Raw genomic sequence first — 72,089 nt, 5'->3', positions numbered from 1 at the left:
AGCAGGGCCCTACACACGAGCCTAAACCGGAAAACGCCCAGCAGGGCCCTACACAAGAGCCTAAACCGGAAAACGCCCAGCACGGCCCTACACACGAGCCTAAACCGGAAAACGCCCAGCACGGCCCTACACAAGAGCCTAAACCGGAAAACGCACAGCACGGCCCTACACATGAGCCTAAACCTGAAAACACACAGCACAGCCCTACACATGAGCCTAAACCTGAAAACACCCAGCACAGCCCTACACAAGAGCCTAAACCGGAAAACACAGCACAGCACAGCCCTACACACGAGCCTAAAACTGAAAACACACAGCACAGCCCTACACAAGAGCCTAAACCGGAAAACACACAGCACAGCCCTACACAAGAGCCTAAACCTGAAAACGAGCCTAAACCACACAGCACAGCCCTACACACGAGCCTAAACCTGAAAACACACAGCACAGCCCTACACACGAGCCTAAAACTGAAAAGACACAGCACAGCCCTACACAAGAGCCTAACCCGGAAAACACACAGCACAGCCCTACACACGAGCCTAAAACTGAAAACACACAGCACAGCCCTACACAAGAGCCACAACCTGAAAACAAACAGCACAGCCCTACACACGAGCCTAAAACTGAAAACACACAGCACAGCCCTACACAAGAGCCTAAACCTGAAAACAAACAGCACAGCCCTACACACGAGCCTAAACCTAAAGCACTGAAAAGACACAGCCCAGCAGGGCCCTACACAAGAGCCTAAACCGGAAAACGCCCAGCAGGGCCCTACACAAGAGCCTAAACCTGAAAACACACAGCCCAGCACGGCCCTACACACGAGCCTAAAACTGAAAACACACAGCACAGCCCTACACAAGAGCCTAAACCTGAAAACACACAGCACAGCCCTACACACGAGCCTAAACCGGAAAACACCCAGCACAGCCCTACACAAGAGCCTAAACCTGAAAACACACAGCACAGCCCTACACATGAGCCTAAACCTGAAAACACACAGCACAGCCCTACACAAGAGCCACAACCTGAAAACAAACAGCACAGCCCTACACACGAGCCTAAACCTGAAAACACACAGCACAGCCCTACACACGAGCCTAAACCTGAAAACACACAGCACAGCCCTACACACGAGCCTAAACCTGAAAACACACAGCACAGCCCTACACAAGAGCCACAACCTGAAAACAAACAGCACAGCCCTACACACGAGCCTAAAACTGAAAACACACAGCACAGCCCTACACCGACAAGTGAAAACACACAGCACAGCGACGGACAGCTTCGCTAAGCATTAAGTACAAACCCTGAAACACACAGCACTGCCGATCACAAGGGAACCTTAAAAGACCCAGTGCAAACCAAGCGATAAACCTGAAAAGATTCCAGCGGCCCTACACAACGGAAAAACGCCCTTCAGGGCCCTACAACACAGCCTAACCCTGAAAATACGGGCACATATGCCCTCAAGAGGCCTAGACTCCGAAAACGACACAGCAGCGTTTTACACAACGGAGCCTTGACCGTAAAACGAGCCCAGCGGGGCCCTACTACGAGCCAAACCGTAAAACAGTGCAGACACAGCCCACGATCCTACACTGAAACGACCGATCCTAAAACCTGAAAAGACACGCACACACAGCGCCTAAACCTGAAGACACAGCACTAGCCACAAAGTGTACACCGGAAAAGACCAGCACAGTGGCGTTCTAGGCCTACCGCTCAGGATCCTGGAACCTGAAAAAACGCCGGGAACATGTGCCTCTTTGGAACACAGCACAGCCCTTCTGGGATACAACAGCCGGCCCTACACACGCCTAGGTGCCTAAAAGACACAGTTGGACTTTGCGGTGTCCCTAACCGGATGAAGCCTCGCAGGTGCCCTACACCACGAGCCTAGAACCTGAAACGTCCCAGCACACGCTCCTACAACGAAAGGCCTACCGCACCAGCAACAGCGCCATCACGGCCCGCCCTACACCAGAGCCTAAACCTGAAAACAAACAGCACAGCCCTACACACGAGCCTAAACCTGAAAACACACAGCACAGCCCTACACAAGAGCCTAAACCTGAAAACACACAGCACAGCCCTACACACGAGCCTAAACCTGAAAAGACACAGCACAGCCCTACACAAGAGCCTAAACCTGAAAACACACAGCACAGCCCTACACACGAGCCTAAACCTGAAAAGACACAGCACAGCCCTACACACGAGCCTAAACCTGAAAACACACAGCACAGCACAGCTCTAGACACGAGCCTAAACCTGAAAACACACAGCACAGCCCTACACACGAGCCTAAACCTGAAAAGACACAGCACAGCCCTACACAAGAGCCTAAACCTGAAAACAAACAGCACAGCCCTACACACGAGCCTAAAACTGAAAACACACAGCACAGCCCTACACAAGAGCCACAACCTGAAAACAAACAGCACAGCCCTACACACGAGCCTAAAACTGAAAACACACAGCACAGCCCTACACAACGTTAACCATGAACGTTATAACAGCACAGGCCCTACAAAAACACGAGCCTGAACCTGCAAAGACACAGCAGGTCCCTAACACACGATCCTCAACCGGACAACGCCCAGCAGGCCCTAAACAACGAGCCTAAAACCGAAAAAACTCCCAGCAGGGCACTACACAACGAGCCTAAAACCCGGAAAAACCCGCCCAAGCACGGCGAGCCTAAACGCGGAAACGCCCAGGCGGCCCTACAACACGAGCCTAAACGCGGAAAAACGCCCGTCACGGCCCTACAACCCTAGCCTAAAACCTGAAAACGAATGAGGCCTGCCCTTTCGTAAACCTTAAAAGACACAGGCCCTACACACGACGCGCCAAACCTGAAAAAGACACAGCACAGCCCTACACGAACGAGCCTAAAACCTACACAGCACGGCCCTACACACGAGCCTAAACCTGAAAACACACAGCACAGCCCTACACATGAGCCTAAACCTGAAAACACACAGCACAGCCCTACACAAGAGCCTAAACCTGAAAACACACAGCACAGCCCTACACAAGAGCCTAAACCTGAAAACACACAGCACAGCCCTACACACGAGCCTAAACCTGAAAACACCCAGCACAGCCCTACACAAGAGCCACAACCTGAAAACAAACAGCACAGCCCTACACACGAGCCTAAACCTGAAAACGCACAGCACAGCCCTACACACGAGCCTAAACCTGAAAACGCACAGCACAGCCCTACACACGAGCCTAAACCTGAAAACACACAGCACAGCCCTACACACGAGCCTAAACCTGAAAACACACAGCACAGCCCTACACAGATCCTAAACCTAAAAAAGACCGCCACAGCACAGGCCCTACACACACTAGCCTAAAACCTGAAAACACAACAGCACAGCCCTACCACTAGCCTAAACCTGAAAACACCACAAACACCCTACACAGTGACCTACAATCGGAAACACACAGCAACGGGGCCTAACACACTGCATAAACATGAACAGACCGCACTGGCCCTACACACGAGCCTAAAAACCTGAAAATAACACAGTACAATGTCACCATACACAACGAGCCTAAACCGGAAAAAACGCCGACCGGAGCCCACTGAGCCCTACACACGAGCCTAAACCTGAAAACTGACCAGCAGGGCCCTAACACACTGAGCCTAAAACCTGAAACGCCCAGCAGGACCCACCAACACACGAGCCTAACGACCTAAACCGAAAACTGCCCACAGGCCCTACACAGACACCCGGAAACAGCCCTCACGTAACCGGAAAACGCCCATCACCGCCCTATCACACTAATCCTAAACCTGAAAACACACAGGCAGCCTACGCACCAGCGTAATCTTTAATACACCTTGAAAACAAACAGCACAGCCCTACACACGAGCCTAAACCTGAAAACACACAGCACAGCCCTACACACGAGCCTAAACCTGAAAACACACAGCACGGCCCTACACACGAGCCTAAACCTGAAAACACACAGCACGGCCCTACACACGAGCCTAAACCTGAAAAGACACAGCACGGCCCTACACACGAGCCTAAACCGGAAAACGCCCAGCAGGGCCCTACACACGAGCCTAAACCGGAAAACACCCAGCACGGCCCTACACACGAGCCTAAACCGGAAAACGCCCAGCACGGCCCTACACACGAGCCTAAACCGGAAAACGCCCAGCACGGCCCTACACACGAGCCTAAACCGGAAAACGCCCAGCACGGCCCTACACAAGAGCCTAAACCTGAAAACACACAGCACAGCCCTACACACGAGCCTAAACCTGAAAACACACAGCACAGCACGGCCCTACACACGAGCCTAAACCTGAAAAGACACAGCACAGCCCTACACACGAGCCTAAAACTGAAAAGACACAGCACAGCCCTACACAAGAGCCACAACCTGAAAACAAACAGCACAGCCCTACACACGAGCCTAAAACTGAAAACACACAGCACAGCCCTACACAAGAGCCACAACCTGAAAACAAACAGCACAGCCCTACACATGAGCCTAAAACTGAAAACACACAGCACAGCCCTACACATGAGCCTAAACCTGAAAACACACAGCACAGCCCTACACATGAGCCTAAAACTGAAACACAGCACAGCACAGCCCTACACACGAGCCTAAAACTGAAAACACACAGCACAGCCCTACACACGAGCCTAAACCTGAAAACACACAGCACAGCCCTACACACGAGCCTAAAACTGAAAAGACACAGCACAGCCCTACACACGAGCCTAAACCTGAAAACGCACAGCACAGCCCTACACACGAGCCTAAACCTGAAAAAACACACAGCACAGCCCTACACACGAGCCTAAACCTGAAAACACACAGCACAGCCCTACACACGAGCCTAAAACCTGAAAACACACAGCACAGCCCTACACACGAGCCTAAACCTGAAAACACACAGCACAGCCCTACACAAGAGCCTAACCCGGAAAACACACAGCACAGCCCTACACACGAGCCTAAACCTGAAAACGCACAGCACAGCCCTACACACGAGCCTAAACCTGAAAACGCACAGCACAGCCCTACACACGAGCCTAAACCGGAAAACACCATGTGCCCGACACACGAGCCTAAACCGTAAAACGTGCCCAGCATGGTGCCCTACACACGACCTAAACCGGAAACGCCCAGCACTGCCCTACACACGCCTAAACCTGAAAAACTCCCAGCACGTCCCTACCGGAAACACACGAGCCTAAAACTGAAAACGCCACAGCACAGCCCTACACAAGAGCCTAAACCTGAAAACAAACAGCACAGCCCTACACACGAGCCTAAAACGGAAAACGCACAGCACGGCCCTACACAAGAGCCACAACCTGCACAGCAGGGCCCTACACACGAGCCTAAACCTGAAAACGCCCAGCACGGCCCTACACACGAGCCTAAACCGGAAAACACCCACAGGGGCCGTAACACCGAGCCTAAACCGGAAAACCCCTCCAGCCTGGCCGTACACACTGCCTAAACCTGAGAAACACCCAGCACGGCCTACGGGATGTGGGCTCGAACCTTTTGACTTTTGCACGGCCGTACCGGGATGCCTAACCGGATTTGGCCTCCTTTTGATACACAGCACAGCACAGCCCTACACATGAGCCTAAACCGGAAAACACACAGCACAGCCCTACACATGAGCCTAAACCTGAAAAGACACAGCAGGGCCCTACACACGAGCCTAAACCGGAAAACGCACAGCACGGCCCTACACACGAGCCTAAACCTGAAAAGACCCAGCACAGCCCTACACAAGAGCCTAAACCGGAAAACGCACAGCACAGCCCTACACACGAGCCTAAACCTGAAAACGCCCAGCACGGCCCTACACACGAGCCTAAACCGGAAAACGCCCAGCACGGCCCTACACACGAGCCTAAAACTGAAAACACACAGCACAGCCCTACACAAGAGCCTAAACCGGAAAACGCCCAGCACGGCCCTACACACGAGCCTAAACCGGAAAACGCCCAGCACGGCCCTACACACGAGCCTAAACCGGAAAACGCCCAGCACGGCCCTACACACGAGCCTAAACCTGAAAACAGCACAGCACAGCCCTACACAAGAGCCACAACCTGAAAACAAACAGCACAGCCCTACACACGAGCCTAAAACTGAAAACACACAGCACAGCCCTACACAAGAGCCTAAACCTGAAAACACACAGCACAGCCCTACACAAGAGCCTAAAACTAAAACGTCCCCTTTTGCGGGTCGTCCGGGATGTGTGCTCGGATTTGGCCCTACGGGGGTCTTTTGCGGGTCGTCCCGTTTATGTGTGCTCGGATTTGCCCTATTTGCGGGGTCCTACCGGGATGTGTGCTCGGTTTGGCCCCCCTTTTGCGGGTCGTTCCTGATGTTGTGCTCGGATTTGCGTTTTCGGTCGTGCCGGGATGTTGCTCGGTAACCCGCCCCTTTTTCGGGTCGTGCCGGGATGTGTGCTCGATTTTGGCCTTTTACGTGCCGGAAACACCTGCTCGGTATTTGGCCTTTACGGGCGTGGAACATATTTCACACACGAGCTGTGCTAACCTGAAAACGCACTGTAACCTAAACCGGATTTGGCCCCTACAAAGAGCCTAACCTGCCGGACCCCCAGCACGATCCTTACGACGCGGAAATCGTGCCGGATGTTTCATCGGATTTGCCCTTGACGGAACGTCCGGGATTGTGCTCGAATACCTTTTTTTTTTTTCCTTTTATTCTCCTATAAAGAAAGCCGTAATTTGGCCTTTTGCGGGTCGTGCAAAGCATTTGTCTCATTTGGCCCTACGGTAACACGAGCTAAACCTGTAAACTTTGGCCTTTTTGCACACCGTGCCACGGATGGGACCGGAATTTGGCCTTTGCCGGCTTTATTTCTTTCTCGACCACCGAGCCTAAACCGGGTAAATAAACCGTACATGGGCCCTCGTATTTGGCCTTGAAACATGTATTCCGGAGAGCACGGATTCCTTGTAATCTTAATGAGCCGGGAGGTAGACTGGTAATACACCCGCACATGTCGTACACGAGCTTAAAGAAACCTGAAAACAGGACAGTACGGGTTCAGAACACAGCTCAGCAAAAACCACAAGCCTAAACCTGAAAACACACAGCACAGCAAATTATAGTTCCCTCCTTGTTGTCGAGGGGTGCTTTTGTGCAGATTTACTCTGCTGTTTTTTCGTTCTGATTTCCCAATCAAAAATGATACCAGGAGCTGAGAACAGTCACAAACCCCAATTTCCGACATAGGAGGAATTTATCACAAGATGAAAACTGTCACAAAACCCCAATTCCGACAGTATGAGGAATGTTATGCAAATGAAATGGGTACCTAATTAGCATACCTCTCATGCAAAAATCAAAAGGGTTGATGTGGGTGGATTGAGTATTTTCGGTCTAAGTGGTTCGGCTTGTTTTCAAAAGTCCTAATGGAGACTGGATCCTATTTCAAACAGGCTCCATCAAAAAAAAAAGGGTCTGATGTGGGTGCAGTGACTCTGACTGCTTTGACGATGGAGCCCAGTGTGCTGCTAGATTGCTGCGATTTTAGAGGATGAAAGGGCTAATGTAACTGCTATGCCAAAATGAAAAATAAATAAGCAAATACTTAAATGAATAAATAAACACGTACAGAAATAAATAAATAGCTATATATTTATGCATTTATTTTGACATGTATTTATTTCTATATTTATTTTTCACTTTGGCATAAAATATCTCCCATAACTGAAATTATAATTTAATACAGTATACATTATATAGGAGGCTGTGTGGTCCAGTGGTTAAATAAATGGGCTTGTAACTAGGAGGTCCCGGGTTCAAATCCCAGCTCAGCCACTGACTCATTGAGACCCTGAGCAAGTCACTTAACCTCCTTGTGCTCCGTCTTTCCCTAGCCTTGTATCTTGTAAAGTGCTTTGTGATGGTGCTCCACTATGAAAGACACTATATAAAGATGATTATTAATAAAAAATAAATTAGGCTATTATAACAGTGCAAGGAGCCCAGAACAAATATTTTATTATTTATTTGAGAATGGGGTCTCCCCCTCTGCCCCTATGTTATTTTGAAAAAAGATCAGTGAAGGCTATTGCCTAGCCTGATCGTATTATTTTGTGTTCATGTTTTTGTTTAAATCTTTTATTTTACTCTGTGAGCAGTGTTTTTGTTAAACATTTTATTTTATGTTTTTATTTAAATAAACGGCATGCAGCGTCTTTTTGCCCTGCAGTACCCTTGCGTGTTTTGCTTCCTGCATTCTGGCCTGACGTCTCCACTCAGTCCATCCCTGTCACAGCTATGTTAAAACAGAAGCTCTCTAGCTTCACTTTTTTTCCCCCCTTTGTCCTGATGTACTTGTTTCATTATTATGGTCTATTAAATGTATCTTCTCTTCTTTCTCTGTATCTCCTGAAACACACGCTTGTTTTGTTTTGCTCCGCCTTTACTACCTTTCTGTCACATTTGTCCATTGACTGAAATCTTGAAAGGAGTCAAATCTCATTTGCGTCATTGACATGTAGGTTTCTCATTTAAATAGCTATTCCTCCACTTTTATGTAAATTGCACCCATTCCACCTGTCGAAAAACAGCAGAAAAATGTTTCCTTTTATGATAGAAACAACGTTCTAGACAAAAGGCAGGTTAAAACAGAGACAACAAGTTTCAAGAATTATGTTTGAAAAACGTATTTTATTAGTTTGTGATGAAAACGTCAACCTTCTATAAAACATCTATTTTGTGTCTGGTTGATAAAATCAGACACCCGCCCCAACCTTTCATCTAGTACTTATTAATTGTAAATGCAATTACGTTGGTTTACCCCACCTTGCAGCTTGTTCGAATACCCAAACCGCTTAATTCTGACTAAAGGCCCAGGGAGTTGACCCTTATACCCCTGTTGAATACCGCTGCTAGAATTCTGACTAAAACCAGGGAGTGACCTTATTACCCCTGTTTTAGCCTCTTTACACTGGCTCCATGTGTAGTATAGAATCCATTTTAAGATTTTGCTGTTAACAAGGCCCTGAAGATTAGCACCTATTTATTTGCAGGAGTTACTGATCGTACCGTATCTACCAAACCGCACACTGAGATCACAGTACACAGGGCTGCTGGTTATTCCTAGGGTCAACAAAAGCAGAACGGGAGGCTGGGCTTTTTCTGGAATGTTCTGCCTTCGTTTATCCGGGAAGCTGGGACTAGGATTGCCACCTGGTCCCATAATTCCGGAACACTGTGAGACACAACAGGATTTTGAAGTTGTCTTTAAACTGAAGGAAATCAACATGTGAACTGAGCCCTAAACTTTTGCTAAATTGATTCTGGTGATTAATTATCATGAGGCAGCATGACAACACAGTAATAGCTTTTAACAAATGAAATAAATAAATACATCATCAATATTTATATACATTAATTACAATACTTATATATATATTATATATATATATATATATTATACTGAATATATATATATATATATAATATAATAGTTTTCTTTATGGGTCTAATAATATATCCCTTGGTCCCTCTCAAATCACTATACTTAGCACTGCTCACTATTCCCTGAGTACCAGACACTTTGAACACCCTGATCAAATAATTATGGTTACGTGTGTGATACTGTTATAAATAAAATACCATATTAATACTTTGAGACTGAAATACTAATTTTACCAAAAATAAAAAATTTCTCTTGAATATTTAAGTGCTTTTTTAATTTTGTAAGATTTTGTACTTATCTTACACATTTCCAAATAATTATATACGCAGGTATAAATCTAATTAAGTGTTTAGTGCTCAACTCACCATTTTATTTTCTTTCAGTTTAAGGGAAGCTTAAAACAAAATCCCCCCTAATGTGATAATTAATTAAGACGCTGTATAAATTAAGCAAGTGTTTAGTGCTCAACTCACATGTTTATTTCTTTCAGTTTAAGGGAAGCTTAAAAATCCCGTCCCCTCCCAAAGTGTTGAAATTATGGGGCCAGGTGGCAACCCTAGCTGGGCCCATTACAGTTTTCAAGTCAAGACTAAAAATGCACTTTTATAAAATGCCTTTCTTATCTTAGTGGGTTTAAATGTAACTTTACAATTGCTGCTTTTGTAGTATTATGTGTATACTGTTTAAATAGTCTGACTGGCAATTGTGTGTTGCTATGCAAATGTGTTGTGGTTTGTTCTTTTCTTCTGCTATGTGCTCTACAGTGCTTCGCGATGCTTTTGTATAAAAAGCGCTATATAAATGCAATAAATACATAAATAAATAAATGTCATATATAGATGGGGGGGGGGGGAGATTGCCCCCCCCATATTAAATGACGTCTTTTGTGCTATACTATTTTAGAAACATACTGCATTTTACTGTGTCCTCACATATAACTGAATTGGTCTATTAACATGAGCTTAACTTCATACAGCCGTGTAGGGAAAGTTCGTGTTATGTATGGCTGAAACACACTTCTATGCAAACGAAGCCTCGCCCTGCAACAATAATATTCTACTGAGAATATATTATAAACATAAATACACATTATTACCTTCCGAGGTGTAAAATGCCTACCTTCTGCCAGAATCGTGCTGTGTGTTTGTGCGGCTCACAGGGCGTTCAGAATTCCAGATCATGAAGTGAAAAGCGTTTGCAGCAACTTAGATGAGTTCAGTCCAGCGTACCTGTAACGATCTTCATTTTTAATAAGGATGAGAACAGATATATATTTCAAACCGAGAAGGTTCTCGTCTCTCCACATGGCACGAATGTTTACCAGCAATGCTTTCTGGGAGTCTGTGATTATGACAACCAGGGTAAACAACGTGCCGCTGAACAGTGGGCATCCGTTTCTGTAAATTACAAGGAGACCCATGGCGTTCTCCCAGAAAGAATGTTTTGGAAAAATCGGAAACATGCAACAGAAGATACACGATGAAAGGTAACATTAAAATATTATATTTTTATAATATTTTTTTTTTTTTTTGGCTAAATGGTCAGCAGGCCAACTGTACTGTATCCCACGGGCTAGATTTACTAAAGCTGAACTTCCAATGGTCACAACTCTTACTTGTTCCTTGTGCCGTGGCGTGGTAGGTGAAGCAAATGCACAACGAAACTGAAACGCAGAGTCAATGTACTCTGATATTTTGTGTAGCATTACAAAACCGATCAGCTTTATTTGTTTGCAATGTAAGTTGTCGTCGTTGATTTTATTCATCGACCCTTATGTAAATGTAAAGTTCAAGGCAGTCATATAGACGCGACTGTACTCATTTTACAAGCATGCAGTGAAGCGCACATTTGTTCCACCAGTTCTCTTGATGTGCTTAGGTAATGCCCAAACGTTACTGAGAGGTTTTGGCATGGCATTGCCTTGAACGTGGCATTCTTGCGGGTGCCTGTTTTTATATTCTTTAAGGTTAGACCAAATAACAGAATATTTAATACAAAACATATGAGATGCAAATAACTCCCAAATTAGTTTCAGGGTTAATGCATAAACTGGTGGGCTACATGTTTGTGTAGCCCAGGACTTATGGATGTGTGTGTGTGTTCCAATAAGTTTGTTGAAGAGAGGACTACTTTTCGAAAATCTTTTTTTTATGTTACTGTTTTGCTTTTTAATAATATTATTTACATAGAATACATGCATCACCAACATCTGAAATTAAACCACATAGGAAATACAGCAAAATTAATATTATTGTTTTGGGATTTTGCCTAAACTTAAAAAATAAAATAAAAAAATAACCTAATACAGAGACACTCCTATAAAACGCTTAAGTGAGGGTAAAGCAGTTCTAGGAAGGGCTACAGAAGTTACAAGCAATGCTCAGAATGTTACACATTGTAAAGTATGGACATTGCATAGTGTAAATTTGGACTTTGCTAGTAGCGTATGTAAATTGAATTATAGTGTAGTATAGGCACACAGATATATCCAAGCAATTGTGGAATTGTCAGAAGACCCACTTTGTATTTTGTTTTATTTTTGCAAGAGAAGCATCAATATTTATGAAATGATTCTACAGGGGGTGCAGTTTTAGAAAAAAAACTTGATGTCCAAAGGACAAAATGCTACAAAAATCTGCATGTATGTCTTAAAAATCTGCTTGCCCCCATTCTGTTGCACATAACACATACACAAAAAGTAGAATGTAACATGTAGGATTGTGGGTTAATTTAACAGTGAACACAATCAATCAATTAGTGCTTAACAGGGGCAGGTCTAGCCTTGTAGCTCCACTGGTTCACTAAATTTTTCAAGATACACAAAAGGTTCCCTGTGACCTCAACAAAGATTTTTAAAGGACTTGTGCATAACCTGTCAAGTTTCTTTAAAACTTACAAGTTACTGTTTTTCTACCAAAATGCATGTAGCATTTACAAGGCTCCATCAAATTCTGCAAAGACAAAATATGTTTTTTTTTCTTTTGTTTATTATATACTTAGTTTTTTTTTTAAACAATGCCCCACATTTTAAAGCTCCTTTTCCTCATCTGTCTTGTCCCATGATGGCTAACTGGAACACAGATCCTGGTTTCATAGCTTGGTGGTGTTATTTATTTATTTATTTATGGAGGGCAACATTCTTTCTCTGTACTACTCTGGCTGAAAAAATAAATACATAAATTAAGGAATGCATAAACACATTGCGATGAGATTTACATTCTGTATTTTTTTTTTTAAATAATAAAATAATGTACAGATAATCTCATATATAGGCATTTCATTTCTATCATTGTAATTTTCATGTTTGAATAGTTTCATAAATCGATGGATTCTGCATGTCCAATAAATAACTAATATCGCTTCCTGTTTAAATATGTAGTACAACATTTTTTGTTGCGTTAAATGTAGCATTTAAATACAAAAAAATGTAAATATCATAAGCAAACTAGGTTAGCAACACTAAAATCAAAAGAAAATAAATCATTAGAGCTTTTGCTAGGGATAGTTTGTTGAAATGCTTATAACCAGTAAACATTTCATTGTTTTACATCTTCCCAACAAGTACATACTTGACCACGAAGTGTTATTACACAACATGTTTTTTTTTTCTAATCCGCTAAATACCATAGCAACTATTTGTATTTTTGTTTTATTTATTTTTGTAACTTTACTAGATTGCTGCATTTAAAAGGCAGATTAATGTCTTCAGAAAGCAGTAACACTTACTTGCTCATTTACAAAAAACATAAGGTGAAAAAAAATTTGAAATATAGCAGAACATCATTAAGAGTTTGTTTTTGCTTTTACAAAAATTCTTTTGGTTTATATATATATATATATAAAAAAAAAAAAAAAAAAATTATTTTGGTCCTGTGTGTTATTAAATAACTAACCTATATACTCTTTCAGGTATATATTGTATATTAGTCGGCATGCAATGCACACGCAAATTAATTTAACATCAATATTAATCTTTTTTAACAGTGAAAAAAAGAGGTTGAAGCTAGAAAATATAGCACATCTGATGAGCGAATGTAAGTATATCACACTTTTAAATGTACTGTCCCAATACAGTTTACAATGGCATCAACCCATTACAGGGGATGAAGAGCCCACTCTTCACAGGCTCTGTATAGCACAGTGATTCTTAAACTTCTAACTTCAGGCATTACTGCCAGCCCCCTTCCCCGTAATAAACTCCATTCAGCATGGGCATTCAGGAATTATACTGACTGGCTAATGCAAGGTCACAGAGAATTGTGAGGGTCTGGAATCAACTCCCCAGTAATGTTGTTGAAGCTGATACCCTGGGATACTTCAAGAAGCTGCTTGATGAGATTCAGGGATCAATAAGCTACTAACAACCAAACGAGCAAGATGGGCCGAATGGCCTCCTCTCGTTAACTTTCTTAACGTAGCTTGAGCTGATTGCTGGGGGATCATATGAACTGTTTGGAAGCATTTTAAAAGTACTTTTGTACACCAACATTTGCAAAGCAGTCTAGTATCAAGCCGGCTTTTGCAGTATGCTGTGTGTTGGCGGTCACCATTGCATAAACAATTTTTTGGGGGATAACTATATTTAGGGATTTTTTTTTTTTGTAGGAAAGCAGACAGGATGGGGTCAAACAGACAACAAATGTATTCCCCTGTAACACATAATTTACGTATTTATTTATTTATTTATTTAATTTAACTAAGTTGTTGCAATAGGGATAGAGGATGTGAAGTAAGATACAAGTTTAAGAACTAGGCCTGCAGTGCTACTGGCTGTTGAATTCTATGCTTGAGTGAACAGTTGTCTACTCCCAGCAGCTAGCTGGTAAAATAACATTGGACACGCATACAGCACCGCATTCATGATTAAAATTTTAGAACCAATTAACTGAGTATAATACAGTTCCAGTAAACATAGAGTATGCTAGTTTAAAGTCAGTGTTATTAAGAACCCCCTCTGTTTAGACCATTCAAATAAACCCCACTGTATTAAACATTGCCAGGAATAGTCTTGTCTATGTTTGTCTATGTATCCTTGCACACTTCAAATGTCTCCCATTAACCAGATAAAAAATGCTGACCTCCACTGTTACCTGAAGGAGATATGTGAGAGAGGGACACAGGCTTGGATTAGAAACTGTGAGTTCCTGAAGGATTTTGATCACATTGAATCACACGTAAGGATTCTGGCTACTCATAATAACACTCCATCAAACAAGGGTCATTTATTGGTAGGATTTGAATTGGGGTTGATGTCTTTATTAATTTAATTGTTGCAATGGACTCTCAAGTTTATACCCAAATGATCTGAAATTAGGTCTTGTGTTTAAACTTTTTACATTGTGCCTATTAGTCCTGGAGTGTATTGGCCTTCCATTGGACTGGAACTGGGTCCCCTTTTGGTTGGAGTATTTTTTTTGCAGCATTCTGGATTACAGTTTATTGCGGCTAGCCACACCTTTCTTCATGTGCAGATCAGCTTACATGCCTTGCAATCTCATCACAAATTGTTTGTAAAAAAAAAAAAATAATATATAGGTTCTTAGCAAGAGAACTGAAGTAGGTTTAGTATTGACCCACACTGGTTTCTGTTTTCACCACTACAGGTATATTATAGGTCATTATTGAAGCCAATTATGTATTTTCAATGCGAAAAAGCAATTACGCTAATACAAGCTGTCAGTGTACAGGGTGGTACATACATGTAACCTTTTACTGGACAATAAGGTGCATTAATGACAGTACTATCACATTGTACAGGAAATACTTATAATGTAGCTACAGTGAACTAAAGCATTGGTAGCAAATAATGTGTACTGTGCATTATAATGTGTCGATCTCAGACAAAATCCCAGAAAAAAAAAAATCAGATCTCGGTTCAATGGTTTAGTTCAAATTAAGTTGTTTAGGGTGATCCACATATGCCTACATACAAATGAAACTATCCTTCAATTTAGACCTACTATTGAAACAAATTAAGTGTAAAAGGGACCCTTAAAAAAAGTAGATATTTTAGGGAATTGTATTATATCTGGGCTCATAAGGATTTTTCAAAAGCTTCTACAGTTCCAGAGATTTGTGCTGCTTCAAGCACTATGGAGGTGACTGAAAGCAAGCCAGTGGTTTCAGGCAGCATTGTCTGCAGTTAACAATGCATTCCTGTGGGTATTAAGAGAGCTTTATGTATTGGCTTAACACAGCCAGTGCTGTACTCTGTGGACCATCTGCATCAGAAGGCCATGAGTTCAAGTCCCATCTGAAAAACAAAATCCTTTTAAAATCCCTGTGCTAGATGACTTAACTGTGCTTCCCAGCCAAACCAAGAAGTTTGTGTCTGATAATACTTTTGAAGTTAATTTCTTTTTTGTAATTTACATAAGATAATTAAACTGATCTACTGTGTTTCTATTTATGTTACAAATTCCAGTCCAGAAATTTCATAAGAGCATTTATTTTAGCAGTTCTGATCATCTGAATATTTGGAGAAGATTGTCGCAGTGAACATTACTATGCTAACTCAGTTAAAGAATTTAACAGCAGTCATCGTTGCCCTAAGACAAATGTGTAAGATAAAATACAATAGATTTGCCTCATCTTGTGTTAGAATCCACTGTGGACGGACCTGCAGATAAAGCATTCAGGGGTATAGTCAAAGGCTAGAGAAATATCAAGTTGCCTAGTTTTCTGCATGAAATAGTTATTTATGTCTTACAAAAACAGAAAGCATTTGTACTGTATTTTGTAATGTATTTTTATTGGATGGGATACATGTGCTAACAGGGAAAACAACTAGTTGCAATAGATCGATCTTCACAAACCTAACAAAATGGAAGCGAGGATAAGAAAACGTGAATATGTTTTTCAGTCACCTTCCCAAAGGCAAGGCCAGGATCACTTTCTTAGGAAGCTGTATGTGACTGTGGCTCATCAGTGCAGCGTAGTTGGGTGCCGATGTAGGTAATAATGGTGAGCTTTCTTTGTTCAAAATTTGAAGTTGTTTTTTAAGTGTATTTTATATTTATTAATGTCTGCCTCTTGCCCCAGGAAGTGATACAGCATTTTACTTGTTAATGTTTCACCTTATCGTAGAAGGTGAATTTCAGATTTAAAACAAAAAACAAGAAGCTGATGAGCAGTTCATATTGTAGTTTATGCATAAGAGCCTAATAACACTATGCATTTAGAGAATTATTGATATACTTATCATATTGAGTAAATTGGTGAGATTATCACTTAAAACTGAACAGCAGTGCTTCAAATCTTAATATCAAATTACAAAACCAGTTAATTATGTCCTTTCAAATGAACAGTGTAATGGTGAACAAAATGCAGTGAAGTGGTGCAGTGCTGAAGTTCTGTCTTCCCAGAGGGTTTCTCTTTCAGTATATATTATCAGTTTACAGTACATGCCAGCAGTTGTGTTCAGCTATGGAAACATTTCTGTGTCACGTAGAAATGTTAGTTTGAGACAGAATAAAAAAAAACTATATGAAACAAACTATAATTTTAGATATTTTATTTAACATCATGTAATCAAATATACTACAAAATGACATTGCAAAAGAAAAGTCATAAAAGCCATACTAGTAGTACAGAAATTCAAGTTAATTTCGAAATGGCAGTTGTTTTTTGTTTTTGTCAGTGTTTCGTTCAGTATATTTAAAACTACAAAGCGGTGTGTAATTCAATATGTTAATGTAACATTATCCAGCAGGTTTCCTCAGTTTATTAATTCTGTAGCGTGATGCAAAGCTTTAGGTCAGAGCTGTAGATCTGTTTTTTTTCCATGTGTGTGCATGTGTTTTTTTCATGTGTGTACATATGTTTTTTTCATGTGTGTTTTTTTCATGTGTGTGCATGTGTTTTTTTTCATGTGTGTGTGTGTGTTTTTTTCATGTGTGTGCACGTGTTTTTCAGTGTTTTGAAATAAATTTTAAAAAACGTCCTCCAAGTATCTGTACAACCATTACAACAGTACAAGTCAAGGACCTTCTATCTAACATCTTGTTTAAAAAATAATTGTGGAAGGGTGGTGGGTAATTCACTGACACAGGAGACAGACAGGTGAATTTGGCAACACCGCACAGGTGCCGAGTTTTATTTCAGGGTGCTGTTTTTTCTTTAGTCCCGCAGGTGGCGCCGTGGGTCCGTGGTCTGATTTAGCAATGATGGTAAACAGAACCACGGGCATACCAAGCGATGGTACACAATACCGGCACCCTTGCAGGTGCTTCAAAACAATAATTAAAAACAGAAGGCACAAAGAAACAGGGAAAATAAAACAGTAACAAAAACTACAAAGAAAAGGTGCTGCACTTTGCAGCGATATCCCGGTCGCCGCTGCCCGTGCGACCCGGATCACCGTCCTACACTGCCGGCTCACTAGTCTGCTCTGATATACTAATCAGGGGTCTGCCCAAGGGTTCCCCGCCCTCAATGTCTCGCTCTGAACCTCCGTTTCTTTCTCTCCCACTGGTTCTCGGTCGTTGACCAGCGCTTCCGCATTCTCGGCGCGTTTAACAGGGCAGACCTGAGGAGACAACAGAGCGTTAATTTATAGGGCTAACAATCTCCCAAGACGCGCCTCTCAGCCATTCAGAGAGGGGGAAAGTCCACACACCCACTTTCCCACCTCCCCGTGTCACTGCCATGACTCACAGGCGGTTGTTGGACGACTGCCGCCCTGTTCCTGCATCCCGTGAACACGACAGCAGAGTCAGCACAGATCTCTCCCTGTTACATATCCTTCCCCTCAGAATGACACCACCGGTTCATTTGAAAATCTTACACCCCCATGCCTTCCCGAGAGAAAAAGTCTGCGTTTTGATGCAGCTTTCCTGCTCGGTGGACTACCCTGAAGGCATAGGGCTGCAAGGCCAAGTACCACCGTGTGATTCTGGCGTTGCTATCTTTCATCCGGTGAAGCCATGCTAAGGGGGCATGATCTGTAACCAGGGTGAAGTATCGCCCCAGGAGGTAGTTCCGGAGTGACTCGACTGCCCATTTTACCGCGAGACACTCCTTCTCGATGGTGCTATAATTTTTCTCGCGGGGAAGGAGCTTCCTGCTGATATACAGGACTGGGTGCTCGCTTCCCCGAACCTCCTGCGACAACACTGCCCCGAGACCTGTCTCTGACGCATCCGTCTGCAGGGTGAACCTCTTACCAAAATCCGGGCTGCATAGTACTGGCTTACTAGACAGCCTCCGCTTCAAGGCGAGAAAGGCCCTCTGGCACGACTCCGTCCACTGAACCGTATTTGGGGCAGCCTTCCGGGTGAGGTCTGTCAAGGGAGCAGCGAGCGTAGCGAAACTCGGGATGAACTTTCTATAATAGCCCGCTAGTCCCAAGAAAGAGCGCACCTGGGTTTTGGTTGTAGGAACCGGCCAGTCCGCCAAGGCTTTCACCTTAGCAACTAGCGGTCTGATCTGGCCGCCCCCTACTCGATACCCCAAATACTCCGAATCACTCTTCTCAATGGCACACTTCTTTGGGTTAGCAGTGAGCCCCGCCTCCCGCAAGGATTGCAGCACCGCCGCTACCTTACACAGATGACTCGGCCAATCCTCACTGTGGATAACCACGTCATCTATGTAAGCAGCGGCGTACTGCTGATGGGGCCGCAAGATGTGATCCATCATCCGCTGGAAAGTGGCGGGGGCTCCTTGCAACCCAAAGGGCATGGTCCTGAATTGGTACAACCCGAAGGGAGTCGAAAACGCCGTCCTCTCTCTAGATTCCGGGGTCAGGGGTATCTGCCAGTACCCCTTCGTTAAATCCAGTGTCGTCATAAAATGAGCTGTGCCTAGACGCTCCAGCAACTCATCTACTCGGGGTATTGGATCAGCGTCAAATTTCGATTTCTCTTTGATTCGTCTGAAATCAATGCAAAATCGAGTTGACCCGTCTGGCTTATCGACTAAAACAGTCGGACTGTTCCAGTCACTTTGGGACTCTTCTATTACTCCCAGTCTCAGCATTTCGTCAATTTCTGCTTTTATTACCTGTCTTTTACGCTCAGGTATACGGTACGGCCTCTGGCGAACTAGTGCCCCCGGCTCAATATCAATGTGATGATGGGCTACTCTAGTCTGCCCCGGGACGGGAGAGAACACGTCAGGAAACTCCGCCACCAGACCGTGAGCCTGACATTTCTGCATTGGTGTCAGATTCTCAGCAATCTGTACCGATCCTTTTCTTTCCAACACAGAAAGATCAGGTCCCAGGTCTGTGACGTCATCTGCATGCGCCACGTACAACGCCTCTGGTTGCAACCAAGGTTTTAAGAGATTGATATGGTAAATGTGTTTCTCTGTCCGTCGCTCCAGCTGGCAGATCTCATCGTCCACCTTCCCAACCTGGCGTGCAACCTCAAAGGGTCCTTGCCACTTAGCCAAGAGTTTAAACTCAGAACTGGGTAATAACAGAAGTACCTTATCACCCGGCTGAAATGTGCGCAACCGGGCTCCTCGGTTATATTGTGTCTCCTGTCTGTGCTGCGCCTGCTGCAAATTGTCATGTGCCCATTTCTCCACAGGCTCAAGACGTTTGCGCAGGTCCAACACATACCGGACGGTATTGGTCGAATTGTCCTGCTGTTCCTCCCACATCTCTCTGACCAGATCGAGCACACCCGGGGTCTCCGCCCATACAACAGCTCGAATGGTGAAAACCCTGTAGAAGCCTGGGGAACCTCTCTGATCGTAAAGAGAAGGGGAGGAATCAGCTGGTCCCAGTAACGCACATCACTACGAATAAACCTGCGCAACATGTTCTTAAGGGTCTTATTAAAGCGTTCCACTAAACCGTCAGTCGGAGGATGAAACACCGAGGTCCTAATGGTATTAATTCCCAAAAGCTTACATGTTCCGCGGATTAGCCGGGACATAAAATTGGTGCCTTGATCGGTTAGTATCTCCTTGGGAATCCCCACCCGGGAGAAAACCTTTACCAGCTTGTTGGCGACAGACTTAGCGGACATAGATCGGAGGGGAATTGCCTCTGGATAACGCGTAGCGTAATCCAGAATGACAAGTAGGTGGGTGTATCCTGCCGCACTCCTTTCTAGTGGCCCAACTATGTCCATCCCAATACGCTCAAACGGAGCTGCCACTAGGGGCAAAGGCACCAGTGGGGCTCGTGGAACGGCTCTAGAGCTGGCCTTCTGACATTCTCCACAACGCTCACAAAACCGCTTAACATCGCCATCCAGCCCCAGCCAGAAGAACCGTGACACAAGCCTTGCTTTAGTTTTATCCCTTCCCAAATGACCAGACAGGGGAATAGCGTGAGCCAGCTGCAACAAATCCTCCTTAAAGGGCTGAGGAATGAGCAACTGATGACGCACTTCACCGGTCTGGGGTAATTTATCAACATGGTACAGTAGGTCTCGATCAATTTCAAAGTGGGGGTACGTGGCGGCGCGTCTGGGCTCGACTACCCCAACATTAACCACCACTGTTTGGTCAAAGAGCCTTCCCAGCATGTCATCACACCCTTGCTCGAGTCGGAAGTCACGGGAGCGAGCTAAGAAATCAGCTCCCATGGCTTCCAACTCGGGGTCAGGTCGGTCCCGAGCAGAGGCAGCCGAGCCAGACCCCTGTGCTGGCTCCGTGACCTCCCCCCCGAACTCTTCACCAACCGCCCTCACCTGAAACTTCTCCGACTCCCTCCATTGCCAGCCCTCATTCTTAGCGATCCGGCGCTCCCGTTTAGTTTTACGGGGTTTAAATCTATGGCAAAACCATTCTGGATCGCGAAAGGGAAAAATCTCTCCAATTACTTCCTCTTTCTTAGCCAATAAAGAAGACAGGGCTGTCAGAGCAGCCAATCAATCTTTAAACTGCTCACAGTCCCGTCCCAGAACTACTGGTACCGGCAATCGAGGACATAATCCTACCTGCACCTGCGTCACCTGCTGGCCAATAGTCATACACACATTTATCTTGGGATAGGAGCGGACATCCCCATGAATACATTTAATATGCACCCGTCCCAATATACGTTTATGCCCCGGTGAGATTAGGCTCTCCTGTACTAGAGACTGACCACACCCTGAATCCAGGAGAGCCTGGGTTTTTGTACCATCCACTGTCACAGGAATAACAAAACCCATGTGCTGAAGTGACTGAGGTAATTGAACGTGCCTACCTGGTCGGCTGAGGTCACACTCCATCACGGGGGAATCCCGGGCGAGGTAGCCCACCTCCCTGCACGTCCAACACCTCGGTGGGCTGGTTTCTCTCCCTGAAGTTTTGGCAAAAGGGGGAAACACTGGAGCCATAAAAGGGGCTTGCTGATAAGGCGTCCGCGCGAGACCCCGGTCCGACACCGCAGCAGCCCATGGGTATCCCCACCCTGCCCCAGTTCCCGGGCCGGGAGCTCCCGCCGACACCCCCGACCAAATCCTGAACTACCCCTTCCCCCGAGTCCCCTCGCCCTCTCCGAGACCAGTTGAGGGGTCGATCCGGTGGCCGCGCTCCTCCCAGACGGTCTCGCCGGCGTTGGCTCCGCCGCCTGGTACTGTTCCGCCAGTTCGACCGCCCGATCCAGAGTATCTGGTGCCTGTCGCTGGACCCATTGCCGAGGTCCCGGGGCCAGACACTCCAGAAACCACTCCACCACGACCAGCTCCACCAACCTGGCTTTGGTGACCGCGTCCGGGTTCAGCCAGCCCATGGCGTAATCTTTTAGCCGGTGGGCAATAGCTCGGGGGTGCTCCCCCGCCGCAAACTGCTCATCCCGGAATTTCTTCCGGTAGCCCTCCAGGGTGGCTCCCACACGACTCAGGATGGCTGCCTTCAGCAGGGGGTAATCCAGCATGTCCTCCGGGGACAGAGTCCTCGCAGCTGCTTGAGCCTCCCCGGTGAGCTGGGGCAACAAACAGCTAGCCCACTGGGCTTGGGGCCACCCGGCCGAGATCGCCATGGCCTCGAACACATCCAAGTAGGCGTCAGGTCGATCCTGGGCCGTCATTTTGGTGGGTCTTTGTAGGGAGTGGTCTAGCCGCCCCTTGCACTGCCGCGGTGAGCGTCTGTCGCAGGAGGTCCGTCATCGCGGCAAACTGGGTAGCATCCATTGCCAGTCTGCTCCTTCTGTAAATGCACTTCTTGGGGCAGTGCCAATGAATCCCACTACTGACACCACGTGTGGAAGGGTGGTGGGTAATTCACTGACACAGGAGACAGACAGGTGAATTTGGCGACACCGCACAGGTGCCGAGTTTTATTTCAGGGTGCTGTTTTTTCTTTAGTCCCGCAGATGGCGCTGTGGGTCCGTGGTCTGATTTACCAACGATGGTAAACAGAACCACGGGCATACCAAGCGATGGTACACAATACCGGCACCCTTGCAGGTGCTTCGAAACAATAATTAAAAACAGAAGGCACAAAGAAACAGGGAAAATAAAACAGTAACAAAAACTACAAAGAAAAGGTGCTGCACTTTGCAGCGATATCCACCGTCCTACACTGCCGGCTCACTAGTCTGCTCTGATATACTAATCAGGGGTCTGCCCAAGGGTTCCCCACCCTCAATGTCTCGCTCATTTCTTTCTCTCCCACTGGTTCTCGGTCGTTGACCAGCGCTTCCGCACTCTCGGCGCGTTTAACAGGGCAGACCTGAGGAAACAACAGAGCGTTAATTTATAGGGCTAACAATCTCCCAAGACGCGCCTCTCAGCCATTCAGAGAGGGGGAAAGTCCACACACCCACTTTCCCACCTCCCCGTGTCACTGCCATGACTCACAGGCGGTTGTTGGACGACTGCCGCCCTGTTCCTGCAGCCCGTGAAGACGCCAGCAGAGTCAGCACAGATCTCTCCCTGTTACAATAACACACTTGAGTTTGTGGTTGAAAAGATCAAATACCATGTCAACATAAGAAACACAAATGGGCAATGCCAGTAGCAGCTGGGGCAGAGTGGTGCTTTTTTATTCTTATTATTGTTTTATATCACAATATAATATTCACATTTTTTCTAGTCACATCTAATGAATTATCACATTAAAGGGCTATTCGCAACTACAGAGTTTATTAAAGGGCTATTCGCACTACAGAGTTTATTAAAGGGCTATTCACACTACAGCTTTTATTAAAGGGCTATTCACACTACAACGTTTATTCACTGCGTTTTTACGCCCGACGTTTCGTAGCTATTTTGTATACAGCACACGTGATGGATTTACCATAGTTACAGTACAGCACACATGATGGATTTACCATAGTTACAGTACAGCACACATGATGGATTTACCATAGTTACAGTACAGCACACGTGATGGATTTACCATAGTTACAGTACAGCACACGTGATGGATTTACCATAGTTACAGTACAGCACACATGATGGATTTACCATAGTTACAGTACAGCACACATGATGGATTTACCATAGTTACAGTACAGCACACATGATGGATTTACCATAGTTACAGTACAGCACACGTGATGGATTTATCATAGTTACAGTACAGCACACATGATGGATTTACCATAGTTACAGTACAGCACACGTGATGGATTTACCATAGTTACAGTACAGCACACATGATGGATTTACCATAGTTACAGTACAGCACACATGATGGATTTACCATAGTTACAGTACAGCACACATGATGGATTTACCATAGTTACAGTACAGCACACGTGATGGATTTACCATAGTTACAGTACAGCACACATGGTTTCTGTTGTATTTATTGTTAGGCATGTTAAGAACCACTGGCATTTTTTGGATCTTAATGTTCTGGTAGGGTTACAACAGTGTATGTTAAAGATGCATTAGCATACATAGCACAGTGTGTGCGTTGAGTAAGTGAGCGTCTCGGAGCAGCTCAGTGAAAGAACCCACTTAACAGCATGCTCAGTTCTGCTCCCTCTCAGCCGCTCAGAGCTGCACAGCAGATTCCATCAGTGATCCGAGTGATGGAAAGATTCTCGCTCCGAGAATTTTTTAACGCACCCAGTATGTCATACGTTTACTGCATGTAAATGCATATGCGGTGAGATGACTGGAAGAGTTGTGATGAAATTTGCTAACTGTTTAGCACAATTAGTAGATAAGAAGAAGAGGGTGTTTTGAGGCATCTTTGTATGTCACTTCTGATGTGCTTTATTTTAAATTGTACTCATTGTCCCTCTTGTTCTTTAGACAGTTAATAACTGTAATTGAAATATGGTATTCACAATCATCAGGATCATAAAAGTAAAACAAGAAAACTGTTTGCATTTTTCAAAAGTGGTGTGTTTTGGAACTGGTTAGTCACAGAACAGTTCGGCTTGTCTTGCTGTTTGCCTTGTGCACAGAATCTCCTTAACCAAACATTTCTGCTGCGTAGCAGGGGCTTCCAGTATGCTTGGTGCACATAGCACACAACATATCTACACCTTGGGAAATTCTTTGCTGTAATTTACATGTATACATAAATTCACTTGTCATGATTAACCATAATACTGCAGCAGCATATTTAATCTGTGTTTATGTTATGCTGAGTTCATGGATTATTAAACTGATTATTAAACTGTTCTACAGTATTTATTGTTTTGATTATTTTATTCTGACAGGAAAGATCTTTGCTCTTTGATTGTGAATAGGCTTTATGTTAATTTAAACTAGAGATATGTTTATTGTTTATAAGGGGTTTATGCTTCAGTAAAATGCATCCTATCCAAAATGTGCTGTATATTTTTCAGCATCTAATTTTCTTAAGTGCTCTTCTAAAAAACATTTTTATTTTCAAGAGCAAGAATTCAGAGAGGCTTTCATTTCTTACATTGGAAAATTAAGCATTGCAGAAACACAGATGAATTTGTGTTTTTTTTATTTGCTGTGTAAACAATGTATTCGATATGGTTGCAGTCTTGTACAAGTGTTGAGTGTTGAATTGTTTTATATTCAATGCTGCAGGATTTAAAAAAAAAAAATGGATGTCATTTTTAAACCTACTTTGAATTCATTCAAATTCAACAATAGAATGACTGCCTGACTGGCAGTTTGCCAAGTTACGCTGCGTTGCTAAGCAGATGAGGGGCTGGATCCAAGTAATTCTCTGAATTTAGCTGTTTGCTTTATATGTACACATTTCTTTTCCACACATTGCACTGGTTAAATAAACGTTATGCGTTATTAAACATACTGCTTATTTCACTTACAAGGATGGCTGTAAACAGCCCACTTTCCTCCCTTTTGGGAGCTCGCTACTGGATTTATTTTGAACGGTTTAGATAAGATAATATACTGAACACTATCGACTCTAACAACATTTATCTTCATGATACTACTGGACGTTTTTAACAAGACTTATTTGAGAACGAATCATTGCAATATACAGACATTAACAGAGTGCACAAGACATGTATTTACGATGGGGTCTGTCACTCTTAACATCAACATTGGGTGACACATCTCTGAGTAGAGTCAGTATTACTACCTGACAGCTGCCAATAACAGAGTAAACACCTGGGAGTATTGAGTGAATGCCAAAAATGGGGATTTTCTACTTTGGATTTAGAGCAAATTACATTTTACAATGAACCGGTTCCTTTCAGGTTTACTGTTGATTAAAACCAGCAGGTTCAAAGAAAGAACGGTGAATTATTATTAAAGGTAAACAATGTACACCAGAGTAATTCTACATCTGGGATTTGACGAGAACACAAAAATAAATAATTCTCTAACTGAGCCCCATCGATGCATTAACATTAGGGCTGGCCAGGGACATGATATGAAGTCAGCAGTTCTTGAAGGTAAGAAGGTCCAAGACCATAAGAATAACTCTAAAATATTTATTTGCTGCTTGTAACTTGGCTAGGCAGCCTGGCTTTAACATTGGTTCTACAGGAAGAAACTACATAGGTTCATTGTCAGCAAACTTGTCTAACTGACAGTCAACACAACAACGATGCACACGTTTCAGGCGAGCTGTGGGCCAAAACAAGGCCTTGAAGGGGCAGCTTGTTGGGTTTTCTCGCAGCCCTCTCCTAGCCCTTAGGAGACCGTGTTACTGCTTCTGGTGAAAAAAAGAAGACAAAATAAAACAGATGTTAAAGTAAAATTTGTTTTATTTGTAACAGATGGCGTATGAGAATCAGATTGAGAAACGATCATCAGTTTGGAGTTAAGAAGAGAGCAGAAAGGCGCTCATACTGACCAGGTAGATCTGTGTGTTGTATTAAACCAGACAGAATTAAAACAAACAAACAGACAGACAGTTTGCTTAATTTTCAATCAGGGATGTGGAATATTGGGGATAAAAGAATATTCATTTTGATTAAATGTGTTCATATTCTTTTCAAAAAATACCATTCGTTGTACAATACTGTGTTACTGATGGAGCCAGTTGAAGAGACCACTGATTAAGTCTTGGTATAGATAAGGTACTGGAATAAGAATGCATATACGTGGCCAAGGTGAAAATGATTGAAGTGAAATGACACATTTACTGGCGCTGTTAAACTGATCTTGTGAAACAAAGGTTGAGAGCCTGGATCCAGTTTATATTGGGATATTAAGATCTGAATGACTCATGGACTAAAACACACATTGTTGTTATAAAGAGAATTCAGCATACAAAGGACTAAAATTATATTTATTCATACATCTGATAATGTTAAAATGTTATGCATGGTATTTGAACATAGAGACGTAAAACACTAATGCAAAATAATAAATTGTATCCTGGCTCAATTCCTAAAGAAAGAAAATATCCACCCAATAAAATTGCCAGACCAGAAATGCAATTCAATCTGGGGGCCTGTTTCAGTCTGAAATATTTTATTTATTTATTTATTTAATGGGCATGTGATACAGGTTTGCCTGGCAGTTGGGGTATTTGGAGGATTGCCTATCTACAGACTTATGAAACACATATTTACACAACTGCTTATTCAAATGTAATGAAAAAAAATCAACAATTACATTTTTCTTTAAATAAGTGCTCATAATGATTTGAGAATCTTGCCCACAGTTTTCAAAAGACAGAGAAACTCTTTGACAAGTAAAAAATTCCGAAATGTGGTCATCAGCTCAATACCATCACAAAGGAGAGCACGAAGATCAGGCCTTTGTTTTCATTTAAAGGAAGTGAAACAAAACATAGCTCAGAGGAAAGCATGTACGATAAGCAAAACGTATTTCTGTGTTTGGAATTTCAATCATTATGATTGTGTGGCAGGGGCGGGTGGATGGGCATAATTTTGTCAGTGGCACAACCTTAATATTTTCAACCTTATAACAATAAACATATTCAGTATCTATCATACAAATAAATGTGTAACATGGTATACGTTTAGCTGTGTATCTGTAATAATGGAGATATCTAATCCCTGCTGCTGTATCTGTATAAACGATGTAGTTCAAGCCCCTAGCTGCTTATTCCTTCATTTAAAGCCGTTAAAGCTCTTTTATATGAAATGTCTAAGACATCTCATAATAACTTGGAGCATGCTGTCTAGCGCAGTCACTTGTGACTGTGCACAAACCCCCCTCAGCTTGCAGATATTGTAATGAGCAAAATGGTACCATCACTGCATTATGCATACAAGCCATTGCTGGCAGCGTGCATGTCCCTTAGGCTGCAGCATTCATTAAGAAAAGCTTACCGGGCTGAAAGCTGGAAACGGATGATAACGGGATACGATTTTCATATTTAATGCATTCCTTGGAAGAGCACGCGCGTGCCGCAGATTGATAGAAGAATCAATTGCTACTTTAGTGAAACACTTTCTACTTTGCCCTGCAGCTACTGATGGAATCACTCACCCAAGAAATTAACTTTTCCTCCTTTTACCTACTTTGTGGATCTGCTGGGCAGACTGCATGGTTTACATTGAATGTTATTAAGCAGCTAACTGTTTGGTATTTAAGACTCTTATCAGAAAAGAAACAGAAGCAGCGTTTTTTGTTATTATGTTGGGAAGAAGGTTTTTAGCCCCCCCCCCCCTTTGGTACCGTAGCAGACATTAATCACAACTTGCGTTAAGGATTGTTAATCAGATTAAAAGTGAAAACATTGATCTAATAACATTCTTCTAAAGCAGCTTAAAAAAAAAGAAACCCAACCTTGACCCACATAAACTAGCTACCACTGACCTGAAAAGTACATCAGCATGAACTACAGTACATCCACTGTGTGCACATGAATATTTGACATACATGCATACATACATGTAGATAGATGCTTCCATGTACTTCTGCATTGTGATATTCTTAATAAGTTGCTAGAATAGAATGTCCAAACCAAGTTTTACTGACAGTGGAATAAGCGTTTTACTGTGTAAATGTAAAAAGTGTATCCTACACAAACTGATTTCAAATCTTTTATGATAATGTCACCTACCACTTGTTATAACCCAGGCAGATTATGGGAATCAATAGAGATGATCTGCTAATTTACATTTGGATAATTTCACTATCCTGTTAATATTAACCACACTAATTGTGAAACTTACCTCCATCCCACTGCTAATATCACTTCAGGACATAAAAGCATTGCTATTAGACATTGGATGTTTTAGTGTGAGTGAGTGGCTGTTGAAAGTTAATGTGTAGTATGAAATGAGTTTAACGCATTTTGATATTTAATAAATATAAAGCTTACGTGTACTATATAGCAGATTGCACTCTCTTCATTGCCACCAAATGTTGATAGTTTTAGTCATTTTAATGAACACATAAATCTTGCACTCAATTAGTTTAATACACATTCAAGTAATTGTAGCTAATAAAATAGCTCCATAGATTTGAGCAAACATGTATTTTAATTTTAAAATAGCTGGTAATGCACTAGGTAAAATAAAGACATGCTTGCAAGACGTGCTTTCAGGTTGTCTTGCACGTGATGGGTCATTTCACACAGTGCCAGTGACGCAGTCGCGCCCGCCCCCAGGGATATAGAAAGACTGCTGACACTGATATCATCATCATTTTACCTTTCAGCGACCTGACCAGAGAGATCTATGAACAGATAAGTGTTGAATAAAATACTTTTGCCTGCTTTTCACTTGTGTATTACACTATTAATGTGATTTAATGGCATGTTTTAGGTAAATTCTTACACGTATTGTAAGCTCAGACGTGCTTTTTGGTAGTCCCGCAGCGGCCTTCTGCTCCGTGCGAAGCCGGCAGCTCTACTGCCCCTTCCCTGGGATCAAACACATTAAATCGTCCACTTGTGCTCTCTCAAAGCTGCGAGCTTCGGTCGAAGCATAAAAAATGTTTTTTTTTTCTCATAAAAACTACATTCAAATAATAGTAATTATTTGTTTACTGTATTGTGTGAGAATATTTTTTCTCTGTATTTTCTGTTTTTTGTTTTTTTTTTCCACAGGAACCCTAATGTGGCTCCTGGGGTCTGCTGACTTGCGTTGGACGGAGATGCGATGGGCCAGGCTGCTTGCAGTTTTTCTTTGTGTCTCGTTGCCACATTAAAATCTGTTAGCTAACAGTAGGCCTTCCTTAGTTTTTTTGAACTATTGGTTAGCCAAGAGCGTTATAGGTTGCTGGACTCAGCTCTGCTTCGGGTCTGACTGGCTGCAGTCCTTCCCGCAGTGTCTCATTGCTGCTCTGGTTTCTCCTTGCAGCACTATTGCGAAGGCTGTCGGAGTCAGCAGGTTTCCGCCAGTCTTAGCGCTGTGTTGTGTTAAGCCAGAAGCTATACGGGTGGACATCCCTGTATTTTTCTTCTTCAGTATTTGTAGTTCACCGATCTATCACCGTTCTTCATGAACGAGGTTACCATAATGGTAGTGTACAGTGCTCTGCACTGTACCGTTTGCACTGTACCGTGATCTGTGCACCGTACCTTGTCTGTGCTGTACTAGTGCTTAGACAGGTACTTAAGAGCAGCTAATCTGACTTGAGTTTGACTTGTACTGTTTTTATCTATTTTTCAGTACTTGCCTGTAACATGCCGTACAAGCAGCGTTGCTCCTTGTGTTGTCTGAGACAGCTGGGTTTTTTGTTACAAGTACTGTATACTGCACCAGCCCTGTACCTTATATAGGAGCTGCATCTCCAGCCCTGTTACAGTATGTACTGTATATGAGCTGCAGCTCCAGCCCTGTTACAGTATGTACTGTATATATGAGCCGCAGCTCCAGCCCTGTTACAGTATGTACTGTATATGAGCTGCAGCTCCAGCCCTGTTACAGTATGTACTGTGTATATGAGCCGCAGCTCCAGCCCTGTTACAGTATGTACTGTGTATAGGAGCCACAGCTCCAGCCCTGTTGCAGTATGTACTGTGTATAGGAGCCGCAGCTCCAGCCCTGTTGCAGTATGTACTGTGTATAGGAGCCGCAGCTCCAGCCCTGTTACAGTATGTACTGTGTATAGGAGCCGCAGCTCCAGCCCTGTTACAGTATGTACTGTGTATAGGAGCCGCAGCTCCAGCCCTGTTACAGTATGTACTGTGTATATGAGCTGAAGCTCCAGCCCTGTTACAGTATGTACTGTGTATAGGAGCCGCAGCTCCAGCCCTGTTACAGTATGTACTGTGTATAGGAGCAGCAGCTCCAGCCCTGTTACAGTATGTACTGTGTATATGAGCCGCAGCTCCAGCCCTGTTACAGTATGTACTGTGTATAGGAGCCGCAGCTCCAGCCCTGTTACAGTATGTACTGTGTATAGGAGCCGCAGCTCCAGCCCTGTTACAGTATGTACTGTGTATATGAGCCGCAGCTCCAGCCCTGTTACAGTATGTACTGTGTATATGAGCCGCAGCTCCAGCCCTGTTGCAGTATGTACTGTGTATAGGAGCCGCAGCTCCAGCCCTGTTACAGTATGTACTGTGTATAGGAGCCGCAGCTCCAGCCCTGTTGCAGTATGTACTGTGTATAGGAGCCGCAGCTCCAGCCCTGTTGCAGTATGTACTGTGTATAGGAGCCGCAGCTCCAGCCCTGTTACAGTATGTACTGTGTATAGGAGCCGCAGCTCCAGCCCTGTTACAGTATGTACTGTGTATAGGAGCCGCAGCTCCAGCCCTGTTACAGTATGTACTGTGTATATGAGCCGAAGCTCCAGCCCTGTTACAGTATGTACTGTGTATAGGAGCCGCAGCTCCAGCCCTGTTACAGTATGTACTGTGTATAGGAGCTGCAGCTCCAGCCCTGTTGCAGTATGTACTGTGTATAGGAGCTGCAGCTCCAGCCCTGCTACAGTATGTACTGTGTATAGGAGCCGCAGCTCCAGCCCTGTTACTGTATGTATTGTGTATAGCAGCCGCAGCTCCAGCCCTGTTACAGTATGTACTGTGTATAGGAGCTGCAGCTCCAGCCCTGTTAAACAGCGACGTTGCTGCCTCAGCAGGCTTGTCCAGCTTCAACTGGGGTGTGGTCTAGAATAGCAGAGGGGGCGTAGGGGATGTGTAACCCACATTATACACAAATGTACCTCCCCTATGCTACAGGCACCAAACCGGTACCAAACAGCATTGCTTGTCATGCAAGTCTTTAACCCTTAGAGGTCCATTTACTCAGCACTCGTAAGGCGTGTCAGGTCCAATTTATTTTCACATGCGCTGCTTATTTTACACACACTGTTTAATTTTTTTTTCACTGTAAAACAGGTTTAAAAGGAATTGAATCGCAAAAGGACTCCCATTACTGTATCTCCAGCCAAGCCCCACCCCTTGTTCGCTGTATTTTTCCTGATCACTCGTTTTATCACCAAACTCCTCAATAATGCGATCCAAGTCATTATTTTATTACTATAACATCTCAAAAAGCTCTGCAAATGTCCGTGGTATTCTTTGAGCCCTGGATGCGGAAGCAGCTCTCTCCTTTGTTTATGTCCATGTTATCTCTGTGATGCATGGGGCTTCATTCGGCTCCTGTGGGTCTCACTTGGACACTGAAAGGTTTTCTCACCTTTTTCCCGAGATAAAAAGACTAGAGACCCGTGCTTTACATCTTTTTGATGATGTCGAACAGGGTCCAACATCGGACTGGAAAGAGAAAATTGTAATGTCGGACCTGGTCCGACATAGGACCTCAAAGGGTTAATAACTTAAGTGATTGCTCTAAGCTGCCACAGCTCCAGTAGAACTGAAATAGTTTCTGTATTCTTTTCTAATTTCCTTTGCATTACATGATGCATGTTTGCATTGAGTTGCTTGCAGAGGCAGAAAAGAATTCAAGGCACCATCTTCTCTCCATGAACCTGAAATTATTTGACCTGTCCCTGTATCTTCTTGGTCAGTGCTTCCAGGTGGAGTGTAAAGCACACTTCTGGTGGAGTTGCTCCTCAAGTAATTGTACAAAGCACATGCAGCCAGTTTTAATATTTCTACTTTTTCTAGAGCAAGTCCAATTGGTCTCCGGAAAGTCTGCCAGCAGCTTGCCAGTATTGCATTCTCCACAAAGCGACTTGCCCTAGAGAGACAATAGTTAAATATCCTCATCTGTTCATCCAGGTTTGCTCGTGAGTTGGACTTCATCAGGTAAGGTTTAAGTGCAAAGGCTTCATCTGCCACCACCACGTATGGCACCTTACTATTCTGCCCTGGCATGCATTATGGATGCGGAAGGTTTAACTGATCTCTCTCAAGAGCTGAACAGATACCACATTTGTCCCAAACTCCACCATCATTCCTTCTCCCATTTGTCCCAAACCCCACCATCATTCCTTCTCCCATTTGGCCCAAACCCCACCATCATTCCTTCTCCCATTTGGCCCAACATAAATGCATGAACATTACAGCTCAGCATCCACGAGGGCCAGGAGAACAACTGAATATGAGCCCTTGTAATTGAAGTAGTGAGAGTCTGAATGTGGTGGGGACTCAATAATTACATGTTTGCCATCCAAGGCTCCAGTGCATTGTGGAAAGTTCAACATGTCCTTAAATTTTGAGGATACAGACACCCACTGCTGAGTTTGTGGAGTTCTGAGGTATTCTTCCCTAAGCCCACTGTACAATGCCTGACATGTTTCCAAACAGCCTTTCTGTATTTCGGCTGACATGGAACAAGTACTCCAGAGACTGGAATGTTTCCCCTGTTGCCAGAAATCTCAGTGTTATCGCTAGACACTCACTTGCTGCTCGCATTACTGAATCTTTTTATTTTTTTTTATCTTCAGCAATGGAGAGAAGAGCATGAAAAGTGTACTTATCCATTTGAAGCATGGATTTGAACCATCTGTGTCTTCTGTGGGAAGCTCCTTTAGAAGTGTATTAAAGCAATCATGTTTTTCAAGACGAAGTAGCCAGTTTCTTGCCATAACTCATCTTTCTTCTTTTTATCTTTTTTTTCAAACACACTGAATGCAGGCAACTGCAAACCTTTACATTTTTTTCTTCCATTTCTACTTTTAGCAACTGTTAAGTTTTTAAAAGTTGTCATGACAACTGTAACTGTAAAAGAGATTTAGTAACTCCAAACTTACCTTCAATATTATTGGTTTCCTGAAAAAGTTGCCATTGTAAGTTGCCTGGTGTTACATAGAAATTGAAGCAACAGTTGCCAGGAAAAGTTACTTCATTTTATATTGGCTTAAGATGCTGCAACAAAGTGCAGCTTCATTCATTTAAGCTAGTGCAGCTGGAGCAACCATTGTGAACCAGAAGAATGTGGACCAGCTGGTCCTGAATTTTGTTGTGAAAGACCTGGGTTCCGAGAACGTGTACTTGGGCTACAACCAACAAGACAACTGATGTCTAGGAAGACCCTGGTAAAGATGGTGGAAGATGATTTCACCACCATGAAGAAAAACCTTCTGAATGTGTTGGCAAAGCTTGATCTTGTGTCATCTACAGCAGATGCGTTGTCGTGCAACAACAAAAGCTTTCTCGGCGTTACCATCCAATGGATTGATCCAGATTCTAGCAGTCCGGTCAGGAGGCCTGTCGCCGACTCTTTCGGCGCCACATGTATAGATATCCATGTGAAATGCCTTATACAGAGCAAGGTGAAAATGACAACAAAGGCTCAAACTTTATTAAAGCTTTCCATTTGTTTGCTGATGAAGATAAAGAAGATGAAGTTGGCGAAGAACAACTTATTTTTCAGGATATAAGAGATGTCCTGTGTTGGTCTGATGTGGAAAATAAAGACTACCACTTACCAAAACACCCGCAGTGTGCTTCTCACACCCTCAACCTTGTTGTGACCAGTGATACAGAAGAAGCTATAAGTGCATCAGATGCATTCAAGAGGATCTCAAGGGCAACATTTTGAAAATGCCAGGCACTGTGGAACAAACAGAGCAGAAGCAATTAGAATGCCACCCTTGGACATCTTTTCCGAATACCAAATGCTACATGGTGGAACTATGTCTAAAGATTTATGTTGGAGTAGGAAGAAGGACTCAGTTCGGTATGCAATGGGTTTGGGCTGCCAAGGGCGTTTTTCATCTAAGTTGAAATCGTTTGTCAGATTCCCATTTCTAAATGTTACTGTACTTTTGTCATATCAACAAGAACTTCCATTACTAGACATTGAATCTTAATAGCCCTGTACAATTTACTGTTGTGAAAATATATTTTTGTAACAATGTAAAAGTAGCTTCAAAAGCAGAAAGCTACTTTTTCCAAGTAGCTTTAAGTGTAGTTAGATACTTATTTTCAAAATAGGTTGTAAGTGTAGCTAGCTATCTTTTTTTTGGAATAGCTTGTAGCTTTAGCTAGTTACTTTTTCAAAGTAGCTTCCCCCACATTGGGGATTGTATAATGGCATTGTAATTCAGAAGTGCCTCGTTAGTTATCCTCTTTTGAATGACTGCTGATAAACACGTTGTAGTAATTATTTGATAAATGGTATGCTTAAAATAAATATATTTCATGACCCAGGGACAGCGCTGTAATGTGTCAAAAGTGGAAAATCGCACACATTAGCAGAGTATTATTCTCCTTACTCAAATTACTAGATCTACAGTAATTGGTACCTCATTTTTTTGAGAATGTCTGCAGTGCAGAATTGAATGTTGAAACAGTACATTTACAGTTTCAGGTACAGCATGACCTTCATTAATTTTTTATTGAGTAAATGCAACAACTGGCAGACGGCTCTGTACAAGATATTTCTGACAATATGCAGAATGAATGAAAGAAAAGGTCAAACCAATGCATGTCTCTTCCCCGTGCTAGTTATTGTATTGTCCCTGCCTGGGATGAAAGAGGATATGCTGTTTGCACCTACGTACATCCACTTTAGAGAACCGCTTGTCCGCTTTTAACTAACCCTGTTAAGGACATTATTTAGTACAATATCTCTTTAATATATGGAGTCTGTCCATCTGTCTGAACACTTACAGCACTAGGCAACCACTTGTCCAGGTGTGATTACAATGACATTGACGCTTGTGAGGGATCAGATTTTTTATTTACAGCCATTGCAGTGGGTGTATGTGACCATGTGACTCATGGTGACTTTGGCAGTGTGATACTGTGTAGCTAAAACTGATACAGTGAATTTATAGCTTGCTGTTATTTGAACATTTATTTCCAGCCTATGCATAAACCAGTATTTAAGAGCAACTGCTTTTACATCAAGTTCCAATAACTTTTTAAAGACTAGTTTGTATGAGCAATGACCCTTTAGTCTTTAATAAAAGTTAGAATGTAACATAATTAGTTTTTCTTTTTTCCGATGTTGTTTTCAAAGGACTCCTTTTTCATTGAGAGATATAGCATTATTTTCTGATGCCAGTTGTGTGTTTGTTTCACGCTTAGTGTTTGGTTTTGGTGTGTCATTGCATAATCAGTTGCATGGTGTACTGAGCTCATTTTGAGTTGGATCCTTAATCTAGCAGAACTACTCTTTTTACTGCTGGTCTACCCAGTGCAGTGCTGCCAAATCATTTCAAGATTCTTAAAAGGAAGACGTTTAAAATAAATACAAAGTTCAATCTTTAAGTAGACCCACAAGTTTACTAGGCAGAGCTGCCTTTACTCCCACTGTCTTGCACTTTATTGGAGGGTCGACAATGCAAGTCCAGTACTTTTGGTAAAGGACAACACTTCTAAACTATTGTCTCGCCTAGTATCTGAAGTTACTGCACATTAGTCTAGCTATGAAAAACAAAGCTACAAATATGTCATTTTCAAAATATGAATAGTACAGTTTATCCAGGTATATAGGGTGTATAATATGTCTTTGTCTATAGAACCAAGTCCCAATCATGTTTCTCTACTTTCAAACACAATGTAACAAAACTGAAGTATTATTATTATTATTATTATTATTATTATTATTATTATTATTATTATTATTATTATTATTATTATTATTATAAATGCAGTTGGAATATAGCCTACACTATGAAGAGACTTGCATTAATATGAAGACACACTGACAACTACACTGAATGACATACTGAATGACCCGGGTTGTAGTTTGAGACTTGTTGGCAAAGCCAATAATAATAATGTAGGTTTGGTGCCCACAATGCATTCATTTTGTTAAAGGTCTCTTTTGAAGAGCACCGACAAATAAAGTGGATAGAAAGATGATGACTATTTCAAGGCCTACACTGAAGGGAAAAAAGGCAGAGCTTTTGCCCATGCTACTTCAGCTGCATTGAAGAGGACTTAGCGCAGATGGATTGTGCACTACACAATGTCATGGATATAATTCAAACTGCCAGCTTAATCAGGATGTTACCAGGAAACAACCTGCAAAAGAGAAGGACCAACCTTTGACCTCCAAGCCCATTATAGATTGTCATAAATTATTTTTTTTCTTTTCTTTTATGTTGTGGGTCGATGGACCTCTGCTGGGTTTTGTGGAGGATTCACTGAGGGCCACCCAGAGCCTAATGCTCAGAAAACACATGCATGAGGCATATATATGTATACCTTTTAGAAACTTGCTGACTTAAGAATGTCCACTCCAAGAAGAAGAAGAATTGTGTTAAAACTGCAAACAGAATGTAAATGTGTATAATTCTGTTTCTGCAAAGCTGAACTCATTTATACTTCATGGTATATGCCACTTGTAAAGGCTGTATGTTTTAAATATAATTTATTCTGAAACATAATTACTGTAGCTACAGTAGGTAAAACCTAGTTAATAGGCAGAGTTGTATGTTTGCGTTAGTCTGCGGGTCGTTGAGGGTTACTGTATATATCTCTGCTTTTAGGGTTAATGTGTTGTTCATAGCATTCACCTCCTGATTTGCGTTTCAGCTTAAATATTTGTATTACCAGTAATGTTGTTGTCATCACACTGCCCCCATTAGTTGAACACGTTTAAAGATATTCTTTAAAAAAAAAAAAAAAAAAAAAAAGTAGGTTCGGTCCCACTACGTGTCCTGAACGGTTTCAGAAAACCTGGCCAGTCTTCAATAATGTGAACTGACACATTCGATAATGTGACTACAAATAAGCCATTTAAACAGCTGTTTAAGCTATCAGAATACATTAACGCAATCCTTAATCAGAATACATTAAAGCAAAGGTTTGGAGATTCTTGTTTATGTTCATTTAAGTTGTTGTTTACTTTCAATTACAGTAATTTTGTAATTTACACATCATTAAAAAAAAAAAATCAGATACCATATTTTTGTTTTTGGAGGTACTGCACAAAAAAGGGCTATATTTGAATCTATGGAACATTATTTTGAAACTGAATATTCATAAATGCCATTACTTTGACCTATTATAACATTGGGAGCCCATCATTGTTTTATTACTTTTTTGCTATTAAAAATAATACCTGGATTAAGTGGTAGTGGTACTTGAACTTGTATAGGGAGGTCCTTATAACAAGTTTACATGTTCTATTAATGTATTTAATAACATCTTATGACAGCAGCATTAGTACCTACCCGTGGTGAATCATGTTAACGATGCGCAAGAACACAGAAAAGCTGATCACTATTTTTCTTAAAATATTGAACTATCATACTCGTGGCTCGGGGGCTGTTTTTAGTTTTTACCAGTTAAATGGTTACATTTTTTATATAAAAACAAACAAAAAAGTCAATTACATGCAAGTTTTGTTAATATTACAAAAGTCATAAAACACATCTCTGCGATTGTAGTTATAAATGATCAATATAACATTATTCCAGCCAGTGTAGAGTCCAGATAAGCCATCTGTATTAAATCAATCTCTGTTTTTACAGGAGTTGTCTGTCAGTTGAGAAGCCTTCCATTTACTGAAAAGGATAGAAGGAAGATTGAATCAAACCAGCACTAGCAGCTAAGAGCTGTATCAATCCTCAACTGTAAGCAAAAGAAAGATTGATGATATCATAAGGTAAGGTAAAAACTGTTATTTTACTATTTCAAACATTTCTCCTTTTGGTTCTTTGTACAATCTCCAGTCTTAATTGGGTTATTCAAGATAAAGGGTTTATTTACTTCATTTTTGTTGTATTTAGAATGATCTGATCGCTCGAGTGTAGTTACTTTAAATGAAGTGCCATTATCCATTTCTTACAGCATGCTCTATTGGCACCTACTTGGGCTCCAGGGGTTTAGCTCGTCCATGATTTGCTGTTCCAGTAACTGCTTACTGTGTGATTTTATCACAACAGTTACATTAAGTGACTCTTCTAAAGGAGTACTACAGCTTTGGCCAAATGTTTTTGCATCACACTGTAGAATTAACTAATTTTACTTCATAAAGTCAAATGGAATCTGCTAAATAATGTTATGTTAACATATTGAATTACATACTGCTTTTTAGTTTTCCATATACTTAACAAAACACTGACAAAAATGTAAAAAATTGTGACATTTTTGAAATCTAACATGAAATACTGTACTACTTTACGGCTTCCTGTAGACTTTTGTAGTGTCTTTGATTTTGCAATGTTAAATAAAAGATCTAAATTATGTTCAAAAAGTTTTGTTTTTTTTTTAATTGTCTCAATCCTAAAATTCTATGTGATGCAAAACTTTTGCGATAGCTGTATATACTCTCTGAATTTACAAATTATTTATTTGTAACTTTTATTATGCCATTATGTCCTTCTTCATATATTACTGTTTCTCACAAACTGTGTCTGGATAGAAGAATTGAACCTAGCTCCAAGTGCACCCCTAGTGGTCATTTCAATACTGGATTCATTCAGTACAGCAGATTAGTGCAGATTTTTTAAGGAAATGTGGGTTTTATGCTAAAAGCACCAGATGTGTAGCGTTTGACCAACTTATCAATATTAGATATGGACCCAATTGAAATATTTCAAAATGGCCGCTGTTTTCAAGATGGCCACCATGCATGCTTAAAATTCAGACTTTTACTGATGTTTGGTTTGTAAATCACATATTGATCACTGTTTCTGCTTATAAAGTGTACAATTAGTATAGCATATGCTGTTAATCACTCTGATACATGATTTAAAAACATTGTGATCATAACTAATCCTTGAGCCCAAAGGCTTTTTACCTAAACATACACAAGAGGGAGGGGTTTAAGGTGCGGACAAGCTTCTCTTATAAGTTTGTTCAATTAATAGAGTGCTTAATATGTCTGGATAGCTCTTTCAATTCCGAAAGAAACATACATTTGTTGAGTATGTGTTTGATAAAATGATTATTGTTAAGGGATCTTTAGCATATGGTCCATGCAAACAGCAATGCAAAACATCCTAACGATTCATTGCGGTTTGGAACTTTAGAGATATGAAACAGCTGTCTAAAACTTTAGCAAATAAATCCTACTGAAAATATTAATGTGGCACAATTAATGTGCCCCCCCCCCGTCTCTGTTTTGAAAGCAAATCCAGCATAATGGTATCTAGTGTGTGCGTGTGTGTGTGTGTGTGTATATATATGTGTTTGTGTGTATATATTATATATATAGGGCAATAAATGAATGCATGAAGAAGTCCCTTTGTAGGATATCAAATATTTAAATTTATTAATCCACAAGCACCTTCCGAACCTGAATCTGAAAGTCCTCAGTTCCAGTACTGGTCAATTACACTTCAGTTTGAATTGGCCATTGTGGTCTTTATGAGATCCTTGTGTGAGGGCAACTTCCAATTCTGCAAAGATTCAATTACAATGCTAGTGCCCTGGTTTTTTGCCCTTGACCACACACTGGCTACCAATTCACATTTGTGACATGATGATACTGACCAATAAGCACCCAGCTGTGAAAGCAGAATTTGAGAAAGGCTTGTTGCGCACAAAACTGAACGTGCTTTCTCCTCCATTCCTATTGGCCAAGCCCACAAGCAAAATCACTGAAAACGCATCTCAGCTGCTACGTTGGATGGTGTCTGGGCCAGAGATGGCCAAAGTTATCAATGAGTTTGAGGCATCCCAAGAGCTCATCAAACGCAAGAAGAACAAAGAGCAGGACATTCACCATCATGAACAAGTGAAAGGAGTCCAGGTCACATTCAGGAAGTAAGTGAAAGCTTTGTGTAACACAGTTGATGAAATTGGCAACCCATTTATGGAACACAATGAAGACCTATTGGTGTTGGACACACATGACGTAGTAGATTGTCATGTAGCAAAAGCTGTTCGACACATTAAGAAAATGGGCCAGGAACAGTAGAAGAGCTTTGTGGAGGAGCGACTTGACAAGAGAACCAAGTCTCTCTTTGTTCCAATAAAAAAACAAATCTCCCCTCTTCAGTTGTCCTCCACCTAGAACAGGGTCGAAAGTGTCGCTTCACTGAAGCAAAATTGCTCTTTGTTCTCACAACTTTGTGTCCTGCCAGGTTCGTGATGGAGATTTGAACAACTTTTTTCGTCATGAAAACCAAACTTTTCCACCTTCAATGTTTGTAAAACTACACTCTGGATGGAAGTCAGACTTATCTAAATGCCTAGAAAAGCTGTCTCTTGCTCCAACACAGGCCCCTGTTATTGATGTTGATGACTTTTTGATGGTGCTGCCATTGTCAACATGCTGAAGGCTGGTGCCTCCAAGACATTTCAGGAACATGCCCAAAAGGTCTTCCTGCCATATGTAAAAAAACAACTACAACATGTGAGCAGAGTAGACATTATCTGGGATGAATATGTACCTGAGAGCCTTCAAGCTGTGACACGCAGCAAACGAGGTAAAGGTGTGCGGAGGCGTGTCCAGCCTAATACCAGACTAGCAGGCAATTGGGAAGCATTCCTCAGAGTTGATGAGAACAAATCTGAGATCTTCACTACCTGGCTGAGCAGACAGTTACAACTGAATGTGAGCGACAGCAGCAGATGATTTAAAGTAAAGGACAAGAGGTGCTCTGCAGCAAAACAAGGGATGATATAAGTGACCTATCACCATGCAGTCATGAAGAAGCTGACACCAGACTCCTCCTTCATGTGGCTGATGCTGCCAAGCAAGGCTACACAAAAGTGATGGCGTGCACAGTTGACAATGATGTGTTGGTGTTACCATTGCAGTGATCTGGCAGATGAACCTGATTGAACTGTGGATCGCATTTGGAGTTGGTAAGCACTTCAGTAGGCCACTGTTGGGGACAGACATTGGTGCCTTCTCCTCGGATGCCTTGCCCAGATGAATGGGGATGGATGAGAGGACCAGCACAGATGTGGGAGCCTTTTTGGACAACACTTCCACAAGCATCCGAATCCTGCCTCCAACTTTTAAAGTGTGGATGCAAAGTGGATAAGGGATGTATGGGGCACTGTGAATGTGCGAGAGCACAGGGGTTGTGTACAGCACTGTTCAAATGTGCGAGAGAACAGGTTGTGTACAGCACAGCACTGTGCAGATGTTGAGGACATTATGAACGTGAATAAGCATAGGAAGAACAAGACAGATTGTAGAATTATATTTGAAATATTTTACATAAAGATAAACTCTGTTCTTGAATAAAACAACACTGTTTATCAATCAGTCACAATAGTCAGTCAAGTACATGAATTATGTTAAAAAGCAATTACCATAGGGTCGCATGTGAGATTTTGATATTTTCAAGAGAGTCAAAGTGGAAGAAATATACACTGTAGTTTTTTATTTACTCTCTGTGTAATTCTGGAGCAATAATTATATGAAATATGGAAAGTGCTCACTAATTATTGACCATAATCATTATTTTTCAGATCTGCAGTGGCCATATTGAAAATATTAACCATTAAAAAAAAAAAAAAAAAAAAAAAGATAAAGCTTATAAAGCATACAATTAGTATATCATATGCTGTTAATCACTCTGATACTTGATTTAAAAACATTGTGATCATAACTAATCCTTGAGCCCAAAGGCTTTTTACCTAAACATACACAAGAGGGAGGGGTTTAAGGTGCAGATTAGCTTCTCTTATAAGTTTGTTCAATTAATAGAGTGCTTAATGTGTCTGGATAGCACTTTCAATTCCGAAAGAAACATACATTTGTTGAGTATGTGTTTGATAAAATGATTATTGTTAAGGGATCTTTAGCATATGGTCCATGCAAACAGCAATGCAAAACAGCCTAACGATTCATTACGGTTTGGAACTTTAGAGATATGAAACAGCTATCTAAAACTTCAGCAGATAAATCCTACTGAAAATATTAATGTGGCACAATAGAAACATATAACGTTTTACCTTGTCTCTGTTTTCAAAGCAAAGCCAGCATAATGGTATCCAGTGTGTGTGTGTACATACACACACACACATCTGCTATATTGTCAATAGCAGATTTTAATCAGTAGTTCATTGCCTACCTATGTGCATATTTTAACCAAAAACAGTGATCAATATGTAAAAAACATATGGTGGCCATCTTGAAAATAGCGACCATTTTGAACATTATCAATTGGGTCTATATCTAATATTGATAAGTAGCTCAAACTCTACACATGTGCAAAATGTGGTGCTTTTAGCATAAAAGCCACATTCTGCTGGAAATCCACCTAGTCCAGGCTGGCAAAGCTTTTTTTAAACATTCAAAATATTTATGAATGCCAAAACCTTAATAAATGATGACTAATAACATTGGATAATAAACAGATTAAAATTGTTCATCCATAGTTTTTACGGTGGTATAAAAGTTTCTTAATGTTCATAAAAACATTTATTAAGGTATATTATTCAGCCCCACGTTTGCATGTACTCCATTTTTGTATACAAGCACTACAACCATCCCAGACGACCAGCCGTTGTACTCTCCTATAAGAGGTGGCCTGCTAGAACATGACTAAATGCATGCACATAAATATAATTTATTCTGAACTGGTCTGAATTATAAAACAGTTCATAAAACAGGACTCATTAACCAGTAACTCACCATTTATATTTTTAACTTCAAAGATATAAATACCAGTATAAAAACGTGCATGTTTATTCATCAATTTGAAAGGAATTGCATTTCATGCAGGCCTAAGTTGCACCGTGAATGGGCATAGAGTTCTAAAACAAAGTGGTTCATAAATGCCCATTGTCCTCCAACCTCGCTGGCTGCACTTGCGTTTGGTGTCTCAGAATGGCCATAGGTCTGTTTTTGTTATTAATTCATCATGAAAAAATAAATGTAAGGTTTTTTGTTTGTTTTCTACTAATGACAGGCTAAAAAAAATTAAAAAAATAAGCCTGGTCTTGTCCTAGGGTTAATTAATTTGGTTAGTGGTAAAGTGATAGTAGCAGCAAGGCTAGGTGTGAATAATAGACCATGCATGACCTCTTCCGTATGTTTTTGGGAGTGGCTTTAGTTCATTACTGTCATGCATGATTTGAATGGCTGTTCTGATCAGAATCTTGACCAGCTGTCCCCGATTCTATAGAAATAGCTCACTTCTCCATATATTTCACAGCCTTTGTCATCGGAAGGGTAGCTTGAGTGGAGAGGACCTCGAAGCATGTGGTGCAGCCGTCCTTCATCAGCTTCAGAGGTTGTCACGGAGCACGTCAAAAGGGTGTTTGTTATCCGAGGAGATACTCGGCAACAACTGGACTTCTGTGGATGAAAACAAATGAAGGGATTCCACTTCAACCCTGCAGCAAAGTAGTGGACTTGAATAAAACATAAGGGGACTGATGTCAGGTTTTACTGGATGGAGAGGGTCTTTATCAAGATGGTGTGTGTGTGTGTGTGTGTGTGAGTGTGTGAGTGTGTGAGAGTGTGAGTGTGTGAGAGTGTGAGAGTGTGCGTGTGTGTGTGTATCAAGGGTTTGGTATTAGCTTGTTAGGTGGATTACATTAAGGATTTAAGCTGCATGTGGGTTTTATATAAGCCCATAGTGCTGGATACATTGATAAATTCTTGCTATCTTTGAACCTGAAAAATATGCTGTTTTGGAGCATTACATAAAATACAGGGTGATTGGGAAGTAACTTTACCACATCAATGAATAGTGTGTTGATGTGGTAAACCTATGTTTTTAATTGCCCTGTATATAGAAAGATTTGGATTTATTTTCACTATAAATTAAAGAATACTTTTTAAAGCACCAAGCTTTAAAATGAGGCCTTATTTCCCTATTGTGAAGATTTGTAAGGCAACCTAATCTGGAACCTCCATAGTCTGCAGAAAGTGAAATACTTTTGATACTTTCCCTGTGAACTGCCCAAATTTCTCTTTTATTAGTGGCTCTTCAGAACGTGATTTGAGTAGCAATATATTTTAATACCAGGTACTACACATATACAGCTATGGCCAAAAATCTAGAATTATAAAACTGATACATCATTAAAATAGATTATATATAAATAGATATATATTATATATATATATATATATATATATATACTATATATATATATATAATATATAGATATATATATTATAATTAATATATATTATATATTATACAGTATATATACTATACACTTAATTTCCCTGGATTTCAAGATATCCTCAGTTATATGTCTGAGTGGGTGAAATAAACGTTAATGTGGTTAGTGGTGCAGCATAATAGCCAGATCGGCACAAGGGCTTCCACTGCAAGCTGCATCCTCGTGTTACAAGTGGGTTTTCAGTGTGCAAGATGCTAGGCTGACGACCTGCTCAAACTACTATTGTGTTACCAGCAGCAAGGTGCTTAGCCTGTGACCAATTCTGTAGGGATGCTCAGCTAGAGATGTTTACCCCCAACTTCACTGATGGAATTAAAGGCACGATAATGTTAATCTGTGCATCTGTAGTTCCCCATGGTATCCCTTGACTCCCCGTTTTGTTTTTATTTTGTTTTGTTCTACCGCTGTTCATGTCATTTCTGAGACTGAGATACTTTTCTGTGTATATCCTGTGTATTTTCCCAGTCTCATTAACGCACATTCACTTTACAAGTGTTTTCTTTTAATTTTTTAATAAAATACAGGCTGTGTTTTCCTTTTTAGTGGTGGGTCATTTGAATAAGTGATTCAATCCTAGAAAAAAGAAACCACAACAGAGCTCCTCACAGTCACAGACAGCCACACTGTCTCAAGTGTTTGTTTCATAGTGCACAGATGGCAGCCACAATATTTTTAACATCCCAGTTTGAATGAACACTTTTGCTGTGAAAACGACAAAGGTCAATATATATATATATATATATATATATATATATATATATATAGACTCATTTAAATACAAAGTATGTGCTGTAGTGAGAAATCCAGGTCTAACTTGCCTTGAGACAAAGCAAGTCATTTATGTGTTGCTTCTTTTCAGGTTTTTACTGAATCAGTCATGCAGTTCAGACAGCTGCTGTCAATGTATCCTGTGTCAGTGAAAGTGAATGGCAAAGAAATCTAGCACCATTTATGCAATAACCATTAGTATTAGCTGAGGCATAATTCACACATCCTAGTCTCTAAGTCGCCTGGATAAAGGTGTCTGCTAAATAAACTAATAATAATAATAATAATAATAATAATAATAATAATAATAATAATAATGGTACACATATCACAAGCCAAAACCTCTGGAACTGATCTCCTGTTCATTGGAAATTAAACCCTTTAGGTCTAGTACTCTCTAGGGATCAAAACACACCCACAACTTAAAATGGAAACACATTTGACCTTTTTAAACAACAAAATGACACTTGAGACAAGCGTACACTGTTAGAGATGCTGTTTCTCACATAGGACTCTTAATAATTTTAATATTAGTATTATCCACCCCCGTTTAGATCAATTTAAAGATGCTGTTTCTGTTTAAAATGTTGCTTAAATTAAAGCAGTAAACCCTTTCCACAAGACAGACATGAGCAGATGATGTAGACATAACTTCAGTATCGTAGTATTACTGTTTATAAAAGCATGACCAATCTTCTGCCACTGACTCATGCTGCCTTCTAATTCCATTCCAAAGAGTACAATCTGTGACAATAAAGTGTAGTGATGGTATCATTTTTTTATTTGTGAAAAATCATCATTGAAAATCGCTTTAGGCTACACTTTGGCTCATCTTTATGATTAAAATCTGATAAAGAGACTTATCCTGTTGCTTATCTTGCTGACATGTTAGATTATAATAGTGTGCAGCAATATTTTTTGAGTTTCCATTGAAAAGTGTTATGTACTCCTTGGACCAAAAATAGTGGCACTTTTTTTTTTGCAATAGTGGTTTGTAAATTAGCTTTATCCATAATTAAAAAAAAAAAAAAAGACAGATCAAATAGACATTTTGTGAAATAACTGATTTCCCTACAATAAATATTTAGGCATCACATGAATTGGTGGGGGTGCAGAAATGCATTGTTTACTTTACTAAACACATTTGCCTGTCATTTATTATTCCACAGTGTGTGTTTTGGTCGGAATGTAATATAATCAGAGTACATTTTGATTCTACAAAGGGCATTGGGCAAACTGGCCCTATGTAGATGTACAGGAATCAAATGAGGATGATGTTGCATGCATTTTTTGGCCAGCTAGTTAATTGTTCACCTAACTTTATCATATCTCAGAAACCACAAGGTGACACATACCGTGCCTATAGTAAGTATTCACCCCCCTTGCACATTTTCACAGTTTGTTGTGTTACAACCTGAAATCTTTAAATGGGATTTTTTTTCCCTTTGATTTACACAACATATGTAACACTTTGAAGAGACAAGAGAATGTTTATTGTGAAACAACAGTTAATGAAAAAACAACAAAAAACTTTAATGTCTTGGTTAGATAAGTATTCACCCCCCTGAGTCAATACTTAGTAGAACCACCTTTGGCAGCAATTACAGCTGTGAGTCTTTTGGGGTAAGTCTCTACCAGGTTTGCACATCTGGATCGTGCAACATTCGCCCATTCTCCTTGGCAAAATTGTTCAAGCTCTGTCAAGTTGGATGGGGATCGTTGGTGGACAGCAATCTTCAAGTCGCCACAGATTCTCAGTCGGATTCAAGTCCAGCCTTTGACTGGACCACTCCGGGACATTCATGTTCTTGTTTTTAAGCCACTCCAGTGTCGCTTTGGCTGTGTGCTTGAGGTCATTGTCCTAATGAAAAGTGAATCTCTGTCCTAAATCTCAAGGATTTGCCTGTAATTAACACCATCCATTTTGCCCTCTACACTGACAAGCTTCCCAGTCCCTGCTGATGAAAAGCATCTCCATAGCATGATGCTGCCACCACCATGCTTCACAGTAGGGATGGTGTTACCTTGGTGATGTGCTGTGCTGGATTTGCACCAGACATATCGCTTTGCATTTAAGCCAAATATTTCAATTTTTCTTTCATCGGACCACAGAATCTTTTGTCACATCTTTTCTCTCTCACATGCCTTTTTGTAAATTCCAAGCAGGATTTTTTCAGAAATGGTTTCCTTCTTGCCACTCTTCCACACAGAAATCTTTTTATACCCCTTCCCTGATCTGAGCCTTTCCATTTAAATGCATCAAGATTTCAGGTTGTAACACACCAAACTGTGAAAAAGGGGGGTGAATACTTCCTGTAGGCACTGTACATGTACATTACAGAAGAAACTTCAACACAATCCCCAAGCCCTGAAGCCCTGAAGGGTTACACATATCCCAGCAGAACTTGCTAATTGATTTTGACTATGAAAGCTTGGCTGTTCATGGTTCTAAATCATTAGGATGTCATTGTTAATTATAATTGATACATATTTAAACTGTTTTCTCTCTTGCTCAAGTGTTTTTTTGTTTTGTTCTAATGGTCAAAAGCTGACTGTAATTAGTAAAGATTCTGCTACTGTGTTGGCCAGCTCAGTGCTTTAATGCAAGGTTACAAAGCTACAAAAATCCTATTTGACATCCAGGGCACGCTCTTATAGCTTTTTTGTTTATAATTTATTTTAATTTATAATTATTATAGGCCACAGCATTGCTAAAGGCACTCCTTCCAGAAGCGACTAAAGAAAGCCTTTCTATTCAAAGTAATGAATCTTCTTGCAGTCTGCCATCAATCCTCGGTGACTGGTGAAATAAAACAAGCAAAACCTGCTCAATGGCTGTACAGTATTGTCCTTGGGAAACAAGGTAATGATTGTTGCATGCTCTGTCTGTTATCAGAACAAATGCATTTTCATTGTTTTTCATAATCCTCCAGGGCAATGACATGGGATTGGGGAGAGGGACATTTAAGTGCATAGATGAAAAATAAAAGTTTAATATTCTAAATTGTGCCTTTATGGATGAATGGAAAGCAGTTTTATTTCAGCTAGTTTCTATAACATTTAACACTTTGACAAGATGAATAGTTAACATGTTTCTTCTGTTAATGTGTTGAAATGTAATATGTGGACCATTTTTACCACCGTGGACTATGTGAAACAGGCATTGATATTCGTGGATTCAAGATCTAGCTTTGTAAGGAGAATCTGCCTTCCATATAGATGTTTCTAGAATATAGAATACATTTTATAAATAGTATCAGAAGTAATATTAATACAGTGATCATGATTTATTTATACACAGACCACTAACTGTGTACACTACAATCAAATAGATCTCTATTGGGTCAATTGCAGCATACCAATGGTTTACTTCAGTTCAAGTGGCCTAACTTCGGGATTAGAAAATTCACAGGAACTGAGCAAACTTATTCCCAATTGCAGCATACCAATTAGAAGACCCAATTAATTTGTTTTTGCTGATCTAATTAAGTGGACTAAATTAGACTGATCATGGGAACCAGTTTGTAGATCAGAATGTACATTATTCGTGGGTGATGTAATACAGACATGAGGAACGTAAAGAACAAAGTGTTCATGTATATCACGCTGTGGTAGGGCGACTGCTAAGCACAAGTGGGAATTAGTGTTGGTATAGTCTGTACGTGGAAATCGGTTTATTGTGTGTCTTTTTGGAGTTGATTTGTGTGATTAAATTATTGTTTACAGACGGGTGCTCGATTGAGACTTGCTGCCCGCTGTGCTTGGTTGAGGAGAAGGGCAGCAAGTGATTGGCTGTGCTGGTCCTCAATCAGCAGGTGGGCTGGTCTTGGCCGAGTGTCCATCAGTTTAAAAACATCCAGTGGAGCTGGCTCTGGAGGACTGCAATGCCATGCTACAGAAGGGAGCTGCGTGTACTCAGGAGGAGAGAGTCCGCTCTGCAGGAATGACAGCTACGCAGCCCTGAAACTGCAAGCGGTGCTTGTGAAGGCAATGCCCAGCCAAGGCTGTGTGAAGCAGCAGGAGTCATCGTATGAACACCGGCTCATCAGTAGGTTAGTTTAGGGGATAGTGATCCCATGTGATGTATAGCGAGGGTTACACAGTGTAGCCGGTTCCTGGAGCGGGACTCCTCGTTTATAAGGCTAGCGCTCGCCCTGTGTGCCACCTTTTATTTGTTGTTTTTGTACTGTGTTTTTTATTTTGTCTTTTGTACAGCTTGCTGTTTGTGTCATCTGTGCGTTACCATCGCTGGTAACGCCACATGATCCCATTTGTTTATTTACTTTTGTATTAATAAATCCTGCGTGCCTGTGCTGGTGTTTCAACTCCAACTCCATGTCTCTATGTCATGCATATCAGCGGTTACCCACACACGTGATACAAGCACCCTGGCACACAAGCTTATTAAATAGACTGAGAAAAAGGGGGCAAATTAGAGCAAGCAGATTAGTGCAGGTTCTAACTTCACAGGACTAACTTAATTCACTCAATGTGGATCCTTTTGTCACTACAAATGTCTGATTGAATATGTTGCAAGCAGTATTAAAGTTGATCTGGTTGAACAGATGATCCCAATGATCTAATCAACTTTTAGTATGCTGCAGTTGGGATTAGCAATGTTACTAATGTTTGCCCAAGCAGAGAATCAAACTCACTTAAGAACATAAGAAAGGTTGCAAATGAGAGGAAGCCATCTTGCTTGTTTGGTTGTTAGTAGCTTATTGATCCCAGAATCTCATTACTTCAACAACATTACTGTGGAGTTGGTTCCAGACTCCCACAATTCTCTGTAAAAAAGTGCCTCCTGTTTTCTGTTCTGAATGCCCCTTTATCTAATCTCCATTTGTGACTCCTGAGCCTTGTATTGAGGTGACCAGAACTGAACACACTATTCTAGATGAGGTCTTGTGTATTGTAAAGTTTTAACATTCCCTTGATTTAAATTCAACACTTTTCACTATATATCTGAGCATTTTGTTGGCCTTTTTTATAGCTTACCCTGGATGAAGACATTTCTGAGTAAATATAAACTCTTAGATCTTTTTCATAAATTCCTCCTTCAATTTCAGTATCTCCCATACGGTATTTGTAATGGACATTTTTATTGCCTGCAAATAGTACCTTACACTTTTCTCTATTCAATGTCATTTGCCATGTGTCTGCCCAGTTCTGAATGATGTCTAGATCATTTTGAATGACCTTTGTGGCTGCAATGGTGTTTGCCACTCCTCCTATTTTTGTATCATCTGCAAATTTAACAAGATTGCATACTATACCAGAATCTAAGTCATTAATGTAGATTAGGAATAGCAGAGGACCTAATACTCCACTTGCTCCATTCTGAGGTTTCTCCTCTAATCAGTACTTTCTGTTTTCTACATGTTAACCACTCCCTAATCCATGTGCATGCATTTCCTTGAATCCCTACTTATTCAGTTTGAGAATTAATCTTTTATGCAGGACATTATCAAAAGCTTTCTGGAAATCTAAATAAACCATGTCATATGCTTTGCAATTATTAAAAATCGAGCAGGTTAGTTAGACATGATCTCCCTTTCCTAAAACCGTGCTGACTGCCTCCCAGGATATTGTTACTACTGGATCTTATTATAGTTTCCATAAGTTTACATACAATAGAAGTCAGGCTTATTGGTCTGTCGTTACCTGGTTCAGTTTTGTCTCCCTTTTTGTGGATCAGCATTACGTTTACAATTTTCCAGTCTGTCGGTACAACCCCTGTCTCAAGAGACTGTTGCATGATCTTGGTTAGCAGTTTGTAAATAACTTCTGTCATTTCTTTGAGTACTATTGGGAGGATCTCATCTGGCCCAGGGGATTTATTTATTTATTTATTTATTTGATTCGGGAATCGCCAAGTATTTTTCTTATTTTCACCCCAATTTGGAAAGCCCCATTATTTTTTTTATTTCAACTGGGCCCACCGCTGCCACCTCCACGCTGACTCGGGAGAGACTAAGACGGACACATGCGTCCTCCAAAACGTGTGTCGTCAGCCGTCCGCTTCTTTTCACTCTGCAGGCCCACCATGCAGCCACCTCAGAGCTACAGCGTTGGACCACGCAGCACTGGGCAACTTACAGGCAGGCCTGTAGGTGCCCGACCAGTCTACAGGGGTCACTGGTGCACGGTGAGCCGAGGACACCCTGGCCGACCTAAACCCTTTAACACTTCTGCCTCTGGAACAGGAACAGGTCGACATGTGGGCCATGTTGTCTGTAACTTCCTTTGTAAAAACTAACGAAAAGTAAAAATTTAATATATTTGCTATTTTTTTCCTTTCATCTATGATGTTGCCATTTGTATCTCTTAGACATTGTATTTCCTCCTTTAAAGTTATTTTGCTGTTATGATATTGGAAAAACTTTTTGGAATTGGTTGGCAATGCTCATTTAACTTCCTTTTTCACTTGTGCTTGTAATTTTAAGTACTCTGTTCTTGGTCCCTTTTAAACGCTCTGTAAAGTGCCTTTTTTCTCAGATTTTTTTTTAATTGTTCTATTAAACCATTTTGTTTTAGATTTTGATTTGTCTACTTTTGGGATGTATTTGTTTTGTGCCTCTAGTACTACATTTTTGAAAATAGCCATCTTTTTTCTGTGGAAGTTTTCTCTATTTTACTCCAATCTACTTTTGTTAGTCTCTGTTTCATTACGTCATAGTTTGCCTTTCTAAATTGTAAACCTTAGCTTTAGTCATTACTTTGGGGGTTTTAAAAAGAACTTCAAATGAGAGCATGTTGTGATCTGAGTTTGCCAGTGGTTCTCTGACCTGTTTTGGTTGTTCTGTCTTCATTATTTGAAAAGGCTAAATTAAGGTATGCCCCCCTCTAGTAGGTGCTTTTACAAATTGCATTAGGAAGCAGTCATTTGTCATTTCTGCCATTTCAATTTCGGCTGTCATGCTCCCCATCGGGTTTTCCCATTTTATATGAGGGAAGTTGATGTCCCCCAGTAGTATGGCTTCTCCTTTTCTACACACATTTCTAATATCATTGTATAACAGACTATTTTGCTTGGTGTCTGAATTTGGCTGTCTATAGCATGCTCCTATTATTATGCACTTTGATTCTTTGTCCATTATTCGGAGCCATATAAATTCTGCATTGATTTTTTCTTCCAGATTTAACTAATTAATTCCCCAGTTGGGCACATCAAGTGAGCTAAATTTGAAACGCTGCAATCGATACCACTGTTGTGTAGGTGCCCTATTAAATAAACTGTTGCTGTGGCAATGGTTTATTAGTGTTTCTGAGTAGTTTAAAAAGTAGTTTACAAGAAGGTATTGTAATAAATAAGTGGAATTTTCCTATCTTGTTAAAGGTGTTTATTATTATTTATTATTATTATTATTATTTATTATTATTATTATTATTATTATTATTATTATTATTGCACAGATTAATATTGTGTCTGTATATCTATATATGTACTGTACTTTGTTGCACAATTATGTTTGATTTCCGTAGTAGTTCATTATCTTCATGTATACAGGACTACAAAGTGGTGAACAGGGCAAGAGAGCTTGGAAGAAAGTAATCTAATTAAAGGTAAAAAGACATAGCAAAACCTTGTTATTCTGAAATACTGCAAAGGGTTTCTTGTGTCTGTTTTTCACTGCACAGAGTAATGGTGTCTTTTAAATGTGTTTTCCTGAGAGGATGTCCAAGGTGAATCGAAGGTCAGACTCCCTCCCTCCTGAAGAGCTGCTGAGTTTCTCTAATTATCTTGGAGGAACAGTAGATGTTTTTAGTTGGGGTGAAACCATAATGAAATTGATAATATGCACCCCATAATGCGGTGGTTTAATTGTTGGGATGCAGAGTGAAGTAAAAGATCGGTCATTTGTTCTCATTATCTTCTAAACGCTGCTGTATAAAGGCAGACATCAAATGGTCTAAAACAAAGGTGCACCGCAAGTATCCATAAAAAGTCATCATCAAAAGGTTAGAAATGTAAAGTTATCTATCACAGTTTACCATTTGCCTTTCATGTGCAGGCATCCCAAGGCGCAGTACAACAAAACAAGTAATAAAGCCACAGATAGCAACTAATCAAAAGCAATATAAAATAAATTGTTTTCAGTCTAGTTATAAAATGTGATGCTATGTTACTGAGCAGATTCAATAATGCAAGCACATAGCCTCCAGCCAGGAGCCCTGTTGGTGCAGGACTGTATAACTTAAGGCTTTGTCTCACAAAAAACTTTTCTAATCGACCATAAGAACTTTGGTGCTTTGTATAGCCTTTTAAATGTAGTGCTCACACACATGCCCAGTCTGACGTTCAAAAACTAAATACAATATTATAAACCAATTAAATTCCATTTGGGTGGATACAAATTAAAATGTTGAAACCAGGCAGCAGCTTTAGGAAAGAAAAAAACAAAACAGTTCTGAGCCTGCATTTTAATCAATCTTGAGAGCCGAGGTAGCCAGCCAGGAGGATACCCATTGCTGGATCATGGACCATCGACACGTCCTATTTATTTTGTTTATTAACTGTGTTTTTAATATTGGATTTATTCGCTTTGTTTTCAAACCACGATTACCATTGCTTCTGTTCTTGGTGGTTCTTTCAGTTTCGTTTTGTGCAATACAAAACTGTTTCTTGTGTTACAGTGAAATAAAACCCTGACCCAAATACCATTGATGGTACCGGGGTCATTTGGATTACAACCTCACTTCCAGTTTTCATGTGTTGTCACTTCTGGATCACCTTCACTCCTCCCACAAAGTCCACCACAGTATCTTACAAATTGTTATCCACCAGGCTGATGTGCATGTAGGATGGATTTATCTTATAGTACTTTGCTTTATTTTTTTTGCTCACTCTTTGAGGTCTCAAAATGGTCAAACATCATTAGAGATTTTTTTTTATCCAATAGAGTGGTTCAGAAAGTTAGTAAACCAAAGCCATAAGCAAATATTTAGCATAGACTTTTTGTGTTTTGTGATTGCAACAGAGACGAAAGCATATCAGCTGCTTAAACAGTCTGCGGTGCAGCAGAGAGGACAGCATTCTGAAGAGGAAGACGATGTTTCTGAGCTGGAGCAGTCATATATTTAAACATAGAAGGGATTTTCTTGGAAATGTGTCAGTTTTACTTAAGCAATAGAACTCTGATTAAAGGGCATTAGAGTCTGGTAGCTGAGTGCATCAGAAAGGCAAGCATATACTGAAGCACAGCAGGCACGGTATTCAGGGTTTTACTGTGATTTATAACACCGTTCCTTTTACTCTATTGGAAAAATGTCAGCCTAATTACATAGTGTGTGACCACATAATGAAAAAGTGAATGCTGGTCTATCTTATTTCATTTTGGCCCATTCCAACCCTTGTCCATTTTTCAAGGAACACAGAAAAGATACAGTGTTAAAAATACATAGCTGAAAGGACTGTGTTTTAAAATAAGTAGGCTTCAATTTAGATATAGTGTAGTTGGTTTTGGTTGTACAATACTATATTTTCAACAGAAGATTTTAATTCATAGGGATATGATTCTGAAAATATTACTTGCAAAAAGAGACAACACGCAGACTGTAATACAGTGCATACTTTTAAATCCGGTACGTATTGAGGCAGTATGTAAAATTCCCCATTAATGACCCAACAGCAACATTAAATGAAAATGTTACCTATGCACAGAACTGCGTAAAACATAACAGACAATGCAATTCAGCAAAAGATTGAAAAAAAACAAAACAACAACAACACAGTTTCCAGAATTAAAACAGTATCCAAAGTCAGTCTTCAAAATTGCAGAATATAGAACATAAGAAAGTTTACAAACGAGAGGAGGCCATTCGGCCCATCTTGCTCGTTTGGTTGTTAGTAGCTTATTGATCCCAGAATCTCATAAAGCAGCTTCTTGAAGGATCTCAGGGTGTCGACTTCAACAACATTACTAGGGAGTTGATTCCAGACCCTCAAAATTCTCTGTGTCAAAAAGTGCCTCATATTTTCTGTTCTGAATGCTCCTTTATCTAATCTCCATTTGTGTGCCCTGATCCTTGTTTCTTTTTTCAGGTCAAAAAAAAGTCCCTTGGGTCAACATTGTCAATACCTTTTAGAATTTTGAATGCTTGAATCAGGACACTGCGTAGTCTTCTTTGTTCAAGACTGAATAGACTCAATTATTGCATGTGACATGTCTTTTAAACCGGGAATAATTCTGGTCACTCTTCTTTGCGCTCTTTCTAGAGCAGCAATATCCTTTTTATAGTCAGCTGACCAGAACTGAACACAATATTCTAGATGAGGTCTTACTAATGCCCTAGATAAGGCCCTAATGTCATAGTTCACTTGCAAATGAAAATGCACAAAAGCAACTAAAGAGCACAGATTAAACAAATATGCATCACAGTATCTAATAGTGATGTTTACATGATTACTATTACAAAACGCATAATTAAATAAATTGTACACTTCCGTGATTTTAATTGATTTAACATTTTAACTAAACTAAAAAAGAAGGATACAGTTTTGACTGTGTTCCTGCCGTAATTTTCCCTGAGTCCTGCCTATACAACATATAGATAGGGACATATATATATTATATATAAATAATATATATATATATATATATATATATATATATATAATATATATATATATTAATTAAAACCATATTTTATGTTTTATTTGTTTTACTGTAAAGGTTATGCACTTAATATCACAAAGGTCAATGCAATGTAAAGCATCCAGAGATGATAAATAACAAAAGCAAGAAAAGCATCAACATTACAATTAAATACAACTAAAAAATGCACAGATACATTTTAGTATTTAGGTGTGCACCAAGTGATAGGCGAATCTCCTCTGATTGTATCATCAGCTGGAAACAAAAGTCACACGTATGTTAGTGCTGTTATACAGCTAATAAAAATGTAGAATACATAACAGCTTTTCAGAATACCTGTTTCAGTAAAGGTAAACCAATCATACACACCAGCTATATCCAGTTCCCTGGAAATGGACTATCAGATGTCCTCCCTCATTGCCGTGGCGTTATCATTTTTGTGTCCTTTATTGTACAGCTCCGAGTATATTTGATCCTTCAAGCATGATCTTTTCTTCCATCATGGTTTACTGAAGGCACGCAAGGGACTGTTCCTCATTGGTCAGTTCTCTAGCTACCACATGACAAAATCGCAAACTCTTGCAAAAGAGCTTATGCAGTAATATTGCTGGTTCCCATATAGCATTTTCTTTAGCCCAAAACCAAAACTAGCTATTTCTAATCCACGAAAGGGGCAGAGTGAAGTTTCGCAGGAGTAGGAGGGACCGCACAAGAACGAGGATGAAAACATTTTTTTAAAATGCTGATAAAACAATTGTTTTAAAACAAATTAAAAAATTAAGTAGGGGTGAATAGAACATCCAAATGGACAGAATCAGGTATTATTATTATTATTATTATTATTATTATTATTATTATTATTATTATTATTATTATTATTATTATTATTATTATTTATTCTGTCAAAATCCAAAGCAGATTAAAAAACTTCATCTTGATGCTTCTGAGATGACAGTTAGGCTACCATTATAGGTATTATGTAATTTTGTTATCTAAACAGATTTATAGCTTTCGAGGGGACCGCTTAGCATGCTGACATGGTATAGCAAAAATAAAATGAGTGCTCCCTTGTATTGGAACGATAGGCTTGTTCTTACATGCCGAGAATTTGGGCTTCATGTAATGTTTCTGTGTAGGCCTATGTGTTGAAGAACTTTACAAGAGTAACCAAATGTCAAAAATTAAAAGTTAATATCTTTAAGTGGTTAAACATCTATACTTTCTTTATTAGTATTCTAGTTTGTTTACATTTGCTAGCCTCGAGTTTGATCGAAGATCAGTGTAATGGAGCGCTGTGCCTTTAAGAAATGAATCATTTGAACAGAGGTAGGTGACGTCACAGATGACGTGCGAGTATGTCCATGGACTTAAAAATAGAAATGTACCGTAGTTGTAGCTTACTGCAAAGATAAGAAATGAAAATATATCTAAAAAGCTTCAACATTACTCAAAGAGACACTGATCCATGCAAACCGCTCTGTGAGTAGAAAATAGCTTATTGTTTGCATGTATTAAAGAAATAATACATGTTGCTTTATTAAACATTTAACTTGAACTGTGGCAAAAAATAGTAGCAGGCTAAAAAAGAAAATGGCCTTGTGTGTATTTCATTTAAGGGCACAACAAACACAAAATACAGTGGATCCCAAAACTATTTGAGTTTTTGCCACTGATCAACACAAAAAAAGTCCATAACGTCAAAGTGAAAAATAAAATCTGTAAATTGTTCTAAATTAATTACAAATAGAAAACAATAATTGATTGCATAAGTATTCACCCTCTTGAGTCAACATTTGGTAGAGGCACCTTTGGCAGCAATTACAGCCGTGAGTCTATTTGGATAAGTCTCTATCAGCTTTGCACATCTGGACACTGCAATTTTTGCCCATTCTTCTTTGCAAAATTGCTCAAGCTCCATTAAGTTGGATGGGGACCTTTGGTGAACAACAATTTTCAACTCTTTCCACATATTCTCAATTGGATTGAGGTCCGGGCTTTGACTGGGCTACTCCAGGACTTTGACCTTTTTGTTTTTAAGCCACTCCAGTGTGTCCTTGGCTGTATGTTTGGGGTCATTGTCCTGCTGGAAGGTGAATCTTTTCCCGTCCCAGGTCTCTTGTAGACTTCAGCAGGTTTTCCTCCAGGATTTCTCTGTACTTTGCTGAATCCATTTTGCCCTCTATCTTCACAAGCTTTCCAGGCCCTGACGCAGAGAAGCTTTTCCATAGCAAGATGCTGCCACCACCATGCTTCACGGTAGGGATGGTGTTCTCAGGATGATCTGCGGTGTTAGGCTTGCGCCAAACATAGCGCTTAGCGTTGAGTCCAAAAAGCTCTATTTTGGTCTCATTAGACCATAGAATCTTCTTCCACTTGGTTTCAGAGTCTCTCACATGCCTTCTGGCAAACTCTAGCCGAGATTTGATGTGAGTTTTTTTCAACAATGGCTTTCTTTTTGCCACTCTCCCATAAAGGCCAGTTTTGTGAAGCACCCAGGCTATTGTTGCTGTATGCACAGTATCTCCCAGCTCAGCCATGGAAGACTGTAACTCCTTTAGAGTTGCCATAGGCCTCTTGGTCCTCCTTGACTAGTGCCTTTCTCTCCCGGATACTCAGTTTTTGAGGATTGTCTGTTCTAGACAGATTCACAGTTGTGCCATATTCTCTCCATTTCTTAATAATGGACTTTACTGTGCTCTGGCAGATAATGAATGCCTTGGAAATGTTCTTATATCCTACCCCTGATTGGTGCTTTTGAAGAACCTTATTCCAGATTTGCTTTGACTGTTCCTTCGTCTTCATGATGTAGTTTTTGTTAGGAAATGTACTAACCAACTGTGGGACCGCCCAGAGGCAGTTGTATTTAACCCAAAATCATGTGAAACACCTTAATTGCACACAGGTGGACTCCATTCAACTAATTATGTGACTTCTAAAGACAATTGGTTGCACCAGAGCTTATTTAGGTGTGTCATAGCAAAGGGGGTGAATACTTATGCAATCGATTATTTTCTGTTTTATATTGGTTATTAATTTAGAACAATCTGTAGATTTTATTTTTAACTTTGACATTCTGGACTTTTTTTGTGTTGATCAGTGGCAAAAACTCCTAATTAAATCCATTTTGATTTCATGTTGTAACACAATAAAATGTGAAAAAGTCCAAGGGGGGTGAATGCTTTTGAGAGCCGCTGTATATTATGATAATAATAGGAATAATACATATAATAATATTTGATAGTGTAAATGATTGATTTTAAATTATTCAGTGTTGTGTGGAAATTGTCGATTTATGAGGTCATTGTAGTGTCTTGAAGTACGTACTGTTTTTTTTTTTTTACAAATATCAGGATGTTTATTATTATTATTTATTTATTTATTTGTTTATTTTTTACTATTCCTTTAATATGTGATAGCTTTAGACAACTTCAAAGTTGACTATAAAATCTGGTGCTGCGAAAGTCTTTCAATGTAATTTATACTGTAGTGTTTCAGGGTAAACAAAGGAGAGGCAGACGACCGCAGCAAGATCTCACTCAGGTGTTTATTAAGGTCAGGACACCACAACACAGCCCCGAGCTGCTCGCAGGCAGATCCTAAATAGAGATCCCCCCCGAGCCCTATTGGCTCACACACACAAGTGCATATTTACATAAACACTGACCTATCGTTCAGACCCTCAGTCCCGTGCAAGCAGCTGACTGGCGAAACAGAACACAAATCACAACGCAGCAAACACAGACTCTATCTACATACAGCTGCACTGTGCACATGACACCCTAGGCAGCACGCGAGCACCTACAGCCCTAGGCATCACGTCGTGAGCACCTATGGCATCCCAAACTCCTTTAATGTTCACAGACTCATGCAGGTGACACCCAAACACAGGTGGAATGTGTGACACATCACACAGCGAATAATAGCAAGCGAATAGCGAATAATATGCAAGTAATTAATCACTTGACTATAGTATCACATTCTAATCACGATTTCAAATTGCTACAGCTTTATCTAGCTTTATATATATATATATATATATATATATATATATATATATTTCTTATACATTTTCTCTGATACTTATGAAATTGTAAACCCAACAAAACTTTTACATTTTCTCAAATACTTTAATTGTTTTGGGTTGTTTTGACAAAATCAAATCATTCCTGTTTTCAAAGATGTTTCTTTCTTGCTAATTATAAGGAATTTGTATGTGGTATTATACAGTACAAGCAATTCAAGCCTTTGATGTATTTCACAAATATAAACCAATCAAAACTGTACAATGCAAGAATGCGTGCTTGGGTTTGCAGTCTATTTGTTAATTAATAAATCTTGGAAGGGCTAGGAGGGTCTGAATCAACTGCATCATTTAAAATTAAAGTTAAAAATAAAAGCATGAAGTCATGCAGAATGCATGTCATATATTTTTTCCTTTTTTTTAGTAGGCTTCTGCGCTGTATGATTATCGTAAAAATGCGGGCTTGTTGGTTGTGATACTACTTTCAATAATACTGTTTTACAGTACCATTAAGGCACATATATACAGTGCTTATAGAAAGTCTACACCCCTTTTCCAAAGCTTCACCTTTTGTTGCGTTATAGCCTGGAATTAAAATGCATTAAAATACAAATAATATATATATATATATATATATATATATATATATATATATATATATATATATATATATATATATATATATATATATATATATATATGTGTGTGTGTGTATATATATGTTAAATTGTAGTGATTCACATGATTTGAGGATAAATTTAGCAGTTCCAGTAGGTTCCCTATGCTGGGTAGTGCATTTCAAAGCGAAGACTCAACCATAAACACCAAGGCGCTTTCAAAAGAACTCTGGGACAAAGTTGTTGAAAGGCACAAATGAGGGGATGGATATAAAAAAAAATCTGAGGCATTGACTATCCCTTGGAGCATGGTCAACACAATTATTAAGAAGTGGAAGGTGTATGGCACCACCAAGACCCTGCCTAGATCAGGCCGTCCCTCCAAACTGGATGACCAAGCAAGGAGACTGATCAGAGAAGCTACCAAGAGGCCAACGGCAACTTTGCAAGAGCTACAGGCTTTTATGGCCAAGACTAGTCAAAGTCTGCATGTGAAAATAATATACCAAGCACTCCACAAATCTGGCCTTTTTGGTAGGGTGGCAAGAAGGAAGCCATTATTCAAGAAAGCCCACATTGAATCCATTTGAAGTATGCAAAAAATCACTCAAGCGATTCTGTAGCCATGTGGTAAAAAGTTTTGTGGTCTGGAACTTTTTGGCCTAAATGCAAAGTGTTGTTTGGCGCAAACCCAACACAGTGCATCACCCAAAGCACACCGTCCCTACTGTGAAGCATGGTGGTGGCAGCATCATGTTATGGGGCTGTTTCTCATCGGCAGGGGCTGGGGCACTTGTCAGGATAGAAGGGAAAATGAATGGAGCAAAGTACAGAAAAGTCCTTGAGGAAAACCTGCTGCCCTCTGCAAGAAAGATGAAACTTGGACGGAAGTTCACCTTTCAGCATGACAACAACCCAAAGCACACAGCCAAAGCTACATTGGCGTGGCTAAGGAACAAAGGTAAATGTCCTTGAGCGGCCCAGTCAGAGCCCTGACCTAAATCCAATCGAAAATTTGTGGCATGACTTGAAGATTGCTGTTTATCCCCGCTCCCCAAGGAACTTGACAAAGCTTGAACAGTTTTGTAAAGAAGAATAGTCATATATTGCCAAATCTAGATGTGCAAAGCTGGTAGAGACCTATCCCAACAGACTCACAGCTGTAATTGCTGCCAAAGGGGCTTCCACCAAGTATTAACTCAGTGGGGTGGAGACTTATCCAATTATGGTCTTTCAGTTTTGTATTTTTAATATATAAATTTTTTCTCAATAAAAACTTTTTTCCCCTTAACAGTGTGGAGTATGGTGTGTAGATAAGTGGAAAAAAAATCCTCATTTAAATTTAAATTTAAAACTCTGAGGCACTGACACAACAAAATGTGAAAAAAGTTATATAATTTCATTATCTAAATAATTTGCTTATGTGTTTGTTATGTTTGTATTTTTTTTGCATCTTGTATTAAAATTGATTCATGTTTCTTGTTTTATTTTTTAGTAAAGACATGTTTACAAAGATTGGTTTTATTTTAAAACGTTTTGTAAGTTTATTTTTGCATTGTTTCTGTTTCCAGAAATCATGATTCGATTGCATTTGGGTGATTTAAAGAAAGGGTTATTGTGTCTCTTTTTATTGGTTTCTTAGTTCTAGTAATAAATAACATCATAGAGATCAACTGATTATTACTATTATTATTATTATTATTATTATTATTATTATTATTATTATTATTATTATTATTATTATTATTATTATTTTTTTTTTTTTTTTTTTTTTTTTATTTAGTCACACCAAGATGTATTATTATGTAATCCATAATGAGGCATTATTAATCATTATAAATCAACTAAATGAGAAAATTGTCATATAAATCATCTGTAACAGTGATTGACAGATGGAACATTGGCAGATATATTTTGACTGAGTGTGATCAATATTATTTTATGAATTAATGTAATTTATGTTATTGGCGCCTAGTTACCGCGTTTTTAAAACAGATCATGAGAATGGTCCAGATTGTGAATTTAAAATAACAACATTACTAAATACTGGATGTGTAAAAAAAAAGGGGGGGGGGGGCCTTTAGAAAGGTATTACTGTATGTAAAAATTAAATAAATAAATAAATATATCTCCTCTTTGATTTCGCATGATGACTTGGCACCATGCTGATTCAAGAACAAGTGTGTAGGCCTACATCACAACTTTTGATTAGTAACTTATAAGGGTGGCTGTAATAGCTATTCGAGTATAGTGCTAGAGTAACACACGGTAACTCAAGAGTAGTGTTAGAGTAACACATGGTAACTCGAGAGTAGTGCTAGAGAAACACACGGTAACTCAAGAGTAGTGTTAGAGTAACACATGGTAACTCGAGAGTAGTGCTAGAGAAACACACGGTAACTCAAGAGTAGTGCTAGAGTAACACACGGTAACTCGAGAGTAGTGCTATTTTAACATGGTAACTCGAGTAGTGCTAGAGTAACACACGGTACCTTGAGAGTAGTGCTAGGTTAACACGGCAACTCAAGAGTAGTGCTAGAGTAACTCACGGTAACTCGAAAGTAGTGCTAGAGTAATACGTGGTAACTCAAGAGCAGTGCTAGAGTAACACACAGTAACTCAAGAGTAGTGCTAGAGTAACACATGGTAACTCGAGAGTAGTGCTGGAGTAACACACAGTAACTCGAGAGTAGTGCTAGAGTAACACACAGTAACTCAAGAGTAGTGCTAGAGTAACACACGGTAACTCGAGAGTAGTGCTAGGTTAACACGGCAACTCGAGAGTAGTGCTAGAGTAACACACTGTAACTCGAGAGTAGTGCTGGAGCAACACACGGTAACTCAAGAGTAGTGCTAGAGTAACACACAGTAACACACTTGACACCAGTCTTCTTGAGAAGAGATACTCCATCTTAAAACAAGTAGAGAAGCTTTGGGGAGCAGAAAAGGGAGAGCTCGGGTGCTCAAACCCTTTGTGATCGCCACAAAGTGAAAATTTTCAGATGCTTACATTTAAGCATTCTCCTTGCAGCAGGCACTTCTTTCGCTTTATTGCGTTTACAAGTGGTCTCGAAGCCCAGTACTTGAGCATAAACATAACACTGCTGTGTGCTCTGCCTAGTTTCTTTCTTTCTTTCTTTTAATTCTTTGCTTTAGTTTGTCAGTGAGCTGGTGAGTGACATCAAAAGAAGCCCTATCTGGACCCAAATAATAAAAATGTCTTCCTCTGTTGTGCCTCAGACAGTAATTATGATGTGCCAGTTAAGCCTAAACTACAGCTGAGGGATTTTAGTTTAAAGCAGAGGCTTTTGCGCAAAAAATGCATTTATAGCTCTTTGTGTGGCACCTCATTATGTGTGGGCCCGATTCATTAAGTAATTGGTTTGCAGTTGTTTACATGAGTATTAAAGCTTTCTATTCAGCAGCCTTTGAGAGATACATTGTGCAAATGTTGCATGTTATGAATGCAGAATGAGAGGCAGGGGGCCAGTCCTATTGGTCAAACAGTGCACTCAACTGAAAAGCAAGAGAAAGGCATTGGGTGCTACTTTGCATAGCAATGACTCCTTAATAAGCTTTACAGATGAAATGCATGCAGTCTATAAGAGATGCAAAGAGATATTCCTAACACATTTATATGTGCTCATTTCACTATTATGGTACTGGAGTCAGGAGAGAATTGGGGTCTTCAATATTCAGGTTTTTATTTTCAGTGTAATGTTTTGCCGCATTGGACTTTATAGAATGTGACGTTTATTGCATTATAAATCATGGGGAAGCAGGCAGATCTGCAATTGTTTATTATTTAGAATACATTCATTATAGATCTTTTGCAGCTATCGCATCCTCTAAAGCAAAATCACGTTGTGGTTGAGTGGGGATGAAAGGCGTAATGTATGAAGCGGTGAGTGTTAATAAGCAGCTGCACTCCATGTAAAGACCACTTGTTCCCTTTTGTTCAGGGGTGCATGCCACTGCTTCCTCTTGTCCAAGAATCATTGTCCCATTTTACTGTAGGCATCTCAATTTTTCCATGACTGATTTACTTTAAACAGAAAATGCTTTAAACCTGCTTGACCTAAAACCTTGACTTGACAGTTTTGGGCTCTGACATTCTGTTCAAACAAAGAATTTTTCTGAAGCCCTTGCCATGTAATCTCCTGGCCGCAGTGTGTCATAAACTCACCATGGACCTCTGTCACAAAGTGGCATGGAAAAGGATGTGTGGGACATTCGGGAGCCTGAAGCAATAAGAGTCACTGGCCAGAGGAGCCTGAAGAGTTAGTGGCCAGAGGAGGTCACTCTCTTTTTCAGTATTATTCTTATTCTGTTCAGCATTTCTACTGGCCAAATAGATGCTATAGCATTTTCTGTGGTAAATTGTGTTTCAGTGTCATTACATTACAGTAATTATTTATAAAGCAAAACATTCCCCTCTTATTTATCATCTCAGTTTAAGAAAAAGCCCACAAAATTCTCTTCTAAATTGTTTCTATTGTTTTGAAAAACCCTAATTAAGTACAGTGTAGGGTTCAGGATGCAGGTATTTTAAACTGCTTCTTCAATTAAGGACCTTTAAGTTAAATTTGATCCATAATGCATTAGTAGGTTTTTTTAGTCTGTTTGTTTTTGTTTGTATTTAAATATAGAGCTTAGATTTTCCTAAGCTGTTTTCCTTAAAATAAATCCAAACAAAAATACAACAGGTGCTGGTATTAGTTTTTTTAATATAAAGATTATGAAATAACTCAAATTCAAATGCTTTTCTTTGCAGTGAAACTGCTGCAGCTAAATACAAAGCAGCAGCTGAATATTTCAGCTGCAGATATAACACAAGACCAGCAGAGGACACTCATACTTTGGAAAGCAGAGAAAAGCCTGATGCAAGCTTTATTGCCTGTCGTGTCATGTGTCGTCCGTCCCCCCCCCTCCATGTAACTGCAGTGAAACATGCCTCTGATCTCTGAGTGTTTGAAAACTGTACAATAATTTAGCTTTGGACCATAACTGGCATGGGAGTAGGAGTTAAGGGGTGCCCTCTGGTACCTTCTTCCAAACAGCATTGTTCTGGAGTGGCTTTTCTGTGTAGGTGTGAGGGTCTGTCTCCTATATATATATATATATATATATATATATATATATATATATATATATATATATATATATAATATATATATATATATAGGTAAGTTATATAAAGGTAAGTTTGTTTTTTATCGGACAGCATTACTTACACATGAAGTTTAAGTACAATTTCAATATGTTATTAACCCTTTTAGCTTCTTTACTATATACACAATATCACATTTGTATGTACATCTCACACAATGCACATTCAATGCTTGTGTCACATGGTACGACTGTTTCACCTTGCCTGTAGTTGAGTGGTTAACCTATATTGCCCCAAGTGATCATATGTATATGGCAAATAAATATTTTACATAAAATGATGATCAGAAAAACCAGGATGCTGTAGGTATTATCACTCATCCACACAACATGACTTTCACTGCAAGCTCACTGTTTAAAGTGTCTTTGAATTTCTGATTGGCCTTGGATCATACAGATTTTGAGTTTTTACAAAAGGCCCTTTGAACAGGACAGAGCAGTCTTTCCCTACAGTCTACAGAACACCTGTGTCATGTGCACTGTACTTTTGTACTTTTATTAAGCTCCCTAAAATCTTTTTTTTTTTACTTTCTCATGCAGTTGGTGTACATATTTATTTATGCTAATATTATTTAACCTCCTTTTACTATTTTTCTTAACCTGGCTTTCTTGAATACAGTATAAATAATAAAAATAACAACCTTAATCAAAGACGCATCAAACCGATTACACATAAACACATTTTAACTGAGAATATATCAGCAGCTCATTTTCAGTTCTACACGAAAAATGGTTCCAAATTGTATACAGGTAGCAATGAGTATTTAACATATTCATATCATTGCCTCAAATTATATACTGGCAAAATAGGTGCACAGAAAAAAATATTGATAAGTGCTTTTGAAAACGGGGCATTAGGTACGAAGAGCCAAATCCATTCTCAGCTTTATATGGTAATAGCAGAATTTTCAAATCAACCCTGTCTGTAACTGAAGAGCATCAAGTGATATCATGTGCCAGACACACAACAGAAATGCATTTGTATTACCTGGTACAGCGTAGGCTATAAAGCGCTTGTAAATGGTTAGTAAAATGACATTTTATTTCCTGTTCATCCCTCTGTTTATTTTGGCATCTTGTGTTTTTCTTAATTGTACATCCCATGTAATGACAGTTAAAATGCCACTCATAGTGCCCCAGTTTACGGTTCCTGATTACCGATCAACAGCTGTAATTAACAGTTCTTCGCACAGCACACGTAGCATGTACCAGCATTGGAGCCGCTTTTCAGACTGCGAACCCTGATCTGCAGCTGATCTGACAGCTGGATAATTGTACTTATTTTAAACCCAATCAAATCCCAGGTCCACAAGGGTCTGTATAGCAGGAAGCCAGTGGGCACTTATCTGAAGTTACAGCTGTAAGAATATTATAATGTCTCACATTGCACCGTTTCAAATAATCTTTTCTTTTACAGTTGTTACAGTGCAGTAAACCACTAGTCTGAGCACCTATAATGTAGGCTGTGCTGTTATTATCTGTATTGGTTTTATATTTTACAAATGAACAAAGGAAATATATGGATACAAATTAAAGTCAACATATAGTACAATACAAAAAAAGTATATCAGAAAAACAGAAAGAAAATTATATATATAGATAGGTAGATATATAGATAGATAGACAGATACCACGGCACGCACTGGTCGGACTGTAGCCTGGTGAGCAAGTCCGGGGCGGATTTGAGGCTGGCAGGGGTGCGTGTAGCGTGCACGCAGGATGGCAGCAAAGACAAAGCCCAATATACGCTTGTTGCAAAAGAGCAGCCTCTTCTGTACAGCGGTATCGGAGCTAAACTTTAGTGCGAGAGATCCCGGGTTCGCGGCCGCCATCCCTGTGTTGATTCACCGAGATCGTTACGATGTTATTATCTGTAACCGAGTTGGCCAGATATAGCCGAGCTGTGGGCCTTTCAAATAAAATAATTTCATGAAAGACACGTAACCACGTTTTTAGAATGGTGTGCCAGGCTCCACCCATCGGGATCACCACCTTGGATGCAGTCAACCCAGCAAGAAACAGCCGGTTTTTGACATTCTGGGAATACCGAGTAGCTGACCAGGCCAAGCTGTTATAATCAAACACGTGCTCATAGCTGTGTTGATTTCTATTCAAAACAAAGACTATCCTTTTAATTTGATACAAATTACAATACGACCAAAACAAATCACCAAATGGTTGGGGTAAGTGAGAGTGCCATATACTCTTACCCATTTCTTTAAGATTTGAATTGAACCAAAGGATCATGTACTGTATCCATTCACAACCATGGATTGGAGCATTTTATTGGTCAGTAACGTGGTTATAATATAAAAAAATTAAAGCAGTAGGCTAATAATATCTTATAGGAACCTTGCCTTTTCTGTGTCGTGATGGAAAACGGAGGACTTTTAAGTGGCACTTAGAATTTATGAATATTAAGTAAAATCTTAACATTTATGAATATTAAGTAACATCTTAACATTCTGGTATAATTTTAGATACATTTACATACTGACCCGCCAAAGTAATACACCAGAGAATTCTATTCTGTTTTATACTGAGTGAATTTGAACTAATTTATTAACTAAGAAAAATAAAGTACAGTATTATCTGTTAAGTATGCATGGTCACTAATTTTGAAGAAACAAAACATTATTAAGTGTTATCGGTGGAACACCACATGGATCCCACAAACACTAAATCATAAACAGCCTGTATCGAGTTGAACTGGAAAAAAAAAAAAATAATAATGTTCAAAGATGTGTGGGGTGTAATTCAACACCTTGTCCAACGCTGCTGCCAACTTTGCATACCGTCCCAGTTTAGTACAAAGTAACAAAACCAACAACACCTTTGACTAATTATTTTGCTGGTATTGAACAACTGTACAGTTATCATAGCTTTAGTTTTTTTGGAACTTTTGAAAAGACTACTTTAAACCAAATAAAATACCACAAAAAAAAATCTAATTCAGCTTTACTGTCGTGTGCGCGTCTTTCATGTAAGGAAATTCCGAGACACACAGAATTATGGGAATATATATAAAGCAAGATTTAGTGGAATGAATGTGTTGGTTATTTAGTTGACTGCTGGGTCTTTTTTTAGAACTGATTGCTGTTAGCTTCATTAACATTTCAACCTACACTTTTTAAATAAAAAAAAAAAAAAAACTACAGGTAAGCACATAAGATTTTGGGATACTATACTTGTAGGAAGCATTACACAAAAAAATATTTATTTATTTATTCAAAACCTTGAATGAATTAGAAAACTGAAATCCCTCCCAAGTTTGAAAAGGAAACGACACCCTTGTCTACTTTGATGATATAAATGTATTTATCTTAGTGTTAAGAGAACAACTTGGGTGAAAATATTACAACTGACCCATACCTTTACTTAGAGGTTGATTTAAGGATAAGCCACCCCCAGATTGTATTAGAATATTTTACATTACCTGTGAATTTCCCTGCATTTCATAAACACCTGTTTTTTATATCAAATCCCCATTTCCGTAACGTGCCAATAAAATCCATCTGTGGCTTATCCCAGCAGGACACATGTTGATCAATCCAGCCCCCTAATCATGAAGGATTTCAGTGCATTCCTGTTGTGTGAAGACCTCCACACTCCCTATCTGCTGCCTTTAACACAACTTCTGTTTCTCTTGCCATTTTCTCTTAGTACGTATTATAGGGCACTGAAGCATGACAGGAAAAGGGGCACATCGATATTGGGAATGTTGTGGTTGTTTCAAAGGGTGCTGATGGAAATTGAAGAAGCATTTAAAGTAGAGCAGACTCTTCCATATGCATCGAGGCAGATCAAAGCCTGCTCAGGGATCATTCATTTACATAGCGATATCACTGGTGCTATGGGAACCCAGCAACTCTGTTCTCAGTACACTTGTGAATAAGGACAGCCTTGTGGAAGTCCATCGTACCATTACAATGGAAGTCAATGGAGTTTCTTGCTTTTATGTCTGCATATAAAAGAACTTTACATGTAAATCTATTTTCCTCACAATTATTTGTTAATCACCACATTCTAAGAGAAGTATTTAGCTATGATATTTATTACTAGTGCATGAGTCAGCCCACAGTTGTTTTTGCTGTGCTGCATTGTGCTTGCGTGCGTGCGTGCGTGTGTTTGAAAGTTTTGGTAAAAGTCCTGGCATTATCTGTCAAACGGAACAATGACCTTCATTTATCACCATTTTTATATATATATATATTTTTTTTTTTTCAAGCTTGGTAACCTTAAAAAATAAATGCAGCAGACATATTTTCTGTAAACTGACATTGGTAAGACAATATCAGTTTTGTTATTGTTTAAACAGAAATTATTTTCACAGTGTGTTTAGGTTGGAAGGGGAATTTGCCTGTACCAATTTGTAACTTTGTTTTTACTGTTAACCATGGGAACGGCTTGAAGAGAATAGTTTCAACTGTAAAATCTAAGGGTAAGTGCAATACATAAAAAAGGACTTCTGTTGTTATGAATGTTCACCCCTCACAAACAAAAACACCAATGTCTAGTTGCATATTCACAGTTGTAAAGTACCGTAAATCTCCTAGAAATGCTCCATTGTGGAAACAGGCTCTTCAAAAATGAAAATTGAGCATGCATTTTTAATTTTCATAAGATAACATTGTTTTTTGTGTAGATTGGTTCCATATACAGTGCTAAGCTCATCAGTTCTTTTGTGTATGACAGACCTCTGTTAATCCCTAACATTGAGTGCAGTTTCTAGTTTGTTTTATACATGCATACTTTGATGTGGTTTGTCTTGTGCTTTGTTCACAATATTCTGGGGTGTCTGACAACAGCAACTCTGCCATTGAAGCTGCTCTGTGCCCTCAAACTCACAACACATATAATGATGATGGTTTTTATAACTAACATTGTCTCGAATCTCATGAAAAGAAAGATGATTTAGTTTTATGTCCAGCAATTACAAAGGGATATATTCAGATTACCATTTGAATTAATTATATGTGAATTTCAAATGCAAATTACTGTAACATTTTACATTTTTTAATTAATGAAATGCACACTTCTGTTTTCCCTTTTTTCACATTGAACAAAAATTGTCTTCGTCATTAATATCAGTGATTTATTATTATTTGATTTATTTGTTTCTACTATATACTTACTGCATCTTAAAAACATCCCTGTAAGAAACACAACACTGTAACACTAGATAAGTTTAGTAACACAGGATCTCAATGGGTTGGTGTGTGTGTTTGATGTGGTTTAATGTTTTTCAGTTCACAATGATAAATACATGAGTACTATACAGCCAATTAAATGGAAATTCTGTTATAAACCAATGCAGGCACATGCACAGGGTCCTCATAATCCTGTAACAAGCGCAAGGTTATAGTGAAGTGCAATCTGAAACTTATACAGGAGGCTAGGAATTTACTTTTAATAATAATGATCAGTGGAGTCAGATATAGATACCTTGTAATGCTATAGCATCTTAGACTACCAACATGCCGCAATGTAATTAACTGAGTATCTTCGGTCATGGGGTGACTATATGTTTTCGTAAATGTTTCTATTTGAGATTCATGCTTCTTGGGCAACATTTCCAACTTGTTACAAAGGTGTATTCTGTAATTCTTTGTGTCTAGTTCCTATATGAGTAACCTTCAAATATATATATATATATATATATATATATATATATATATATATATATATATATATATATATATATATATATATAATTTGGTGACAGACCTGTGCAAAGTCATATTTTCATATTTTCATCACCTCAACAAACCATTTTGGATAAAAACTTCCTATTT

The 72,089-nt window shown here is 39.9% G+C and overlaps 1 long non-coding RNA gene across 1 annotated transcript; it reads left to right on the top strand.

Annotated features, from left to right (window-relative positions):
• Nucleotides 1-13,463: 13,463 nt before the first annotated feature.
• LOC121315411 lies at nucleotides 13,464-45,000 on the top strand. Its single transcript, XR_005950259.1, has 4 exons — nucleotides 13,464-13,515; nucleotides 26,556-26,635; nucleotides 38,548-38,681; nucleotides 44,140-45,000. It is a non-coding gene; the product is annotated as an uncharacterized LOC121315411 (long non-coding RNA).
• Nucleotides 45,001-72,089: the final 27,089 nt, after the last annotated feature.

Source organism: Polyodon spathula, chromosome 5 (assembly GCF_017654505.1).
Source record: "Polyodon spathula isolate WHYD16114869_AA chromosome 5, ASM1765450v1, whole genome shotgun sequence".
In the NCBI taxonomy this organism is placed as follows: domain Eukaryota; kingdom Metazoa; phylum Chordata; class Actinopteri; order Acipenseriformes; family Polyodontidae; genus Polyodon; species Polyodon spathula.
Note: the sequence above shows the minus strand (reverse complement) of the source record. Positions and strands in the feature narration are given on the sequence as shown.